Source organism: Bos indicus, chromosome 1 (genome assembly GCF_029378745.1).
Source record: "Bos indicus isolate NIAB-ARS_2022 breed Sahiwal x Tharparkar chromosome 1, NIAB-ARS_B.indTharparkar_mat_pri_1.0, whole genome shotgun sequence".
Classification (NCBI taxonomy): domain Eukaryota; kingdom Metazoa; phylum Chordata; class Mammalia; order Artiodactyla; family Bovidae; genus Bos; species Bos indicus.
The window spans coordinates 47,729,937-47,802,025 of record NC_091760.1 but is presented as its reverse complement, the minus strand read 5'-3'; positions in this window follow the sequence as shown (position 1 = coordinate 47,802,025).

The window sequence follows — 72,089 nt, the reverse complement described above, 5'->3', positions numbered from 1 at the left end:
TATAATCAATCTGATTTTGGAATTGACCATCTGGTGATGTTCATGTATAGAGCTGTTTCCTATATTGCTGGAAGAGGGTGTTTACTATGACCAGTGCCTTTTCTTAGCGAAATTCTGTTAGCCTTCATTTTGCACTCCAAGGCCAAACTTGCCTGTTACTCCAAGTATCTTTTGACTTCCTACTTTTCAGTACCAGTACCCTATAATGAAAAGGACATCTTTTGGGGGCGTTCGTTCTAGAAGGTCTTGTAGGTCGTCATAGAACCATTGAACTTCAGCTTCTTCAGCATTACTGGTCGGAGCATGGACTTGGATTACTCTGATATTGAATGTTTGCCTTGGAAATGAAGAAATCTTTCTGTCATATTTGAGCCTGCATCCAAGTACTGCATTTCGGACTCTGTTGTTGACTATGAGGGCTACTCCATTATTTTTAAGGGATTCTTGGCCACAGTAGTAGATATAATGGCCATCTCAATTAAATTCATCCATTCCAGTCCATTTTAGTTCATTGATTCCTAAAATGTCGATGTTTACTCTTGCCATCTCTTGTTTGACCACCTCCAATTTACCTTTATTCATGGACCTAATATTCCAGGTTCCTATGTAATACTGTTATTTACAGCATTGGACTTTACTCCCATCACCAGTCACATCCAAACTGGGCATTATTTTTGCTTTGGTTTTTCCCACCAGGGACAATTTTTAGTATTATCTGGGAAAGCTAATTTTTTTTGGTGAAAGAAACTTTTTAAAAAATTAAAAGAGAAAGAGTGCAAATTTTAAGGTTCAGAGGTGATTTAAATATATGTGGTAGTGATGGTATTTGGCTGAATACATAAGATTTGAAACCAAACTGAATACCTTAAGTATATATACTGTAAAGAGTGTAACAGAATTAGAGCCTCAAATTCATGGCAAAAGGCTCAAAAATAAACTAGAATTGAAGATAAAAATAAGATTCCAAACTTTCAGAAATCCTAGAATTAAAAATCTCCTGGTCCCTGGAACTCCTGAGTTTTCCCAAGTATAAATTAACTACTCATTTGTCTTAGAGAGATATTTTAGCTGTGATCCAGTTCAAGTCATTGGTGGAGCCGATCAATGGGCGATTATCTGTAGTAAAGATAGATAAGCTTTACTTTCCCAAGATTAGAAAGGAAAGAGCTATAAGCTTTTTTGCTTCCAAACTCTGATTCTTGGCCTGCAGAGATCATCTTTGTCCACCTAGAAATGTGAACCTATAAAATTACCCTTCCTTGTATAAACAAATACATGAAGCATTATCTCCTGAAATCCTTTAGTATAACTGGAAATGCCTAATTGCATCCTTCAGTTCAGTTCAGTCACTCAGTCCTGTCTGACTCTTTCTGACCGACCCCATGGGCTGCAGCACACCAGGCTTCCCTGTCCATCAACTCCCAGAGCTTGCTCAAACTCATGTCCATCAAGTTGGTGAATTACAACAAGATATCTTATACTTTTCAGAATGCATACGGCAAATTTTAACATCCTGGCCCTATCTGACACTTGATGTCTCCCATATGGTGTTAGGGATGCTTCTTGTGTGCTTTAAGAAAGCCCTGGAGGATATTTTCAAAAGCCAGTGAATCTCTAATAATAAATACCAGTTTGCATACAGCAATCAATTTGCTAATAACCAAGACCTTAGAACTATCACATCAGCTTTACTGAGTGACCCTCTTACATTCTCCTTTCTACATTTCTCCAGCAGGTGAAGTTGTGATGTACACAGTTTAGTGCTCCTATCTTAGATCTTTTTTCCTCTTTGAAGGCTGATAAAATGCTTTTTCTGATAATGCAGTCTTCCTTAAGACCTCAAGAATGACTGAAACTTACAAGCCAGCTAATTATATGCCCTTTCAAACTCAACTTCAAATCTTTCAGCATTCTTCTAGATATTTTAAACTTACTTCTTTCAATGCTGCTTTATGGCCCCCATTAGTAAATGCTGCTGATACATTCTCAAAACAGTAGCAAAGGAATCTTATTTGTCAATAATGAGTGTTCTATCTAGATACCACATTAGCAAATTTTAAAAATTCCATTTCTAAGTAGAAAATCCTGTTGGTGATTTATAAGAGGATTTTTTTTCCATACAAATTAAATTGAAAAATCTGAAGGGCAAAGATTACTTTTCCATATCTAAAGTATAGAAAAGGGAGGCACTGCTCTCAGTAAAGTCAACCTTCAGTATATGATAAGTTCAGTTCTCTATGTAAGTGTATATAATATAGTATATAAGAGTATATAACAAAACTAGAAGAAAATGTTGCCTATTAACAGAGAAATCTTTAAAAAAATGTACCTTATAAGTAAAGGGTACAGGAAAACTATGAACAAATTGATGTTATCATTTAGAACATAGCCATAATATCTTACCTTTTCTTCTGTGTTTAATCAGTAGACCAGTTTGAAAACTACAGGTTGATTTCTACTGTCATCTCTTCACCAACCATGGAAGATGTGGGGGTCATAGATCTTTGGATTCTTTATTTACCTTGTCCTGACATACTCTAACTCCTAGTGGGCAATGCAATGCATATGTCAGCCCAATAGACCATAAGCTACTCTCTGGAGGGCAAAAAAATATTATCAAGACATATAGGGGCTTGACTGTCATAAAAATATAAAATTTTGAAATTTTGGAGCAAACAAGGTTTTCAAGGCTTGGTCTCAAAGAACGGAGAGAAGTTGGCCTGGGGCACAAAGTGCTGAGGCCAAACAGAGGTAGTAGCTTAAAGACAGAGAAGGAACTAGAAAAGAAAGGAACAGGCTTTTAGGTACTTTTTAGTAAATCACAAAAGTACATGGCTATCAGTTTTTCAGCTTGTGTGCTAAGTCTGGGCACTCACTCAAGACTGAGCATCTGTAGCTGCAAATAGTTCCTTGGTTATTTCTGTTAAAAGCAGAGCCCACAAATCCTTTCAGTCATTGTAGGATAATAAGTCAAGGTTTAAAAAATTAATAGTTGGTAAACTGTCATATTCAGTTCAGTTCAGTCACTCAGTCATGTCTGACTCTTTGCAACTGCTTGGACTGCAGCACGCCAGACTTCCCTGTCCATCACCAACTCCTCAAGTTTACTCAAACTCATGTTCATTGAGTTGGTGATGCCATCCAACCATCTCATCCTCTGTCATCCCCTTCTCCTTCTGCCTTCAATCTTTCCCAGCATCAGGGTCTTTTCAAAGGAGTCAGTTCTTTGCATTAGGTGGCCAAAGTATTGGAGTTTCAGCTTCAGCATCAGTCCTTCCAATGAAAATTCAGGGATGATTTCCTTTAGGATGGACTGGTTGGATCTCCTTGTAGTGCAAGAGACTCTCAAGAGTCTCTTCCAACACCACAGTTCAAAAGCATCAGTTCTTCAGCACTCAGCTTTATAGTCCAACTCTCACATCCATACATGACTACTGGAAAAACCATAGCTTTGACTAGACAGACCTTTGTTGGCAAAGTAATGTCTTTGCTTGTTAATATGCTGTCTAGTTGGTCATAGCTTTTTTCCCAAGGAGCAAGTGTCTTTTAATTTCATGGCTACAGTCACCATCTGCAGTGATTTCGGAGTCCATAAAAATAAAGTCTGTCACTGTTTCCATTGCTTCCCCATCTATTTGCCATGAAGTGATGGGACCAGATGCCATGATCTCAGTTTTCTGAATTTTGAGCTTTAAGACAATTTTTTCACTCTCTTCTTTCACTTTCATCAAGAGGCTCTTTAGTTCTTCTTCATTTCTGTCATAAGCATGGTGTCATCTGTGTATCTGAGGTTATTGATATTTCTCCTGGCAATCTTTATTCCAGCTTGTACTTCATCCAGTCTGGCATTTCTCATGATGTACTTCTGCATGTAAGTTAAATAAGCAGGCTGACAATATATAGACTTGAGGTACTCCTTTCCCAATTTGGAACCAGTCTTGTTGTTCCATGTCCAGTTCTAACTGTTACTTTTTGACCTGCATACAGACTTCTCAGGAGGCAAGTCATGTGGTCTAGTATTCCCATCTCTTTCAGAATTTTCCAGTTTGTTGTGGTCCACACAGTCAAAAGCTTTAACATAATCAGTAAAGCAGAAGTAAGTGCTTTACTGGAACTCTCTCGCTTTTCCAATGATCCAACAGACGTTGGCAATTTAATCTCTGGTTGCTCTGCCTTTTCTAAATCCAGCTTGAACATCTGGAAGTTCACGGTTCATGTACTGTTTGAAGCCTGGCTTGGAGAATTTTGAGCATTACTTTGCTAGGGTGTGGTAAATGTGTGGTAGTTTGAATATCCTTTGGCATTGCCTTTCTTTGGGGTTGGAATGAAAACTAAACTTTTCCAGTCCTGTGGCCACTGCTGAGTTTTCGGAATTTGCTGATATATTGAGTGCAGCATTTTCACAGCATCATATTTCAGGATTTGAAATAGCTCAACTGGAATTCCATTACCTGCACTAGCTTTGTTCATAGTGATGCTTCCTATGGGCCACTTGACTCACATTCCAGGATGTCTGGCTCTAGGTGAGTGATCACACCATCGTTATTATCTGGGTTGTGAAGAACCTTTTTGCATAGTTCTTCTCTGTATTCTTGCCACCTCTTCTTAATATCTTCTGCTTCTGTTAGGTCCATACAATTTCTGTCCTTTATTGTGTCCATCTTTGCATGAAATGTTCCCTTATTATCTCTAATTTTCTTGAAGAGATCTCTAGTCTCTCCCATTCTATTGCTTTCCTCTATTTCTTTGCATTGATCACTGAGGAAGACTTTCTTATTTCTCCTTGCTACTCTTTGGAATTCTGCTTTCAAATGGGCATATGTTTCCTTTTTTCCTTTGCCTTCCACTTCTCTTCTTTTCAGAGCTACTTGTTAGGCTTCCTTAGACAATCATTTTGCTGTTTGCATTTCTTTTTCTTGGGGATCATCTTGATCCCTGTCTCCTGTAAAATGTCAGGAACTTTTATCCATATTTCTTCAGGCACTCTGTCTATGATATCTAATCCCTTGAATCTATTTGTCACTTCCACTGTATAATGGTAAGGGAATTGATTTAGGTCATACCTGAATGGTCTAGTGGTTTTCCCTTCTTTCTTCAATTTAAGTCTGAATTTGACAATAAACTCATGGTCTGAGCCACAGTCAGCTCCCAGTCTTGTTTCTGCTGACTGCATAGAGCTTCTCCATCTTAGCTGCAAAGAATATAATCAATATAATCTGTCATCAATGTAATCAATTTATAATCAATATACACTGTCATATAAATGCAACCAATATGTAGAGCCAGACTCAGGCTTAAATACAAAACTTTTTTTCCAAGGGTTTTTTTAGGTTTTGCCTGAAACTCTGAAATTAATATTTCCAGTAACTAAAATAAGGCATAATAGCAACACATTTTTTTAAATTCAATTGTTCCTATCCCTCTATATAACCCATCTTTCCTAGATGTAAATCCATAGAGTGACTATTACAACAGCATAACTGAATGATTAGAAAAGAAATCAGCTTTTACTAATAGACGGGTAGATACAGTCATAATCTATGACCAAAAACTTTGTTATTCACCATTAATTGAGATAAATAACAAATACCAAATATATAGAGAAATCAAATATATTGAGGGTAAAGATATATAAGACTAATGAACAACAGCTGCTTAAACTGATCAGTTTTATTACATATTTCTATTTTCTTTTGTTTAAATGGACCAGACTTAGTATATAAAGGTATAATTGCCTCTCTCTTTCATTAAACAATAGTTTTACAACATTGAGAAAATTTACGAATTACAAGTATTTGGTTCTTCAAACTGAGTCTCCTATTATTTGTCTATTCTCCTTAGGATGGCATTTTTCCATTTCTGAACATTACTGCTGCTGTAGGCCATTCAATAAAAATATTATTTCTACCCTGTAAATGTCTATTCTGATTTACTTTTACATTGTTTCTTTAACCTCGATTTAGTTTTATCCTACGGCAATGTTTTGAGCTGAAAAGGGTAACTTAACTTGGCATTTTACCTATAAGAATTACTGACGTGAAGATGTCACAGTTTTAAACCAAGGGCAGCATGATTAAAATAAAAGAGTAAGAAGAAAAGAGTTAGTGTTACTCAAAAATATGCCTTCCAACCATCTAACCTATAACAGATACTGTTCTCCAAGTATGAGAGTAAATTGTATGCTTCAGCATAGTAGTCAGCATAGGAATAACCTCTGGGAACTGAAATATTATTGAAATAGTATGCTATAATAAATGGAACAGATTTGTGGGCATAATATTTGTGGTTATTTTAATTACCAGACAAAATATGCTGTAAAAACAGTTGCATGATTTCTTTCCAGAACAAAAGCATTGGCTGAAATGTTCTAGCCAGCAAGAAAAGGTAGCAGTCAGCTGAGGGATGACCTTCAAGTAAGAGCTAACTTTCAAGCAGTCATCAGAGGTAAGCAGTGGTTCTCAGAAGAAGAGAAGAGGCAAAGTGAGCAGAACTGAATAGAATAAGTGTAGTAACTGGATCAGAAAAGCTGTTCTTTTCTTATGAGTCTATCCCAACCTCTGTCACTTAGAGGGTATGTGAGGAAACAGTGAGAATTGCCCAAAGCTTCAACATTTGAATTCTAAGAGAATTATCTCTTTTCTGCATTCCCCAAAGACGTTTAAGTGTTATTTGCTCAGTTGTATCTGACTCCTTGCGACCCCATGGACTGTAACCCACCAGGCTCCTCTGTCCATGGAATTTTCCAGACAAGAATACCAGAGTGGATAGCCATTCCCTTCTCCAGGAGATCTTCCCGACCCAGAGATGGAACCCGGGTCTCCAGCAGTGCATGCAGATTCTTTACCATCTGAGTCACCAAGGAAGTTTACATGCTGCCAGAGATCCCAGGGCAAACTACCACTACCCAAATTCTGCCACAGAGCAAGCACTCACATCACAAAAATAAATGGCAGTTACCTTTCCAGCAAGTCAAACTTCATGAGTTAGAAATTTTATAATCAGTGATAGTTGAGAACACACACTAGAAAGCCTGAAATTCTCCCTGGAAATAATGAGAATGTGAATTTTAATATAGAAAATAAAATATTATTTGGATGACTATTGGCCTACAAAATAATGTCCCTGCCATATTATCCTGACAGTATATGTGAGAATCTAATGATCATCAGTACAATGAGGACTATTAGATACAGATCCTTCTATACAAATCTCCCATAGAAGGAGGCAGGGTTTGCAATCATCCTTCCTTGTCCAAAATCTCTACAATTTAAACTTTCACCACCCTCCCCAGCCCCATCTCAGGCCAAAGTTCCTCAAGTATTAAACATGAAAAGGATAATGAATGGAGAAAGTAAACTGAGATTCTGACTAGAGGGAATTTATGAAGTTCTGTATCTGTAATCCAACTGTAACAAATGGAATTTAATATGTTTTAAGTTCAATAACAGAGCAGTTTCTCGATATATCACAAAGTTGGCATCTGAAAAATGGCTGATAAGGAGCCTAGACTGTAATGAATCTCATCACTAGTACATTACCTGCAACTGTTTTTCATTTGATATTTTGCATGGTGTGATGAAATCTCTCTCTTACACTTTTTCTAATGATGTGTTAATAATAAGGTAAAGTGACTCAGTCTTGTCTGGCTCTTTGCGACCCCATGGACTATAGCCTGACAGGCTCCTCGATCCATGGGATTTTCCAGGCAAGAATGCTGGAGTGGGTTGCCATCTCCTTCTCCAGGGGATATTCCCAACCCAGGGATTGAACCTGGGTCTCCCACATTGCAGGCAGACTCATTGTCTGAGCCACGGGGGAATCTGCCAATAATAATAATACTGCCTCTGAATTCTCCCATGAGTTCTAACAATGTGAAAAACAACATGTAAATATTGTTAGAAGGTATTCTTCAAGCCTGTTTGGTATTTTATACCAAAATATCCCCTTCTCTACTTCTGAAAATCTCCAAACAAAATGTACATATGAACATATTGATACATTGATAGTAATATAGACCTGTATGAGGCACTGACATTCAGACTTAGGATAGTATCAGGGGAATAAATGCTTAGGAGCTGGAGAGAAAAGCACCCAAATATAAGAGGTAAACACAACAAAAGGCATGGCAGCCATCAAACACAAACTTTGTTCATTTTCAAATTTTGCCTAAAGATCATTGTGCACCCAATAAAGTGAGGGTTTTGTATGAATATCTTACATTCACTGCAAATTTCAGACTATTGCCTATCTCTAATTCTATTTGTTAATTTGTCTATTTTATCAATTTAATAGGCCTGTGAAATAGTCTGCAAATAGGTGGTTTAGTCACTAATTTGTGTCTGACACTTTGCAACCTCTTGGATTATAGCTTTCCAGATTCCTCTGTCCATGGGACTTCCCAGGCCAGAATACTGGAGCGGGTTGCCATTTCCTTCTCCAGGGGATCTCCCCAGATCAGGGATCAAAGCCACATATCCTGCATTGGCAGGTGGATTCTTTACCACTGAGCCACCAGGGAAGCCCTCTATAAATGGGCTTTTTGTGAAATAAGAATTCAATCATCACTTACTGTGTTATTCCTATTATAAATTGTAGTTCAGATTAAAAAAAAAAATCAGAACACACTCTAAAAGTGAAGGAACTAGGGAGAGAAGTGAATGGGGAGTTATTATTTAATGAATATAGAACTGTTTTGCAGAATGTAAAGAGCTCTGCAGATGAATGGTAGTGATGTTTGCACAATATGATTATATGCAATATAACTGAATCATACACTTAAAAATGGTTAAGATGATAAATTTATTATGTGTTTGAAGACAAGGAAAAAATTTGAAAAAAGTCAGGGGCTAACCATGTAAGTATCTATCTATAAATAAAATAATTTGTAGCCAATTATAGTTAAAGGCAAGTCTCTGAAGTTTACTTTTTTGCTATATCTGAAATTATGAAAGACCTCAAAAATATATTAGATATGAACTACAAATTTTTTTTAAAAGCTCTGAAGTTACAAAAAAAATGGTCAAAGGACGATTGTACATATTACAGGTAATTTACCGTTCTGGCAACACCACTCTTTATCAACTAGGATTTCCTTTGTTTGCATCTGTTTGCTCAAAATGAAAATACAATCTTCTTAACTCCCCAGTTAGAACCCAGAATAGTAAGGTTTTATATCTACCACTTAATCTGCATCTTAATTAAACTATTAAATGCTATCTCAGTGCATGCAGAAATTAGTTTTGCCTTCTTTATCTCTTTTATTCAAAGGTTTCCATTTAAAACTTTAAAAATTCCCCTTTTCAAGAAAAGTCTAATAAATGGCCAATAAAAGCCAGAGCTGGGATTTACAGAATAGCTTTCTAAAATTTGTCTTTTTTCCTTTGGCTTATGAAGTTACTTATTCAAGGATTAGCCATTCTATTCTCAATGGAGATTTTACAAATGAGTTTTCAGTGTGTTTTATAAAAAAATTATTATAATTTCTCCATAGCTCCTAGAAGACAGGAAGCATTTAATGTCTCCATCAGATAGAATACTAGAAATGGATACAGAAACTGGGATCTTTAACGCAGAATTAAAAGATAAATTTCACAGCATGCTACGTTGGAGATGGAAAGAAGAAACCAGTGTTGTTAACCTCTGGCTTTGGATCTTGGCCCACATAACTGGAATTTGATCTTCCCAAAAGGAGTCTTCCTTTTCCGTGATATTACTTCTCAGAGGAAGCCTTCTGCTTTGGATTGCATGCCCCTCTTAAACATTCCAGTAACATTCTCTGTAGCAAACAACATGCTTATAGGAATCATCTATTTATCTGTCTCTTCCACTAAACTGTGAACAGGTATTGATTCTACATTCTTCTGTGTGTTAGTTTCAGGTTTTAGCATATTGTTTAAAGTGTCAAGATTAAATACACAAGAATATATATAAAAAAAAAAAACAACTGTGTATGGATCTAAGCTTTTACATTTATTAAGTTCTCATATCAATCCTTTGATTTAGGTACCATTATTGTCCCATTTTATAGGTAAGGAAACTGAAGTACACACAAGTTAGGTGAGTTGCATACATTCACAGAGATAAATAAACTCTTACATCATGCTAACCTGAATAAATAAAATAATGAGTAATGGCAGGCACCCCACCCACAGATTTCTGGATTACTTAAAATTCTAAGAGATGAAGGACCGTATGGAAAGGAAAACTATCCCTTGCCTCCCCATGCTTTATATTAAATGAGTAAAATATTTTTATTGGTGAATAAAACCCAACGGAATTTGCATTATTACCATGCCACCAGAGATAACCAGTTAACATTCTGATACTAATCCTTCTAAACTACTTAAAAACAATTGTATGCAAAGTGGAATCACGCTATGTATACTCTTAAGTAATCTGCTTTTGTCTTTTAACACATTCCACATATCTTCACAGCAATAGATGTATACCTTCAACATTATTTTTAATAGTTGCCTCATACATTTTTCTTTAAGTACATTGGTTCAGTATCACCTGTGTGTACACCCTACTAGGTCAGCATACAGATGTGAAATGTTAATTTTATTCTGAAAAAATGGAGATATTGCATGAAAGAGTGAAAGCTGAGGTATGGGAATGCCACAAATAGGAAATTAGCAAGAAACAACTACAAGGAAATTAAAGGCTATTATCGTCCCTCACAATCAAGCAAGATGTGTAGACTCTGGCAGTAGATACAAAGAAGGAAGGTTATAAGAATGCGCTTTTATGGTTAGGTTCATAAGTGCACACTGATTAACTAGTTTTGCTAGAAATTACATTTAAACATAAAAGAGCCAAGTAGCTTTTAGAACAGCCTTGAGAAAACTTGTCACTGGTTAAATAAAGTTGGTCATTTAAGTATGTGAGGCAAAAACTTTGGTAACTTTTGTTTCCTTCTCAGCATGGTTGTGTGTTTTAGTTTAGAAATGACACCAAAAATGTCCTGGCATTCAGACTAATATGTACAAGAGCTTAGATCAAGAATGCTTCACAACTGAAAATATGAGTAGCAAAAGGAATGATTGCATTGTTTGCCAAATTTTCAACAGGTTCATAGTGCATGTGTTTATATATTTGAACATCTCTGGCATTAATGGATCAGTAGGTGAAAACACTTTTAAAATTAATTGGAAGATAATTGCTTTACAATGTTGTGTTGGGTTTTGCCATATAATATAATAAATCAATCATAACTACATATATACACCCCCTCTCTATTGAGCTTCCCTCCCACCCCCCAATCCCACCCCACAGAGTGCTGGGCTGGGCTGCCTGTGTTATCCAGCAGCTTCCCACTAGCTATCTGCTTTACACATAAGTGCATATATGTCAATGCCACTTTCTCAATTCATCCTATCTTCCCTTTCCCTCACTGTGTCCACAGTCCTTTCTCTTGACAGGAAGCAAGAAGGAAGGATTCAGAGAACATTTACAAAGCGACTCACACTTTCCTGTGACACCACATTAATGGCACTTAAACTGTACATAAAACACTTTTACAAGCATGTCTTTCTCCAAGACAATAAAAAGACCCGCTTAATTTGTAGGCAAATAAAACTTCCCGGGGTGAGGTCTCAGACAATTTGTTTTAAAAGTTCATTTTTTTTCAATTGTGGTATTTTGTTTTAACGAGGCACATGAAATGCTTCCATTTACCCCGTGGCCACCTTAAAACCTTGTTTTAATTCCCATATGTCCTTAATGGGATTCTTCAGAAAGAGATATTCCTCTGTTTTCATGAAATTTGGCAGTGAAAGGGAGCCCAAGCCTCATGAAGGAGAGAATTTGGGGATCACTAAGAAAGCAACCAGAGCACAGATGGATGCTGACCAAGCTGTCTGGCAAGAAGTAGCCAAGGTCCTAAATTTAAGAGGCCTCTGATTTGGAGAAGGAAATGGCAACCCACTCCAGTATCCTTGCCTGGAAAATCTCATGAACACAGGAGCTTGGAGGGCTCCAGTCCATGGGGTCGCAAAGAATCGGGCACAACTGAACGACTAACACTAACACACACTGATTCGGTTGACAGCCACTTCAGAAACTGTGTTTAAAAAGAAAGAAATGAAGCCATTATTTTGCACAGAGTATTTCATACCTCTCCTCTTTTCTTCAATATGCCCCTTCTCTACTTCACTCCCAACTCTTCCTACTTTGAGGAAATAGGCAAAATAAAATCAGAGGAGAGCCACCGCAAAGACTAACAACCTCCCTGCATCTACCGTCCATGAAACAGATGTTCTAAGGGATCCTTCCACTTACACACTGACACCAAACATCTTCTCATCCTTAAGAATTTTGCTCTTTAAGTGTTCCCCATTCTTTCCCCATCACCTTCTCTCTCCCTACAGGATTGTTCCTATCTTTATGAGTGACAGTGCCCTTTCCTCTAAAGGACATGGGCTCTGAAAACAGAGTTCTGAGATTGGACTCCTGGTCCCACCCTGTAGCAGCTGTATGACACTGAGCTAACCATGGACTTCTTTTGTGAGTCAATTTCATCTGTAAGATGAAAGATTCTTATGAAAATTGAGAATTAAATTGATACTTGTAGAAAATTTCATTTCAGGCACATGGTAAGTTATATACAAATGAGCTAGAAATCAACACAATATTGTAAAGCAATTATTCTCCAATTAAAATAAAATTTTAAAAGAATGAGCTATTTTTATTATTCACATAGAAATATGCTTCAATATTTCTCATATTTGAAAAAGTCCTCTTTAGACACTAGGCCATCTTTCATCTATAGGCCCATGTCACCAATATTCTTTCTTGTGAACTTTTTAAAATGGTCTTTTCTCGTATCTCCACTTCCTTACTTCCCACTCTTCCAAACAAGCCCTGAACACCTGTCCATGACTCCACTGGATTAGCTCCCAATTAATGTCATCAGTGGCTATCATATTCCCACAATGAGTGTGACATCGTCCAACAAAAGCAAAACCCAGAGTCAAATTAGATAATAAGCACTCAAAATTTACACAAGTGTTGGGGCAGCATATTAGACTATCTGAGATGTATGATAATAAACCTGTGCTAATTTTATCTTACTAAAAAGGATAAGAGTAACTTCAACTAGCATCTAGGTTAGCTTAATATCTATATAAACAATATCCCCTAGGACACACAAAATATATTCTCTTTAGCAGATAGGCCCAAAGCCCATCAGATCACTGACTCTCATAGAGTAACACAAAAATTTTCCCTCTGCTGCATAGCGTCTCTGTGGAAATCCCTAGAGTGGGGCTGTCGCATACAGTCGGCCCCACTGTCTCTTCCCATTTCTCTCTGCCTTTCTGCTGCTCTTCTGCAATCTCATTGTTTCATTCAATCCTCACTCTGCTTGCCTCTGCTGCACTAGACCCATGTCAAGGGTGAATTTATTCTCCAAATTTGGATGCTCTTGAGAATGAGAGGAGGTTCCCTCAGGTCAGATTCCCTAGAAGTACAGCTTCCTTCCCCCAGACAAGGATTCATGTGTATGTGATTTAGTGAGGGGAGGTTCTTCAGGATAAAACTATAAGGGAGTGAGGCAAGTGGAGTAGGAAAAGAGGGGAGAACTGAGCAAGAATGTAGTCACAGTGAGGTCTTGTGCTGGCTTGAGGCACAGGAGGCTCTGGGGCATACATTGTTCTACAAAGATGTCCCCAATTAAGCTAAGGTGAGGATCTATTATACCTAGTCACCCATTGACTATGGATCAATCACTCTGGAAGGACCACTGCTTTCTTGTTTGATGGCACTTCTGTGTGTGTGTGTGTGTGTGTGTGTGTGTGTGTGTGTGTGTATGCCTGTGTGTTTGGCAGTGGAACTGATGTGGTGTCAACTGTAAGCCATTAACAGTCCACACAGCTATTGAAATATGGGTGCATCAGCCTTTAAAGAATCTGGGTGTGTCAATAACAGCACCCACTCCAGGAGCATTAACATTTATGTCTGGATCACTTCAGACAAATTGGTTACTATATGTATGCCTCTTACACTGCCATCCATGCTGCGGTTCTGCTCTGCTCTGCACCTCCCAATGTTCCACATGCCTGCAGATCATGGCTACACCACTGGGTGGACACCCTCATGTTGCTGCTCCATGCAGGCCACTGTCACCAGCCAACAATCTTCACAGAGACCACTACACAGATGATGGAATGCAGCTCCAGAATCTTTCCCTTCATGACCTTTCTTTGGGTTCCTTTGTATTAAAACCTTGCAGAAGAAGAGGTCTGAACATTGAAAACCAGGATCCTTAAAAGGCTAAAATTATAATTTGTTGTCCAAAATACAGCAATTTTGAGAATAAAAGGATGTCTTATGTATAATTACTCTGTGACAAAATGCATATCCTGATTATTCTAGTCAAACCTGGATACATCATTTACCAAGCCAAAATAATACCATGTTCAGTTCAGTACAGTCGGTCAGTCGTGTCTGACTCTTTGCAACCCCATGAATTGCAGCACGCCAGGCCTCCCTGTCCATCACTAACTCCTGGAGTTCACTCAGACTCACATCCATCGAGTCAGTGATGCCATGCAACCATCTCATCCTCTGTCGTCCCCTTCTCCTCCTGCCCCCAATCCTTCCCAGCATCAGTCTTTTCCAATGACTCAACTCTTCGCATGAGGTGGCCAAAGTACTGGAGTTTCAGCTTTAGCATCATTCCTTCCAACGAAATTCCAGGGCTGATCTCCTTCAGAATGGACTGGATGGATCTCCTTGCAGTCCAAGGGACTCTCAAGAGTCTTCTCCAACACCACAGTTCAAAACCATCAATTCTTTGGCGCTCAGCTTTCTTCACAATCCAACTCTCACATCCATACATGACCACTGGAAAAACCATAGGCATAACCATACACGGACCTTTTTTGGCAAAGTAATGTCTCTGCTTTTGAATATGCTATCTAGATTGGTCATAACTTTTCTTCCAAGGAGTAAGTGTCTTTTAATTTCATGGCTGCAGTCACCATCTGCAGTGATTTTGGAGCCCAAAAAAATAAAGTCTGACACTGTTTCCACTGTTTCCCCATCTATTTCCCATGAAGTGATGGGACCAGATGCTATGATCTTCATTTTCTGAATGTTGAGTTTTAAGCCAACTTTTTTACTCTCCTCTATCACCTTCATCAAGAGGCTTTTTAGTTCCTCTTCACTTTCTGCCATAAGGGTGGTGTCATCTGCATATCTGAGGTTATTGATATTTCTCCCGGCAATCTTGATTCCAGCTTGTGCTTCCTCCAGCCCAGCATTTCTCATGATGTACTCTGCATATAAGTTAAATAAGCAGGGTGACAATATACAGCCTTGACGTACTCCTTTTCCTATTTGGAACCAGTCCATTGTTCCATGTCCAGTTCTAACTGTTGCTTCCTGACCTGCATATAGGTTTCTCAGGAGGCAGATCAGGTGGTCTGGTATTCCCATCTCTTTCAGAATTTTCCACAGTTTCTTGTGATCCACACAGTCAAAGGCTTTGGCATAGTCAATAAAGCAGAAATAGATGTTTTTCTGGAACTCTCTTGCTTTTTTGATGATCCAGCGGATGTTGGCAATTTGATCTCTGGTTCCTCTGCCTTTTCTAAAACCAGCTTGAAAAACTGGAAGTTCACGGTTCATGTATTGCTGAAGCCTGGCTTGGAGAATTTTGAGCATTACTTTACTAGCGTGTGAGATGAGAGCAATTGTGTGGTAGTTTGAACATTCTTTGGCATTGCCTTTCTTTGGGATTGGAATAAAAACTGACCTTTTCCAGTCCTGTGGCCACTGCTGAGTTTTCTAAATTTGCTGGCATATTGAGTGCAGGACTTTCACAGCATCATCTTTCAGGATTTGAAATAGCTCAACTGGAATTCCATCACCTCCACTAGCTTTGTTCATATGATACTTTCTAAGGCCCACTTGACTTCACACTCCAGGATGTCTGGCTCTAGGTCAGTGATCACACCATCGTGATTATCTGGGTCATGAAGATCTTTTTTGTACAGTTCTTCTGTGTATTCCTGCCACCTCTTCTTAATATCTTCTGCTTCTGTTAGGTCCATACCATTTCTGTCCTTTATCAAGCTCATCTTTGCAAGAAATGTTTCCTTGGTATCTCTAATTTTCTTGAGATCTCTAGTCTTTCCCATTCTGTTGTTTTCCTCTATTTCTTTGTATTGATCACTGAGAAAGGCTTTCTCATCTCTTCTTGCTATTCTTTGGAACTCTGCATTCAGATGCTTATGTCTTTCCTTTTCTCCTTTGCTTTTCGCTTCTCTTCTTTTCACAGCTAATTGTAAGGCCTCCCCAGACAGCCATTTTGCTTTTTTGCATTTCTTTTCCATGGGGATGGTCAAAATTCAGGATTAAGGAATCTTTTTCTACTGTTAGAAAAGCAAAAGTCACAAAAGATCAAGAAATGAATTTTGATGCTGAAAAGCTCTAAGAACCACAAGCAAGATGGTCTCATGGATACATAGAAACAGCAAGAAGGCCTTAGGCAGTGTGAGTTCAAATGCAGCCTCTCTCTGTTCTTAGAATCACTAATCCCCTATACTTCAAGCCATGTCCCCAAATTTGGCTCATGTCATGAGACTCTTTGCCCCTTAGCAAATTCCCTCCAAGATCTCAAAGCACCTCTGTGCTTTAGGTTGACTTAGCTTTCTCCCAGATCAAAAGATGTTCAAACACAGTTCTGATCCTTCCATATGGACAAGTTATTAACCAGGGAGTTCAAAGTCTCTGGCAAATAAATGCATAACACTGGAACTACACACCAGGATGTGTTGCTGAATTCCAAATACAAATCACAGTTTAGCTTCCACAGTGAGCTAGACAGACTCTGAGATACAAAATGACAAAATGAACTATGCGGTTTTGTATGTTTCCCTGTACTTGCACCTGAACATGATGACCTTAAAGTTAGCTTAAAGAAATGCCTCTTGGTGAGATAAAAGAGCAACCCTTGTGGTATCTGAGTGGATATCAGTTTCTTTCCATTCTTATAAAAACTCAGAGGGTTATCCTGAATTCATTACACATCACTGAGCACAAATATGCTAATACCCTGCATAATTACTTAGCCTCATTTGTACAGGAATGGTCACATATAATAGATGTTCTGAGGAAATGAGTTAAAGTCAATATGAATTTAAACATCTGAGAACAGAATTAAATCCTGTAATTCTTATTACATAATATTCTCATGTATACACTTCCCAAATCTTCAGCAATTATTTAATAGCAGAGTGATAAGAACGAAGAGCACTTAAATGTAAGCTTTGTTTCCAGGTGAGACTGTTATTTCCCATAAAAGGTAGTAACCTGTAAAGAAAATGATTATATGCTACATCCACATTCATATAGCAAATAAACTCCAACATTTCTAAACATGTAGCTTATAATGTACCTTTTACATGAGAAGTCTGCAAATTAAAGTTCATTACTATTGAAGACATATCTGATGTGATAACTAAGTTATAAGAAGTATGTTCTGAAGATCAGCAATAAAAAATATCAGGAGATTAGCAGGTATGTGAGTTATTGTGCTGTGCTCAGTCACTCAGTCATGTCTGACTCTCTGCAACCCCATGGGCTGTAACCCACCAGGCTCCTCTGTCCATGAGATTCTCCAGGCAAGATTACTGGAGTGGGTTGCCATTTTCTTCTCCATGTGAGTTATTGCCTATAACTAAATTATGAAAATGTTCGGCACACTATAAAATATTATGCACTTAGTTACTGGTGGTCTTTAACACAATGAGCTTCAGTGTTAAGATTTATTATCTTTATTCAGCTGGGACAGTCATTCAGCTCAAACTTTTAAAGCCCTCAAAATATCTAGAACCAGTCTGGTTTTAATAACAGTAACAAAGTGATCATAAGGAAAACTGAATAGTTGGATTTCAGGAAATGCACCAATTTCAGGTTAATGTTTAATAGCATTATCAAAGCCATGGGTCTAGTCTATGGGCTGGTGGATGAAGATGGAATTACCTCTGAAATGTATGTATATATATCCACTGTCAATCATCCCAAGCTGTGGTTAATCCTGGGGTACATTTTTAGGCTACATATGAACTGACAATAGAGGAAAGATTTTCCCTAGGGCTTAGAAACAAAGTGGTATAGTCTTTTCACTAATCAGGGTTTTCCAGAGACACAAAGCCCCTAGGATCTATGTAAATATATGAGGAGGTTTATTATAGGAATTCCCTTGGCTCATGTAGTGATGGGCTTCCCAGGTGCTGCAGTGGTAAAGAATCCACCTGTCAATGCAGGAGACACAAGAGGCATGGGTTCAATCCCTGAATCAGGAAGATCCCCTGGAGGAGGAAACAGCAACCCACTCCAGTATTCTTGCCTGGAAAATTCCATGGACAGAGGAACCTAGAAATCTACAGTCCATATGGTTGTACAGTGTCAGACACAACTAAGCATGCCCATGCACACACACACACACACACACACACTTGTAGTTATAGAAGCTGAGAAATCCCATAATTTGTCCTCTGCAAACTGGAGAACCAGGAAAGCTGGCGGTATAATTCAGTATGAGGCCAAAAGCCTGAGAAGGGTTATGAGCTGGGGATGGGAAACATCTGGGAAGTCCCAGAGTCCTAAAGTCCAAGGACCAGGAGCTCTGATGTCCAAAAGCAGGAAAATGATGAATGTTCCAGTTCAAGAAGAGACAGAAAATTTGCCCTTCCTCCATCTTTTGTCCTATCTTCTTCTCAACAGATTGGATAATAGTCACCCACCTTGGTGAGAGTGAATCTTCTTTACCCATTCTATTGATTCAAATACTAATCTCATCTGGAAACATTCTCTTACAGGCATGCCCAGAACTAAAATTTTACCAGTTCTCTGGGCATCTCTTAGCCTCATCAAGTTGACACATACAATTAAACATTGCAGACTCCAAAGAGTGGAAAGACCTGGAATGATCGCTTTAATGGGGTGACATTTCCATGGTCATGTGGAAGCTGTATGGAATTGAGTGGAGGCAGTGAGTTTCTCACACTGCAGGGCAGCAGGAGGTTGCCCTTGGCAGTCACAGCAGGGCAGTGCAGGGCCTGGCTTCCAGTCAAGACAACATACGAGGCAGCAAGTAAGAAGAGCTAAGACTGACTTTCAGACAGGTGAGTGAGGAGCTACCCTACCTGAGATGTGTATAGCAGCAGAAGTGGCATCATTAACACAGATTACTGTGCCCAGCAGAACTCATAATTCACAGGTATCTTCAACAACAGCTGTAGCAGATCAGTGACAAGAAACAGCCCTGAGTCAAGGAATCTGAGGATCTTGTTTTGATGTCATGTGAGGCAGTACCTTGGGGACATTTCCAGGAATATACAAAGTGTCTTCTCCAGAGGAGTAATCTCTGGCAAAGAAGTGCATGGGGTCTTGTGCCATTATGATTTGAGTAAATAAACAAAGAAGTATAATTATACTTGTAGTCATAAGATAGAGAGGACAAGGATATGAAGATAAATAATTAAAGGATCACTACATGAGGTCTTACTGGTTAGTTTTTCTACAGTCCCAATCAATGCTTTGAAAAATATTTTTTGAGAATTAGAAAGATAAGCAACTCAATTTTGGTTCCTCAATGGGGAAGGAAATTGTGAGAACATGATGCAAAAGTTAAGTTTGTAGAAAAATCAATTGAACCAAAATTAAAACTAAGAAAAAAATAGAAGTAGCTATGAAATTTACTTCTATTATCAAGATTTAACAGTTATATTTATCAGGACTTTCATCAGCTTCCAGTTGAAAAAGTTTCTGTAACTTTGAGTTCAACAGTTTTCTTATTTTAGAGCTAAAACAAATTTTTTGCTTGTTTGTTCAGTATACTTCAAATCATAAGCCCTCAAATATTTCTTACTTGATTTAAAGGATAATGTCTAGCATTTATAAAGTACTGCACTATACAATGTGTTTTTCCATAATTATTATACTTCATCTTATAATTACCCTGTGATATAATTCAGTTCAGTTCAGTTCAGTTCAGTTCAGTCGCTCAGTCGTGTCCGACTCTTTGCGACCCCATGAATCGCAGCAGGCCAGGCCTCCTTGTCCATCACCAACACCCAGAGTTCACTCAGACTCACGTCCATCGAGTCAGTGATGCCATCCAGCCATCTCATCCTCTGGCGTCCCCTTCTCCTCCTGCTCCCAATCCTTCCCAGCATCAGAGTCTTTTCCAATGAGTCAACTCTTCGCATGAGGTGGCCAAAGTACTGGAGTTTCGGCTTTAGCATCATTCTTTCCAAAGAAATCCCAGGGCTGATCTCCTTCAGGATGGACTGGTTGGATCTCCTTGCAGTCCAAGGGACTCTCAAGAGTCTTCTCCAACACCACAGTTCAAAAGCATCAATTCTTCGGCACTCAGCCTTCTTCACAGTCCAACTCTCACATCCATACACGACCACAGGAAAAACCATAGCCTTGACTAGACAGACTTTTGTTTGCAAAGTAATGCCTCTGCTTTTGAATATGCTATCTAGGTTGGTCATAACTTTCCTTCCAAGGAGTAAGCGTCTTTTAATTTCATGGCTGAAGTCACCATCTGCAGTGATTTTGGAACCCAAAAAAATAAAGTCTGACACTGTTTCCACTGTTTCCCCATCTATTTCCCATGAAGTGATGGGACCAGATATAATTACTCTGTGATAATTTCATTGTTATTACTATTACTGTTAGAACCATCCTTTATAAATATGTCTCTGTGTATATACATACAACTGTCAAAGAAATCAAGACTTTCCCAAGATTGTTTAAGTATGGAAACTTAGAGACTATTCAACTATTCATATCATAAAATTCATTTTTTTTTGCAAATGCCTTCAGAGGATTATTTTATAAAAATGGAGACATCATTCAGTATAATAAAATTGTTAACAATTTATTACAGGCCACGTTTTGGGACACATACTGCTTACATAAAGTAAGGACACATAATTTGCATAGTCTTTCTACTTGAAAATGCCTTTTAAGTAATGGAACTCATTTAATCTCAAATATTTAGAGTAAAGGCATGTAGGTGTTGAATGAATTTTATCTGCCTGATTATATTTGAGAACAAGTAATTTTTTTTTACCAAATTTAGTAAAGTTTAACTGTCTAAATTGCAAAAAATAATAATGATAAAATTTAAAGCACATTCCATTTAAACTGAAGCTCTGCTTCAAAGGAAAATGGAGAATTGGTGAAAAAAGAGAACATTTCAAACCCTAAACTTTAATTGAAATGGTCTCAAATTTGTAGTCAAAGTGATTTTTAAAATTTGTTTTGTTTTACATATTTGTTGTTGTTTTTCAGTCACAGAGTTGTATCCAGCTCTTTGTGACCCCATGGACTGGAGCACAGGAGGCTTCCACATACTTCAGTATCTCCTGGAGTTTGCTCAAACTCAAGTCCATTGAGTCAATGATGCCATCCAGACATTTCAACCTCTGCTGCCTCCTTCTCCTTTTGTCTTCAATCTTCCCCAGCAACAGGGTCTTTCTCAATGAGCTGTCTTTTCACATCAAAGAGCCAAAATATTGGAGCTTCAGCTTCAGCATCAGTCCTTCCAATGAGTATTGAGGACTGATTTCCCTTAGGGTTGACTGGTTTGATCTCCTTGCTGTCCAAAAGACTCTCAAGAGTCTTCTCTGATGCCACATTTCAAAGGCATCAATTATTCAGTGCTCAGTCTTGTTTATCGTCCAGCTCACATCCATAAGTAACATCTCTACTTTTTAATATGCTGTCTAGGTTTGTCATAGCTTTTCTTCCAAGGAGCAAGCATCTTTTAATTTCATGGCTGCAGTTACCATCTGCAGTGGTTTTGGAGCCCAAGAAAATAAAATCTGCCACTGCTTCCACTTTTTCCCCATCTATTTGCCATGAAGTGATGGGACCAGATGCCAAGATTTTAAAATTTTTGAATGTTGAATTTTAAGCCAGCTTTTTCACTCTCCTCTTTCACCCTAAGCAAATGGTTCTTTACTTCCTCTTCACTCTGCCATTAGAGTGGTGTCATCTGCATATCTGAGGTTACTGGTATTTCTCCCAGCAATCTTGATTTAGCTTGTGCTTAATTCAGCCCAGGATTTCACATGATATACTCTGCATATAACAACAACAAAAAAAGGTGACAATATACAGCCTTGATGTACTCCTTTCTCAATTTTGAACCAGTCAGTTTTTTCCTGTCTGGTTCTAACTGTTGCTTCTTGACCCACATTCAGGTTTCTCAGCAGACAGGTAAGGTGGTCTGGTATTCCATCTTTTTCCAAATTTTACACAGTTTGTTTTGATCTACTCAATTAAAGACTTTAGCATAGTCAATGAAGCAGACATAGATGTTTTTCTGGAATTTCCCTGCTTTGTCTATGATCTGATTCAACCAGTGCTGGCAATTTGATCTATGATTCCTCTGCCTTTTCTAAACCCAACTTCTACATCTGGAAGTTCTCAGTTTTTAAGTCATTCAACAAATATATACTGAATATTAATGGTGCACTAAGCATCAAGTTAGGCCTAGGAGTATATTAGTGGGGACAAAAATCAAGGGGTGGAAAAAACATATGATATAATATTCAAGACTGCTTGATAGTGTCTGTGAAGGAAAATAAATCAATGAAAGAAGATTAAAAAATCATGGGCAAGGGCATACTATTTGATAGAAAGCAACCAGATAGGGTTTTTTTCTAAATGAGTGATACTTGAGAAGCAAAGACACAGTGATATAAAAAGAAGAGTGTTTGAGGCAGAGGAAAAAGACTCTAAGACAAAAATTTGTGCATTCAAAAAATAACAGAGAAGAATTAATTATAATAATAAAAAGGCCAGTGTGAACACAGTGGAATAAGTGACAGTAACAAATAAAGCTGGATGTTTTGAATGGGCATATAATACAGAACTTGTAGAATATTAAGAATATTCAGAGTATAATATTTAGCCACTGGAATGCTCTGAGCAAGGGTGAAAAAATGAACTGAACCATGTTTGCTTTCCCTGAATTCTTTGAAATTGAATCAAAAATTACATAAAGCAAAACAAGAAAACCTTAAGTGGAGAGATCAATGATGCTTTTATACAAGTATGCATTATGTAATCATCACTCAGAATTCAGCTTTTAAAAGATCATTGTAGGGACTATGAGAACAATTAACACACAAGAAAAGAGTATGGAGACTAGTGAGGAAGAGATGGCTGTAGTTTATGTAAAAGAGATAATGGAGGCTTGAACTAAGATGATAACTTCTTGACGTGGTGAGAGATGCAAGTTGGAAACTGGAGTTTCCATTTCAAGGTGGAACCAATAGGCATTTTTTGCTGTATTGAATACAGGTGTGAGGAAACAAGAACTACAGAAGATGATTCCAAAGTTTTGGTTCTGAGCAGTCATAGTATAAATAATTGGTGTTGCTATTTTTGAAACAAACAAGGAGTTGACTGAAGGTAAAAGATTATCAAGTTTCTGTCTAGCTGTGTTGAGTTAAAGCTGTCCATTAGAATCCCTGGAGTCTGAAGCTTTATGGGGAGCCTGGATGACATAGCCTATAAAAGTATGAATAGAAAGAAAAAACAAAAGACAAAAGTAGTAGAGCCAGCACATGCTTATGAAGGAAGAGCCAGAGAAGTATTAATATCAGGCAAATAGGTGTCCACCACAAATCATATGTTGAAGTATTAAACCCCAGTGCTTCAGAATGAGGTTCTATATAAAGACAGGGTATATAAGAGAAAATTATGTTAAAATGAGGTCATTAGGATGGATCCTAATTCAGTACATCTGTGTACCTTAGAAGACAAAGAGATAGGACATAGACACAAACAGAAGACCATGGGAGAATGAAGGGAGAAGACAGCCATCTATAACGAGAGGGGTACGAGGACAAACAGACCCTGTCAACATGCTGACCTCAGACATCCCCCATGATTCTCACTGTCCTCCTATTTAAAATGTGGATTCTAAGAGATGAGAAAATCAAACAAGATTCACAATCACTTAACAGTAATTACCCAAGCTATATTGGTCTTCCCTGGTGGCTCAGATGATAAAGAATCTGCCTCCAATGCAGGCGGAGAAGGCAATGGCACCCCACTCCAGTACTTTTGCCTGGAAAATCCCATGGACAGAGGAGCCTGGTAGGCTGCAGTCCATGGGGTCGCTAGAGTCAGACACGACTGAGCGACTTCCCTTTCACTTTTCACTTTCATGCATTGGAGAAGGAAATGGCAACCCACTCCAGTGTTCTTGCCTGGCGAATCCCATGGACGGGGAGCCTGGTGGGCTGTTGTCTATGGGGTCGCACAGAATCGGACATGACTGAAGCGACTTAGCAGCAGCAGCAGCAGCAATGCAGGAGACCCAGATTCCATCCTTGGGTTGGGAAGATCCCCTGGAGAAGGGAATGACTACCCCTCCAGTATTCTTGCCTGGAGAATTCCAGGGACATGGGAGCCTGGCAAACTACGGTCCATGGGGTCACAAAGAGTCAGCCACGACGGAGCAAGCTGTATTAGCTACTATTACTGAGTGTCCAACAGTGTTGTTAGTGACTCAGTGAATTATACTAATACTTGACCATTTTGCCGATAAATAAACTGAAACTAAGACAATCTGAGTTATCTGTTCTATTTTTGCCAACTAATAGCAAAGCCCATGCCCTTTCTTTGAATGTCATAGGAAAGCAGACTTTGGAGGTAAGACTTCCTGTCTGAGGCAGCTATTATCACAGATTCACTGCCATTATCATCTCCTAAACTTTGCCTTTTAGGTACTTGCTTTATTTAGCAGGACTCCTTCCTGTCTGTATGCTTTCAAACCAATATAATGTTAATAACAGATGCAGAAATCATGTGTTTTAAGTTGCAAGTCTAATCTTTTAAAACAAATTACCTCAGATCAACAATTATTCTCAACAATTTACCAAGATTTGAATAGGTTTTAAATTTGGAAACATTATCTTTACAGACACCACATTGCTACCACACCAGAATAGATTTTTATGTCACCAAGTGAAATGTTCACAAACTATAATCTCATAGTCAGGGCCACATGCCCCATACACAGTAAAGAAGTTTTGTTTGTTTGTTTGTTTAGCAGAGGTAAGAGTTGAGATTTCAGGGGTCAGATTTCTTGGGCACTAGGTCAAGGTGATGGACAGGCTGGATGTTGACTGGCAACCATTTTCACGTTTTCTAACAATAAAGTCAAGATCAAAGTTTGGATGCATGAAAACATTAAAATAAACAGCTTAATGACTATCAAATCGTAGATGTATACATTGATTATAATTCTAATCATGTCATTTTCCACATTCTTAGATACAGACTATGTTACATAAATATATATATATATATGTGTGTGTGTAAATATGTACACACAACTATACAAATCTTAATTTTCAGACCAAAAATTCATTTTAGCTAAATATACCTAGTATGGATCATCATCCTCAATAATCCTATTTTCTGCTGAGTAAAATTTACCCTCACATAAATTATATGCTCAGTGGTTTTTCAAGTAAGCGAACAATTGAAATTCAAGAATTTTTAAGGTAGTAGTTTCTAACATAAAACAGAAGATTCTGCTTTGTTTTAAAGAAAAATATAATCAAGTAGCATAGGAAGGTCTGTGGTAAAAATAAATATCCATATTCATCTACAGTCCTTTCTACATTTCAGAAACAATCATGTTTAGCCACTTCTGCGTGTATTATTTTCTCCCACAAAATTGCACCATGATTAGTATATTAACATTTGACTTAAATCAGGACATTGTCTACTAACTTCTTAATCTAGTAGGAGAGTTTTAATTCTTTTATCTCCCCCATTGTCTGGGCTTCCTGGTGGCTCAGTAGTAAATAATCTGCCTGCCAACACAGGAGATATGGGTTCGATACCCGGGTCAGGAAGATCCCCTGGAGAAGGAAATAGCAACCCATTGCCAGTATTCTTGCCTGGGAAATCCTATGGACAAAGGAGCCTGGTGGGCTACAGTCCACTGGGGTTACAAAGGAGTCAGACATAACTTAGCAACTAAACAACAAAAACAAGAACAGTATTTATCAGAACCTTGAGCTCCTCTAAGCTCTAACTTATTCTAACATTTATATCACAGCCATGTTCTGCCAGACCTCTACTTCCCAGGTTTATAGTGACCTTTAATGAAAACATGAATATAGAGTGATTAGCACCAGATCTGACACTAATAGTTACAATAAATATTATTATTATAGCATTATTTTTATAAGTTCTTAACTGGTCAGAAGGCACCATTAAGTTAAGCCCATTTTTCTAGTTTACTATTATGTCTATGTCATCTGGCACTGTGCCTAACTGTAGCTATTCATAAATGGTTGATGAAAAACTAACTGATGCATATTTTGTAGTGATCTTTAAGAATTAGAAAAAAGTTGTTTAGTTGTCTCAATATTTAACATTGCACATACTCAGCAGAGTCATTTGGTATAGTAAAAAATCTAAATAGATGCTCTTTTTTATGTTTTTAATTTATCTACATTTTTAATAATCAGTTTTGAAAAATATATTTCTATGTGCTCTAAAATTTTTAACGTATCTGCTCAAATTGACTCATCCACACGCAACATGGTGGAAAGGGATAGTTTTCCATGTACTTAGAGTAAGTAGGCCTTATATAGATTACATTGTATTCTGTTGCTCTGTCTGTTGGATTATTTTAAAGCAAGTTATATTTGTTCTTTGTTGGCAATTTTATGAGCATAACAATAATTCAGAATTTTTCTTTTGGAACCATATAAGGGAAATCTTATTGCTTTCTGTTCTGTAGAAACATTGCAGTTTCTGGATTCTTCCATAATTTATCAAAGAATAATTTCAATGTGTCAGCTTTTACAAAAATTTAAACATCAGTTTTCAAGGAAGGGAATAACAAGTAATATTTTTATGATATTCACAGTTGTTTTTAGTTTTAATTGTATGAAAACTGCAGAGTCTTATGTAGTTTTAAGAGGTAATACAGGGAGCTCTGGGATTCCCAGGTGGCTCAGTGGTAAAGAATCTGCCTGCCAACACAGGAGACATGGGTTTGATCCCTGGGTCAGGAAGATCCCCTGGAGAAGGAAATCCCAATCCACTCCAGTATTCTTGCTGGGAAATCCCATGGACAGAGGAGCCTGGTGGGTTGCAGTCCATTGGGTCGTAAGTGAGTTGGACATGACTTAGCAACTAAAAAACAGGGAGCCCTAGCAAGCCCTTTACTTCTTTTCTCCCAGTGGTAAATTCTTGTATCACTTCAGTATAATATTACAATCAGGAAATTACGTCAATATATTCAGTTGACTTTATTCTGATTTCACTAGTTCTAAATGTGTGTGTGTGTATGGTCTATCTCATGTGTAGATTCATGTAACCATCACCATGGGCAAGATATAGCACAATACCATCACAATTACCCTTTGTTTTTCAACTTTAGATTTGCTAGAGTAAATGTACACTTTAACTACATTTAATTATGGTTCTATGTTCTAAACTCAGACACAATTAAGCAAAATATACTTATTAGTTCCATTTCAACTCACATAAAGTTTTTAAGTCCTAAATAATCACATAAATAAGAAAAGCACTAAATATAACTAACTACTGATTTCTAACACTATGCTTTTTGGTAAATATTTATTACAATAGTTAAAAGAAAAAGATAAGTTTTACAAATATGTTTTACAGATCACATCTGACCAACCCCAAATATGGCTATAAGTAGCTCCTGCTGTTGCTGCTGCTGCTGCTGCTAAGTCACTTCACTCATGTCCAACTCTGTGCAACCCCATAGACGGCAGCCCACCAGGCTCCCCCGTCCCTGGGATTCTCCAGGCAAGAACACTGGAGTGGGTTGCCATTTCCTTCTCCAATGCATGAAAGTGAAAAATGAAAGTGAAGCCATTCAGTCGTGTCTGACCCTCAGCAACTCCATGGACTGAGCCTTCTAGGCTCCTCCATCCATGGGATTTTCCAGGCAAGAGTACTGGAGTGGGGTGCCATTGCCTTCTCCGAAGTTGCTCCTGGTTTCCCACAAACATTGATAAAAAACCTTTCTAATTTTAACAATAATTTCTTGGCAACTCTGAAAATTCTAGTGAGCTTTGGGCCAGGGTATGGCACCCCACTCCAGTACTCTTGCCTGGAAAATCCCATGGACGGAGGAGCCTGGTAGGCTGCAGTCCATGGGGTCGCTAAGAGTCAGACACGACTGAGCAACTTCACTTTCACTTTTCACTTTCCTGCATTAGAGAAGGAAATGGCAACCCACTCCAGTGTTCTTGTCTGGAGAATCCCAGGGATGACGGAGCTGTCTATGGGGTTGCACAGAGTCAGACACGACTGAAGAGACTTAGCAGCAGCAGCAGAGTGGTGGGTAGGCAGAATCTGACAAGTATATTCTCAGCTTTTGATCTTTTCTTTATTGAGATACTTGAATAGATATGACTTAAACTGGAATGTATTCAGTTGCCTTACTTTTCTAGGAAACCAGGTATACTTCCTCAGAATCCTTTGGACTCCCTACCCTCACCCCAAAGCAAGCAAAAATGAAAGGGAGATTAAAGAAACATCACGATACTGCTGGTCTGCATGAAAACACCATGATTATCTTTGTCTAATCAGATGGGAGTAATTTTCTTGCTCTCCACCTGACTAATTTTCTCTACTCTTCTCCCCTCCCCTCAGGTATCTAACTGCTAAGTGTTTACAGATTAATTTGCATGAAATGGTCCCTTAGCAGTAATTACTCACAGGATCAAATCCCTCTACTCTTTGATACAGACTTTTTTTCCTGATGATACACCTGCTTTAATAAAGATTTAAAGTTAAAAAGTCAAATCCCAGAATTTAGCCTAAATAAGACTATAGCTTTTACAATCTATTTAAAAGAACATTTTTCTTAGACTGATATATAAGGTGTTTTCAAGCTTCAGAATATTTTGTGTGTTTTAGATCACATCCATACAACAGAAAAATTTATATAAGGCTGATTAGTTTTATAATACTGTTGCAGTCTGCTGTCAAAGTAGAGTCATCAGCTCCCCAACTCCTTTGCCCTGTAGGGTGAAGTAATTAATACTAGTAGGAGTGACAGGGAATGATAATAGTGAAAGGTCGTGGGTAACAAGACTGGCTGTTTCTTGCACTGATTGAGTCTATGATTTTGTCAAAGACAGTTTAAAGCATTAGCTTCCACTTCTGTCAAATGATTATTATCCTACTAACTTGATTTAGCAATTGGCTTTAACCCCGAATTACAGCCAACTGAAGACCACTGTAGTGTGGAGACAATTGTGGAGGTTTCTAATGCACAGGCAAACATTGTACCTCCTATTACTCCTATTACAAAGACTCCCAAACCAGCCCCCTCCCTCCTCCAACCACAGCAGAAATGGCTTTTCAGCAATTGCATCATGAAATACACCCATTAATCACCAATAACCTTGTCTCTACCATGACTGTTGTTCTGTTTCTCAGAAAGCTCAAGGTTAAAGGAAAGTTGTTTTTCAAATTGATTTAATTGCAAAAAATTTAATGTTTCAAAAAATTTGGTTGGCCAAAAAGGTCATTCAGATTTTTCCATAACATCCTACTGCAAATATTGAATAAACTTTTTGGCCAACCCAACAAGTAAAGTTGAACATGATTTTTCTGTTTCGTTTAGTTGGGCCGATTACAATCTGTTTTAGAGTCATAAGATTTCCTTTGGAAATGATTTAGTGTCAGGTCCCTAGTGGACCTGAGTCTTCATGTCTTAACCAACCCAGAGAGCTAGACTTTACCTAGAGAAGCTTAATGGCCCAACAGTGTCATCTCAATGTCACAAATTGCTCTGGGCAACTAGGGGGAGGGGACACTAAAGACAATACTATTCAATATCATTATACCTGCCATTGTGGATGTTTACAATGGACTTGGGATGTCCCCAGATTCTTTGTCACATAGGCAGACCAAAGATCACTCTTACCACTTTGCTGCTTATCAATATAATATTTATTTATATTAGGCAGTGGCACCCCCCTCCAGTACTCTTGCCTGGAAAATCCCATGGACGGAGGAGCCTGGTGGGCTGCAGTCCATGGGGTTGCTAAGAGTCGGACACAACTGAGCGACTTCACTTTCACTTTTCACTTTCATGCATTGGAGAAGGAAATGGCAACCAACTCCAGTGTTCTTGCCTGGAGAATCCCAGGGACGGAGGAGCCTGGTGGGCTGCCATCTATGGGGTCGCACAGAGTCAGACACGACTGAAGCGACTTAGCAGCAGAAGCATATTAGGCAGGGTTATCCAGAGAAACAGAACTGATAAGAGATAGATAGGTAGGTAGGTAGATAGATAGACACTGATAGAATAAAGAGATTCAGATGAGTCAAAAATTTAATTCCAGTCCAAAGGCTGGCAGGCTTGAGACCCAGGAAGAGCTCATGTTTCAGATTGGGTCCAAAAGGCAAGGGATAAAAACGATGTTCCAGTTCAAAGGCAGTCAGGTAGCAGGAATCTCACTTAATCTGGGATATGTGTGTGGTGGGTGTGGAGCAGGGGTCTGCTGTTTTGTTCTACTCAAGCCTTCAACTGATTGCATGGGGTCCACCCACATTATGGAGAGAAGTCTGCTTTACTCATTCTGTTATGTTCTTCTGTGCTCAGTCATGTCTGGATCTTTTGCAACCCCTTGGACTGTAGCCTGCCAGGCTTCTATGTCCATGGGGATTCTCTGGGAAAGAATACTGGAGTGAGTTGCCATGCCCTTCTCCAGGGCAACCTTCCCAACCCAGGGATCGAACCTGGGTCTCCTGCATTGCAGGTGGATTCTTTACAATCTGAGCCATAGTGAGTTAAAAATACTGACCTGAGTAGCTATTTCCTCTTCCAGGGGATCTTTCCAACCCAGGGGTCAACCCACATCTCCTGAGACTCCTGCATTACAGGTGGATTCTTAACTATTGAACCACTGGGGAAGCCCCTATTTCTATTATTTTTAATAGAAATGCTTATAATTATATAAGCATTAATTTCATCCAAAAACACCCTCACAGGAACACCCAGAATAATGTTTGACCATATATTTGGGCACCCATGGCCAGTCAAATCAACACATACATTTAACCATCAGAGTATGTTAACTACCCTTATTGTAGTAGTCATTTCACAATATATACATGTATCAAATTATCATATTGTGTACCTTAAACTTACATATATCAATTATATCTCAATAAAGCTGTAAAAAATGAATCTTCATAATATTATTTCAATATATGCAAGAAACATATACCACTAGAAACATCTGCATGCCCTGCAGTCTATTTTGTAAACTTCATATTTAGTGACAGTAAACCTGGGTTGACAGAGAGGCCAGCAGAGAATTTGCATGAATATTTTGCGTATTTGTGATGTATGGTATTGCATTTCTGGGGGAAATATTGTTTTGTGTAATCTGTGGTGCTACCATCTTTCAGATTAATTGTTCTGACCTTGGTCTACAAGCATAAACAGAATGTATTTCAGATAATGTTAGTTCCTGTCACAATTATATTCTGTGCACATTTAGGTGGAGACGAGTTAAGGAGCATCTGTGTTTGCCAGCAGGAGCAAGAAACCTTGAACCAAAAACAAATGCATAAATCTAACCTTAGGTAGGATGCTAGCTATTAGATGAACACTGACCATGGACAGGGAGGTGTGAACTGCAAATCATTACCTCAACCAAAACCACAGCATCCAGAAGATAATATTAATGACACATTACCATAATCTGTGCCCATAAAATGAATCTTCTGAATTGATTTGAAAAAACCTTTGTATGATTACATCTATTAGATACTGGATAAAATAAACACATTTTAATGTATCCTAAAATTTGCTACAGACTTGTCAGTGTTAAAACTACTGTCAAGTGGCCAGATATTGACAGCACTCTGAATCACTCTGCATGTACCAAAGCAAATTCATTTTCATGAATTTACAAACTAATTATGATAAGATGATGCTTAATAATAATTAGAAAGAAACAGGGTTCTAAAAGTAACTTTATAATTTATAAACAGTTTATAAATCTTTACTTGATTGCTAAAAATGAAAAATCAATGTGTATCTGATTTTCAAATTTTTGCATGCATTTTTATTTAAAATATGCATCAAAATAATATAAATTTAATTTTCAAACATGCAAAGTCTGAGTCAGGATACTTTAAGTAATTTGTGAATTAAACTGCATATAACTTAAAGTATCCTGACTCATAGACTTTGTATTCTTTACCAGCTGAGCCACAAGAGAAGCCCAAGAATACTGGAGTGGGTAGCCTGTCCCTTCTCCAGGGTATCTTCCCGACCCAGGAATCGAACCAGGGTCTCCTGCATTACAGGCAGAGTCTTTATCAACCAAGCTATCAGGGAAGCCCCAAATTAAACCTAGCTGAAACCAATTTAAAGGAGAATTAAACCATATAACTAGAAGTTCAAACGTGAAGTTCACATATGGTTGCATTAAGTGGCTCTCTTTTCATACATTGGCTCCATTTCTTGATGCTCTTTGTATATTGGTCTCATTGTCTTCTTTAACAAACTAACTTTAACTATATAGAAAGATGAATGTTGGTTGATCCAAGCAAATATTTTTCACAGCTTACTATCCAATAGGAAGAATTCCTCTCTCTTAACTTTCATATGTAAAATGTCATTAAAAAGATGTTCCCAGATCTCACTTGCCACAACTAAAAGATCCCATGTAAAAAAAAAAAAAAAAAAAAAAAACAAAGTGGGAAGTAGAGAGATAAGTGAGGAGGCTGTGGTTATAATCTAAAGATAAAATTATAAGAGCCTGAACTAGACAAGGGAAAAGACAAATATAAGAGCTATATAAGACTCAAGATAGGCAAGCTGTTGTGATTATTTGGCCTTGGGATATATGAGAAAAAAGCAGTTGTGAAATTAGGACCCTGCTTGTTGTAAGATTTGAGTAGATGGTGAAACTCCTCACCAGGGAAATAGGAAAGAGGGGAAGTTAACTTAAAGGAGGAAGGAATTTGGAAAAGTGAAGTATCACCAGTTTGATGTTTAATAATAAGTTTGAGTATTTTAAAGGCTGAAGGGTTCCCATTAGATTTTGCAAGCCAGTGCAGGAAGATTAAATAGGGTGGGTGGGGAGAGTGTGTGTGATAAAACCAGACTGCAATGGGCATGTATGTGAATGGGGGTGGAAAAAAACTAAAGGTGTATTTGAGAGTTTTAATGAAAAGGGAAGAGAAAGATGAATCTTCTAACTAGAAGAAAACCAAAGGAAAGAAAGGAATTGTAATGACTGAAGATAGGGGCAAGGGATAGGGAATGGAAGATAAAAAAAAAAAAAAAAAGATGTTCATTGACCCTGTTACAATTTTCTATTCTACTTGGAAAGGGGAAAATGTCTGTATTTAGAGAAGTCCAGGGCATAATTCCTGTTGTCATAAACTGGGTGACTCAAATTAATAGACATGTTATATTACATGTTTGAAAGAAAAGATACCATCTTCCATTGTAAAGTAGGTATTGGAAAGGCCAGAATCATAGATCACCACTGCTTTATGTGACCAAAATAGATCATGAAACATTAATTTATATTTTTGCTTCTCACTTGATTCCATAATCTTGAGTTTTATAGAACCAGCCATCTACAGTTCCAACAAAATGCAGTTAAAATTTATTCAAAGCACCGTGTTAAGCACCATAAGCAATTATAAAAGAAAGAAAATAATTTATCCAATGACCTTACAACCTAAGAAGACTTTGTGGGGAAAACATGGAAATGCCTTTTGAAAAAAAAAAAAAAAAAAACCTGTTATAAAATTAAACTGAAACTCCTTTTATTAAATTTTTCATATCATATTCCATACAACAAATCAAAGAGCTCATACCAGTATAGGATGTTCTTATGTATAAGTAAGCGTTTACTTACTTTCTTTATTGACTTAATTATTTCTTTTCCCTGGGTGTCCATTTGGCAAATTAACACACCAGGACACTAATTGGTACCAAGGTGATCTGAAAGAATTTAGATACCTTTCAATTTGCCTGAAACTCAATTTGCCCAAAAATGACTTAATTAAGCTTTAAAACACTCTCAAGAGAAAGCTCATGTTGTCACTGAACAGAAAGTTGTAATAGAGCATTTCTGTTACATAACATCTATGACTCAATTATTCTACATAAATGCTTAAGCAATAGAAAAATCTGTCCAAGAATGTCTAAGAACAAGAACATCAGGGTAAGAATTCAACCATCATGCCCGAACATACACTTTATTTAACGTCATATTTACTGTGCCTTCCTTCTTTCATCACTTTTGAATTATAGATCTTTCAAAATGTGACTGTTGCTCAATAAATCAATAAGTTCCTGGAGTATATTACATTTATCTACCACTCTACATGTTTCTATAAATTGTGTTTTTTTTTTTCTTTTGAACTTGAAAGAGAAGGTCATGCCAGAAATAAATGTATCATCAGGAGAAAGTTTGGACTAGAAGCTGTTCTGCATCATTGGAGAAAATACCCAAGTAAACATACTACCCAGAGAAGAGTCCTGCTAAGTCATCCAGAACAACTTTTACCAGAATATAATTACAGGGGCTCTAAATATATTTGCTTTAATTGTTGGTACTACACCTACAATTATAAGCTGTCCATTTATGTGATGAACCTCTGAACAAATAAATAAAGGGCTTTGAAATACTAGACAGCAGAGGGGGTTCTCGGTTCTCAGTGAGTTATACCCATGATGACAATCTTAGTGACAGACAGGCTATTCGCCTCATGCGCTGCACGGTGAATCCACATCCTGCGTGCTACTGAGTTCTCCAGACATACCCATCACTCTTGTTATTTCGCCTCTTCTGACCAATTGGGTTGTTTTTATTGCTTCTTCAAACTCAGTGTACCAAAAGAAGTCAAAAACAATAACCAAAAACTTTGTATTTAAAGGTTTTATATGCAGAAGAAAATTCAGAAGGACAAATACCCTCACTTAGCCTTTTCACTATCGATTTTAGCATAAATAAAGAAATTTATTTATGCTTATCTCATATTAGAGATAAGACAGTAAGTATTAATAGGCTCAAAACTACAAACCTGTGGCCTAAAGCAAATTAGGAAATGTGGAAACTGCATGGCAAAACATCACAAGTCCACAATTCCTTCCCTAAAATGTGTGTTTCAGAATTCAGAATTTTTCCAATTTTAAATTTGAATTTCCACAGTGTCCACACCATGTATTGCATAAACTTCTCCACAGTTTTGGGAGCAACACCTGTAATCAAGGGCCCAACACTCTGCAATGAAATTTAGGAATTGTCTGAGGGTCAAGTATACACATGAATTCCCTTTACATTTTCCCACCATACATGTTTACAGGAAACTTAGGAAAAATCATTGTTTTCATAGCTGTTTGGGTTTGGGGTAGGAAAAAAAATATTGTTCAGCTTCTCAGACCTGGATTCTTCTCTGCAAAGACTTCTCTCCTCAGATCCTTTCTATGCCTTTGCTATTAGCCTGTGCCCAGATCTTCCTGAAGCCCAGCAATGAACACTGGATTCCTGGTCTAAGTGAATGTGCTTCAGGGGAGCAGTCTGTAAATGCTTCATTCACAAACCATGTCTGTTATTATTTGTACTCAATTTTCCTACCACTAGAGTTAATGCCATTCAAAGAATCACCCATCATAAGGATTAATATATCTTGCAATAAGGCTGTTGAATAGTCATGATGCCAAAATGTTTTTGAAATCAGTTAAGATGTTCAGTGAGTTCATAACCCAGTTACCAAATTACTCAAGCTATTGTGTTTAAGGGTGAACTGGGATAAGCGACAGGCAAGCTAGTGGCCAAACTCAAATGTCACTGCCATAGTCCATTCAAGCTGCTATAATCCAAATACCACAGACTGAGTGGCTTATAAACAAGAGAAATTTAGGTCTCACAGATCTAGACACTGAAAGTCTGAGACCAGGGTGCTAGCATGGTTGGATGAGGATTCTCTTCCCACTCATAAATTTCTTGTTCTATCTTCATATGGTGGAAGGGACCAGACATACCTCTGGAGCCTCTGTAATAAGGCACCAGTCCCATTCATGGGGGCTTCAACTTCATGACTTAAGCAGCCCTCAAGGGCCCACCTCCTAATACCATTATCTTAGGAGGTTAAGATTTTAATAAATGAATTGCAGAGTGGCACAAACCTTCGGACCATATTGGTTACCATCAAAATATTATACCTAGTCAGTATTTCATTTTACACTTAGTACTTGTTGACATAAAGAGTAATACGGGGTGATTTTCTTTTTGAAAACATATAGTAGACTGGTAACGTTTACACATTTAATTAGGCTGGTTCAATTCTGTTCATTTTGAAACAAAAAAGGGAAAAAGAAATAACTATTTAAATAATACAAGTGACCCCCTGTCACTCTTTTACTCAAAATTGATCAGCCAGCATGATCATGATTTGACAAGAAGCTGCCCTTCCCAGTGTAGTCTGGGTCCCTTGTGTCACATCTTGTACACATGACCTGTGTTAATTCTAATTCTAGTGTTTAAAGTTGCTATATGTTTCTGTGTGTGTTTGTTTTGTATCATATGGCCCCTAAAAATAAGCCAGATGCTTCATCTGGTGCTCACTCAAAGAAACAAGAAGGAAAAGTATCCATATAAAACTAATTTGGGTTGTTCTGATATTATACTTTATGGGACATTTCGAGATCAACTCAAGATCAATCTCAAGTATATGATACTGTCAATTTATAATCTATTGTCTGAGAAAGGTGAAATTGTACTGCATATGTAATTATTCAGGGCATTATGATTTGTTTAACCACAGGCTGGGATAAGAAACAAGTATTCTCATAGGCCAAACAAAAACATATGGATAATTCAGAAAAAGATACAGCAGAAAACATACACATGCATTTTAGAATTCACTGCTCCCCTTTGCATACATCCTAATGATTCATATGAAAATGTAGACTCATCTCCAAGTTATTGTGCTCTAAGACGACCAAGTCCTTAGAGAAAACTACTACAAAAATCAGGAAATCTGCTAACTAAACAATTGCTGCTTTTTCATGGAATAATCATTCTCAGACCATGGATCAGCTGTTCCCACAACCACTCTACTGCGTAACATTTCATGAAATGTGTCATAACAATACTACTATTCCTTTATACAAACAATGTTAAAATTCCATTAATAAAGAAAATATAGATTTCTTTTTCAACTCTTGTTACAGAACATTTGTCAGAGCTTTTGTGGCTTTCATTCTATTTTGGAAATTTTCTATACAATCAAAACATTTCACTGAGAAATGTTTTGTTTTGTTTCATATCTCATTTGCAACATACATCCAATAAGCACAGGATCAAACTGCTTTAGGCCAGTTTTCTTATATGTAAATCAAAGCACTGGATTAAATGATATTTAAAATTCTATCTGACTATAACAGCATATGAATCTATAAGTCAATATGCTGAAAGACATCTGAAGAGCCTGTGACCCATGCTATACAAGTACATTCAACCTACTTATTAGTCTAAGATTATATGTTGGGCTTTGTAAATCTAATAGTTGAAATTGAGGCATTAACTCTCCAAAAAAATAATCAACAGCCCTACTCTGCCAATTTTGAGAATTCTCCTTAGGAAAGAAAATCGTTGAGCTTCCTTTGCTACCTCACCTCCTAGCAAATTAGGACTCTGAACCCATTTAAAAAATGACAAGATATAAATGAAGATCACTAACATTAGAGTCAGGAGACTCACATTTGAGATCCTTCTCTGCCATTTTCTAGTTCTACATTATGACCTTGAGCAAGTCAGTGAATTGTGCCAAGTCTCAGTTTTATCCAAGTTATAAAATGAGAACAATCACCTCTATTCATTCACCAGCCCACTGTAGATGGAAGAACATTTTGTAAACTCCTAAGTCTTATTTAAATGTGAAGAAAAATTAAAACTTAGCAGCAGCAAGTCTTAATTAAATGTGAAGAAAAATTAAAACTACTTTATATATCCTCCCCCAGGGAATTATTTCCTCCAGGAGATATGAGTATCCCTGATTTAAATGAAAAATATTAGAAAAAAAATTTCCCTCTGGAAACTCTTCCCAGGTGTGCCTTGTCATCTGGCCACTTCATCACAGTACCGCTGATACCCTCCTCATCATTTCTTTAAGTCGATTAACTCATATTGAGGCCAGCACTCAGCATGGGCTCCCTTCTGGTACATTGTCACCTTAGGCCTAACAAAGGAGTTGCCATTGATGTTGGTTTTGTGTGTCCACATTCGATACCCCACATAGCTGGTGACAAATTTAGAATAGTTTCATTACTCAGTGAAAGGAATAGGTCAAGAAACATAGACATAGTTCATCCCCTTGCCTTCTGAATGAAATTTCTTTAAATTTAAGATCCTCTAGAGAAGAAAATTCCATTATTTACTCCAGTTCTATTTTATACTGCTCAACACTTTCTACTACCAGGAAATTCTCTCCTGAACTATCTAACTAACCAAAATCTTTCTTGTTATAATGTCTCTCATTCACATTAGATATTGGGAACTATTAGGAAAGTTAAAATCCTTCAATAAAAGCTGAAATAAATTTGCAGGAAAAGAAAATAAACAAAGATAAGCTAATTTGGAAAATATATTATTTCCTTTGTGTTACTGGAAACCCAACAATTAATATGACTCTAAACTAAACATTTAGAAGGGACCCATATATAGTGAAAAAAGATGAGTTAATGTTTTAGGCCTGAAATTTCTTATACATCTTAGTAGATAGGTTTCTAACTGGTAGCCCAATTTCTCATAAAGCATTATAGTACTAATTTCTACTTATTACAAAACAGCTTTTTTGCCTGTATGGCATTGCCTTTTAGACCCCATACATGACTTTAATTAAGATCTAACTTATTCATGACCATAATTCAGATCTAACAACCAGTCTAGTCAGATCAGTGTAATTAGTCCCAGAGGGTATTGTAAAAGAGCTCATTTTTCTTTTCATCTTTATATTTTGGCAAACAAGTTGGGGTACTGATTCATTTGGAGAATTCTGTAATTCAGAGGACTAAAAAGTGTGGAAGTGAATAAGCTAAACAAATTATCTTAAGAGATTCCTATAAAGGGCTCATGTGCTAGTTAATTTGGTTTGTGTGCCTTTACTGTGGTCCAGAACAGAAAAAAATAATGATGATTAACCAATGTCAAGCTAATAGACTCATAGCCTACTGCAAAGTTTATTAGAAAATTTAAAGGCAAGAGGTTAACCCTTGCATATAACCTGCCCGCTTGAATTTCCATAGATTTGAAAGCATTTATATTCTACTCTTATTTCCATTATTTTTATTGTTGTTTTATTGAGGATTCTATTAATAACTTATATATTCAAGCAACTGCAAAGATGAAACACATTATATAGACCAAGTTGGTATAAAGCAAAGCTAATTACTCATTTAAAATGTGGCTATTACAATGTTCTTTTTTGTACTATCATTATCTGATGCTAAAATGTTGCTATTATAGTGTTCCTTATTGTACTGTCATTATCTGATAAGCATGTCCCTTCTTATTCATCACTGTACTTGTAACCACCTTCAACATTATAGAAGTTTTCTCCTCCCCCTTTTATCAGAATTACCCAGTGATGCATAATGCATGCTGTTTGATCTATACCACATAGCCAAAATGTATATATATATTTCTAACAATTTTCAAGGAAAATATATGAGTAATGCCATGTGCCAAGTGAACCAGGAGATGGCCATTCAGTAGATGGTTAATGTTGATAGCCGCAACCAAAGTATGTAAGACAACATCTTCCCATCCAAAAGACTAATTCGAATGCAATTGAACTACAACAGTGGTCTATAAGTCTGGAGACCAGAATGACCATTTCAAGAACACCTTCACCCCTTGACTTCCTACCTAATCTGTAATAAAGCAGTAATCAGAGCTGTTGAGAGTTTTTGACAAAGAAAGAAAGGTAGAGTTTAAGTCTTAAAAATTTGATTCCAATTCTAGCTTGATTTTATTTTTTGGTTGCTCCACTTGGCTTGTGGGATCCTAGTTCCCTGACCAGGGATTTAACTCAGGCCCTTGGAACTGTAAGTGCAGAGTCCTAACCACTGGGCTGCCAGGGAATTTAAAATTCTAGCTTCATTATCTTATCAGCTTCATAATCTTGAAAGTGTTATTTACTTTCTGAGGCTTCTATGCTTTAAAATAAAATGGAATTAGTGATTTCAAACTCAGATGTGAGGATTATATGAAAGCATGTGTGTTGATTCAGGAAGAAGAGGACCTGAAATAAAGTAGGTTCTGTCTTCCTTTCCCTTACTCCTCTTTCCTTCCTTCCCTCCCTTCTTTCCTCCTTCTATCCTTTTTCTCCAAGTGGATCCTAATGAGGGATACTTCTTTTCTAAATTGCTAGTTATGAACATGAATTAAAGAAGCTTTCTCTGAAAAGAGAAGTTGAGGAAGGAGTCTCTTTCCTCCACTCTCCCTTCAAGTTCCTTCCTTTTTTCCAATTCCTTTTTTTCCACCAATCAAACTGCAAGATTAATAATCAATTCAGTTCAGTTCAGTCACTCAGTCGTGTCCGACTCTTTGTGACCCCATGAATCGCAGCACGCCAGGCCTCCCTGTCCATCACCAACTCCCGGAATTCACTCAGACTCACGTCCATTGAGTCAGTGATGCCATCCAGCCATCTCATCCTCTGTCGTCCCCTTCTCCTCCTGCCCTCAATCCCTCCCAGCACCAGAATCTTTTCCAATGAGTCAACTCTTTGCATCAGGTGGCCAAAGTACTGGAGTTTCAGCTACAGCATCATTCCCTCCAAAGAAATCCCAGGGCTGATCTCCTTCATAATGGACTGATTGGATCTCTTTGCAGTCCAAGGGACTCTCAAGAGTCTTCTCCAACACCACAGTTCAAAAGCATCAATTCTTCGGTGCTCAGCTTTCTTCACAGTCCAACTCTCACATCCATACATGACCACAGGAAAAACCATAGCCTTGACTAGACGAACCTTTGTTGGCAAAGTAATGTCTCTGCTTTTGAATATGCTATCTAGATTGGTCATAACTTTCCTTCCAAGGAGTAAGCATCTTTTAATTTCATGGCTGCAGTCACCATCTGTAGTGATTTTGGAGCCCAAAAAAATAAAGTCTGATGATCTCTGTTCATTTCCAAGGCAAACCATTCAATATCACAGTAATCCAAGTCGATGCCCCAACCAGTAATGCTGAAGAAGCTGAAGTTAAACAATTCTACGAAGACCTACAAGACCTTTTAGAACTAATACCCCAAAAAGGTGTCCTTTTCATTATAGGGGACTGGAATGCAAAAGTAGGAAGTCAAGAAACACCTGGAGTAACAGGCAAATTTGCCCTTGGGATATGGAATGAAGCAGGGCAAAGATTAATAGAGTTTTGCCAAGAAAATGCACTGGTCATAGCAAACACCCTCTTTCAACAACACAAGAGAAGATTCTACACATGGACATCACCAGATGGTCAACACCAAAATCAGATTGGTTATATTCTTTGCAGCCAAAGATGGAGAAGCTCTATACAGTCAACAAGAACAAGACCAGGAGCTGACTGTGACTCAGATCATGAACTCCTTATTGCCAAATTCAGACTTGAATTGAAGAAAGTAGGAAAAACCACTAGACCATTCAGGTATGACCTAAATCAAATCCCTTATGATTATATAGTGGAAGTGAGAAATAGATTTAAGGGCCTAGATCTGATAGATAGAGTGCCTGATGAACTATGAAATGAGGTTCGTGACATTGTACAGGAGACAGGGATCAAGACCATCCCCATGGAAAAGAAATGCAAAAAAAAAAAAAAAGATTAATAATAGCTGATCCTATTTATAGTAAAGAAATTAAATTATTCTAAGTTAAGAATTACTTAAACTGTATTAAAGCACTTTATAACAGCCACAGTAAGTGCCTATCTGGACCAGATAGAGAAAAATAAAAGCTTAGCATGAAATGACAGGGATGTAAGGGGAATAGTAGGGGATCCAGAGTGGGGAGAGAGTGATGAGTGGGACTTTGTGGTAAGAAAGGAGCAGGGGGAGATGAATGAAATTGAATTGGTAACCTGAGACCAGGCAGAGGAGTGTGCTTTATAAGTCAAGGTTTCCTCTGGGTTGATTTGTTGTTGTTCAGTTGCTCAGTCATGTCTGACTTTTCGTGACCCCATGGACTGCAGTACACCAGGCTTCCTTGTCCTTCACCATCTCCTAGAGTGCCTTAATCAGTGGTCCCCAGCAATAGCATCAGTTATATTCAATACACAAATTTCTCTTTTATTCTGGTCTTACTCAGAGATAAATTTAGTTACAGTAGTTCCAGAAAGACATCATCACAGGAAGACATCCCACATCATAGGGAATGTATTGTAGAAGTTATCACACTATAGACATATGGGAAGTCATTTCCATCTAAATAAACAAACATCTGAAAATTCATGATATCCCATCTCTGCACCATGATGATTTAATTATTCAAATAGAACAAAAATTGGGAAATGAACTGTGTCCTAACTTCTGTCTTCACTTTTTTTCTGAGAAAGATAAAGTAAAAGATGCAGAATCTGATCAGGATGAAGGAGTTTTGTGTTTAATTGCTAGAAGCTTCTACTGAGACAGAAAAACTTGAATCTATGCAGAGAGGCAGTCAGTACAATACATGGAACACACTTCACCACCTAGATTGTTGTGCTGACTCAGCTTATATTTCCAGCCACCTCTGCACGTGACTCTCCTCCTTCACTGACCCTCACACCTACAATCTCCTGAAGGCACACACTGCACTACTCAGAGATTACTGAACCATCTCACAGTCTCCTTCACGCAAACCTTCACATTTGTTACATCCTCTGCTGGTATATCTTCCTCTACCCTGTACACCTGACCAAGGATCAGCTGTCAGTTCTTTTTCATTCGTTCCTTTACAGTTTTGCTAAGATTCTCCCTGAAAAAGGTAAATGTAAAACATCTTGGTTGGATGTTCTGGGTTATGGGTTGGAAATAGATCCTAATAGGAAATGTAGTGGGATCACAGGTAACACGAAAATCAGTGACATTCCCGTCGCTGAAGTCTAATGTGGAATCCAATTATTTACAGGGCATCTCCATATATATTTATTTTGGTGCCAATACTCAAATGCTTAAGAAAAAAATCTCCCTGGATCTACTTCTGCCCTTTCAATCTAAAATTGGACTTAATTATCTGATTTTTTCATAGCTGCATCTGTGCTTTGCTTTTTCCAAATACAAGCCTGGTACTTAAGATCAGATGTCATTGGTCATCTCTTCATCAAGTCTAAGGGTGCTATTTTGCTAAATCAAATAATCTAAGCACGGAAATCTTCAGTTTCTTACTTAAAGTTACATGAAAAAATAAGCTCACCAAATCAGGATCACATTATGGGCATCCTGACCCCTAGGTCAATATATTTTTCTCGCCTAGAATTTCAAAAAGCATTCAGTGAGATGTTAGCTTCTTGGGTTGTTAATAGGCAGCGATTAACATGTTACTTCTTATTAAGTACACTTGGGAACTTCTGAATCAAACAGAGTTAAGCAGATTTATTACTGGGAAGCCTTTGTTATGCTAATGTGCATTGATTAAATAAATATAACACTGTGTCCAGTTATACTCTCTCCCCATTTCCTATGTAACCAAATAGGAAAACAATGGTTAAGAATAAATAATTGAATAAACATTTTATAAAGACAGTGCGTGCTTAGTCACTTCAGTCGTGTCCGACTCTCTGCGACCCCATGGACCATGGCCTGCCACTCTCCTCTGTCCCTAAGATTCTCCAGGCAAGAACACTGGAGTGGGTTGCCATTTCCTTCTCCACTGATAAAGTATGAAGTGAGTGAAGTGAAATTGTTCAGTCATGTCTGACTTTTGTGACCCCATGGACTGTAGCCTACCAGGCTCCTCCATCCACAGGACTTTCCAGGCAAAAGTACTGGAGTGGGTTGCCATTTCCTTCTTCATATAAAAACAGTAGAGTGTATTTTGGGCTCCAAAATCATGGCAAATGGTGACTGCAGCCATGAATTTAAAAGACACTTTCTCCTTGGAAGAAAAGCTATGACCAACCTAGACAGCATATTAAAAAGCAGAGATATTACTTTGCCAGCAAAGGTCCATCTAGTCAAAGCTATGGTTTTTCCAGTAGTCATGTATGCCTGTGAGAGTTGGACTATAAAGAAAGTTGAGCACCAAAGAATTGATGCTTTTGAACTGTGGTGTTGAAAAAGACTCTAGAATGGAATATTACCCAGCCATTAAAAAGAATACATTTGAATCAGTTCTAATGAGGTGGATGAAACTGGAGCCAATTATACAAAGTGAAGTAAGCCAGAAAGAAAAACACCAATACAGTATACTAACACATATATATGGAATTTAGAAAGATGGTAACAATAACCCTGTATGGGAGACAGCAAAAGAGACACAGATGTATAGAACAGTCATTTGGACTCTGTGGGAGAGGGAGGAGGGGGATGATTTGGGATAATGGCATTGAAACATGTATAATATCATATAAGAAACAAATCGCCAGTCCAGGTTCAATGCAGGATACAGGATGCTTGGGGCTGGTGCACTGGGATGACCCAGAGGGATGGTACAGGGAGGGAGGTGGGAGGGGGGTTCAGGATGGGGAACACGTGTACACCCGTGGCAGATTCATGTTGATGTATGGCAAAACCAATACAATATTGTAAAGTAATTAGCCTCTAATTAAAATAAATAAATTTAATTTAAAGAAAAAAGAAAAAGACTCTTGAGAGTCCCTTGGACTGCAAGGAGATCAAACCAGTCCATCCTTAAGGAAATCAGTCTTGAATATTCATTGGAAGGACCATTGCTGAAGCTGAAACTCCAATACTTTGGCCACCTGATGCGAAGAACTGACTCACTGGAAAAGACCCTGATACTGGGAAAGATTGAAGTCAGGAGGAGAAGGGGATGACAGAGGATGAGATGGCTGGATGGAATCACCAACTTAATGGACATGAGTTTGAGCAAGCTCTGGAAGTTGGTGACGGACAGGAAAGGCTGGTGTGCTGCAGTCCATGGGGTCGCAGAGAGTGGGATACAACTGAGTGACTGAACTAAACTGACAGTATGTTGGTTAGCACAAAATTCTTGAGTACAAATGTCAAACATTGTTATCAAGTACAATATCTGCCAATTAATTTACCCCTCTATGCTTCAATTTATTTATCTTGAAAACCAAAATAATAATATCACTTGCCTCAGAGGGTTTTTGTAAGGATCACATGTGTAATAGATGTAAAACCCTTAGAAAAATATCCAGCTTATAGGAAGTGTTCAATAATGATTAGCTATTATTAGAGGAGCTATAACTACTTTGTAATCCGGGTATCAAACTTCTTAATAAATCTCAATTAATATTTTTTATCTTTTCCCAAAGGCCTTCTAAGGTCCATCCACCATGGTGGTCTGCTTCTCTTTAAACTTAGCTTCTACCTCCTGTCCCATAATGCTTGCTCTAGTCCCACCAAAATCCACATTGCAGTTAGTAGGAAGTTTAAAAAAAAAGCAAGGGAGGGAGGCACACATGTTATTCATAAGGGGATGACCCAGATGCTACACGCATCTTAAGTCCAAAGGCCACACTTACTTCAGGAGGTAACTAGACATATTTAGCTGTGTGATTATGTGCCAACCAAAAGTTCTGTTACCCTCAGTTCAGTCGCTCATTTGTGTCTGACTCTTTGCATCCCCATGGACTGTAGCAGGCCAGGCCTCCCTGTCCATCACCAACTCCCAGAGCTTACTCAAACTCATGTCCATTGAATCAGTGATGCCATCCAACCATCTCATCCTCTGTCATCCCCTTCTCCTCCTGCCTTCAATCTTCAATCTTTCAATCTGCCTTCAATCATCAGGATCTTTTCAAATGAGTCAGCTCTTTGCATCAGGTAGCCAAAGTACTGGAGTTTCCGCTTCAACATCAGTCCTTACAATGAACATTCAGAACTGATTTCCTTTAGGATGGACTTGTTGGATCTCCTTGCAGTCCAAGGGACTCTCAAGAGTCTTCTTCAACACCACAGTTCAAAAGCATCAATTCTTCAGTGCTCAGCTTTCTTTATAGTCCAACTCTTACATCCATACATGACTACTGGAAAAACCATAGCTTTGACTAGACAGACCTTTTGTTGGCAAAGTAATATCTCTGCTTTTTAATATGCTGTCTAGGTTGGTCATAACTTTTCTTCCAAGGAGCCAGCATCTTTTACTTTCATGGCTGCAGTCACCATCTGCAGTGATTTTGGAGCCTCCAAAAATAAGGTCTGTCACTGTTTCCATTGCTTCCCCATCTATTTGCCATGAAGTGATGTGACCAGATGCTAGTATCTTAGTTTTCTGAATGTTGAGTTTTAAGCCAACTTTTTCACTCTCCACTTTCACTTTCATCAAGAGACTATTTAGTTCTTCTTCGCTTTCTGCGATAAGGGTGGTGTCATCTGCATATCTGAGGTTATTGATATTTTTCCCTGCAATCTTGATTCCAGCTTGTGCTTCTTCCAGTCCAGCGTTTCTCATTATGTACCCTGCATATAAGTTAAATAAGCCGGGTGACAATATACAGCCTTGACGTACTCCTTTCCCGATTTGGAGCCAGTCTGTTGTTCTATGTCCAGCTGTAACTGCTGCTGCTTAACCTGCATACCTTAAGAAAAAGGAAAACTAGCTGTTAGAAGACAAATGACAGATTTTGCCATGTCAGAAGTTAAACTGATAGTTCTATGACTGACAGCCCCTTTGGCAAAGACTTCCACAACAGAAATCTCCCCTCCTCTACTTTCTACCCTAAGTGAAATGAAAGTCACTCAATTGTGTCCGACTCTTTGAGACCCCATGGACTATAAAGTCTGTGGAACTTCCAGTACAGAATACTGGAGTGGATAGCCTTTTCCTTCTCCAGGGAATCTTCCCAATACAGGGATCAAACCCAGGTCTCCCACATTGTAGTTACATTCTTTACCAGCTGAGCCACAAAGGAACTCTTGGGTAAACTCAGTCAAAATATTCTGAGTATTCCTTAAAATAAAAGATAAACCTATTTGGAAGGTTGAAGTAAGAATAGGTTTCTAAAAGGGGGAAGAACATATAGAAGAAAAAAAAATGGAAGTGCATTTCAAGGTATTTTAAGCACTTGAATGTAATCAAATGTATAATTACTTTAAAAGTTAAAAATTTTTTAAACTATAATCACTTGGGTTTTTTAATGGATGCTTTCTGGGTCTCAGAATACATGCCTCCTCTCTCTGTGTCTATTTGTTTGGCTAAAGCATGTTGATCTATTGTGAATGGCAAAATAAAATTAGTTTCTATTCTTTGTTTCTACGATTTCTTAATAAGTGTATTTTTGTTGTTAACAGCTAACAATTTTTAACACTCCTGTTTAATTTATTCTTTCTAAAAGCCCAGTGCTGTATACTATTGCTGTCCCCATCTCACAGATGGAAAAACTGAGACCAGAAAGGAGGCTATATAGCCAGAATGCCACTTCTGATAACCAATTGTTTGTAGACACCAAGCCTTAAAATTCATGCAATATTTTATCAAGCTAAGGATATCCTTATGAAAGCAAAACCAAGAGAAGTGATCAAGAATTCAGTGCCAACGCCTCCTATAGAAGACACAGGACATGGACAAACTAAAGATGTGGCTTTAAGAACAAAAAAAAGTAGGGTTCTCTGTTTAGTGTTTTTAATTCCACAATTCCAGTGCTTCCTCATAAAAAAAAAAAATCATGATCAGACAACTTCTTTTACTAGGAAGAAATGAAAGTAGAAATGTAAAATGTCTTCACTAATGAACATCCCAGAGTTAAATTATTTAGAACAAGCAAATGATAATATGCACTGTTTAACTAATCATTTTCCAGGGATGCATAACAGATTGAGAGAAATTCTTGGCACATTTGCATATCTAAAATGTGTGCTGTTGACTTCTTCACTGAATAACTCCAGAAGAACGGGAGAATGTGAGCAGGGGCTGAGCACTGGGAACTGGAGATGCTGCTGTAGGTCGTGTGCTTGTCCTGTAGTGACTGGAGATGTTTATAAACGTACCTATCAGGAACTGCTAACTAGAGGATTAGGGCTCAACAACACCATGCTGACTCTGCCTCTAGCTGTGGGTGTACTTCTAGGCTGATTTACTAGGTGGCGATATAATCTTAAAAATAAACCTTCACCTTCTGGTGCAAAAGTTTCAGCTCTCCAAGTTCTCACTAGCATATTTTTCATTTCCAATGTTGCTTTTCTCTTGGTTTCATTTTTGCTGCCTTTCACACTGAAATTTCATGTCATCTGCCCCATTCTTATAACAGAAAAACTATTAAACCATACAAGCAGGCTTGATGAAGAGAAGTTCAAAATCCCTCTGTAGAATGACCTGAATATTGGAGATTCAGTCTTTTGCTATCACTGGTTCCTGAGGGCTGACCAATATTGATATACATATGCCTCATATACCTGTGTATCTGGAATTATCTATTTCATTGAAACATTAAAGAAGCAAACATTCTCCCTTGTGTATGTATGTGTGTGTATACATATATATATATATATATACACACATATATACACACTATATATATCAGCATTTCTTAGGGCCAATAAAAGATGAAATCTGCTACTAAATATTTTTGTTAATCCAAATTCCTTGATCCCTACTTTTCCCATGCATTTTATCCTCACACATTGTACCTCCAGCCCCCAAGTGCACGGCAGTTCTGGATGAAGTTATAAAATTATGAATAAGTAAATATCAGTGAAAGTGCTTAATATGCAGTTAAATTTGATAAAATACTAATTATTAGTATTTTCCAATTTCCAGAACTAAAGTAGGAAACATCTCATCTGGAAATTGGAGACACTGAGAAAACTTTATTCCTTGTAACCTTGAGATATCCTGAGAAAATTTCATTCCTGACCCATTGGTAATGACCCAGAAAATGCCCACTGCAAGTTCATATAATTCACCCACTTATATTGGATCATGTACTACATGATCAGCATGATGCTGGACACTGTGACACTGTGAGGCCAACCAAGGACTATAAGCCATTGTTTCCAACCTCAGGAAGCACAGCTATTAGGAAAGCTCAAATGTAAGTGACTGGTGAAAAGTATCTCTGACACATCTGCAATCAGAATTCAGACAAGGAGAGAGTAGAGTGGGTGGGTGTAAGGTGAAAGAACAATGATGGAGGATTCAAACTGACATAGCCTGGAATAAAGGAAGAATACTGATGTATGAGAAGGCAAAGGAGGAGATCCAGATAGATGGACTTCGCAGTTAGGTTTGGACCAGTGTTTGAGCCAGGATCATTGAGGAGAGGAGATAATTAGAAATTCGGGTGAGTGCTACCTAGTAGAGGGAAGTAAAGTGAGATGGGTATAGGGGTGTGGACTGGGGCAGGCAGTGAGAACCAGGCAGAAGAGCAGCTTTGACTTGACAACAAGCAGCTTTCTGGATGCATCACAGCAACACTGTGAAAGCGCAGTTTGGGGAAGACTAGCCTGGTGATGAGCATGGGAGATATTACAAAGGGAAACAGAGAAACTCAGGAAAGGTGATAATTCAGTCACAAGGAGAGAAAGGTTTGGGTTAGGAAGGTGACAGTAAAAATATACAAAAATAAATATGAGAGAAATAGTGAAAGAAAAAATGCCCCAAATCTAAGACTGACTGATGTGGATTGATGAAAGGGACAAAAGTTAGTCTGGGATAATGGTGGCTTCACTGAAAGAGATGAGAAAATGTTGGAAGGAAAGACACTAAGTGTAATTATAAGAATGTTACTTTTGAGATGACCCATAAGATTTGCAGTATAGCTTCCAGGAGGCAATATGAAATGTGATTACATAGGCAAAGGATTAGAGACAAATATGCAATAACTATTACTTAGAGTTAATAGTTGGGAAAAGAATGAAATAATTCAGCCAGTAAATTCAGTATATTTGAGTTCCTCTTATATGTTAGATACTGTAAAACACTGGGGCGGAAAAACACAGAGATAAATAAGGTACATAACTGAAAGATAGACACCTACTGTATTTGCAACACAGTAACATCAAGTCTGTATCAAAAGCCCAATGGAAGGATTAATCAGTCATGCAGAGGAAGCCTCATATTATGCCATGAAGAATGTTCTTCCAACTTATTCCAAGGGCAAAATGGAGGTTAAAAACATTTTAGAAAAATATTTCTGCCTTCTTGTCAAAGGAACAGAACATGAAACAAGCACAAAGAGGAGAAGGACCAAGTTCTACTCAAGGGAGTGCCAATGTTCAAAATGCCTAAAGCACAGGACAGAGGGAGTAGTGGGATGGGCCTGGTAAAGAAAGTCAAGGGGAGATCATAAAAGAGCTCTGTGGTGGAGAGACAGTGGCAGACTGATAAGCAAGTGACAAGGTCTTGGAGGGTTGGGTCTTGCCCATTGTTGAAGGAGAGACAAAGGAAGCAGAAGCAATGAAAGTGAGGAAAACAAGTATGGTAATGAGATAGAAGAGATGGGGACAGTTCAGTTCAGTTCAGTCACTCAGTCATGCCTCATTCTCTGCGACACCATGGACTGCAGCACTCCAGGCTTCCCTGTCCATCACCAACTCCCAGTGCTTACTCAAACTCAGGTCCATTGAGTCCGTGATGCCATCCAACCATCTCATCCTCTGTCATTGCCTTCTCCTCTCACCTTCAATCTTTTCCACCATCAGGGTCTTTTCAAATGAGTCAGCTCTTCATATCAGGTGGCCAAAGTATTGGAGTTTCAGCTTCAGCATCAGGCCTTCCAAAGGCCTGATTTCCTTTAGGATGGACTGGTTGGATCACCTTGCAGTCCAAGGGACTCTCAAGAGTCTTCTCCAACACCACAGTTCAATAGCATCATTTCTTCTGTGCTCTGCTTTCTTTCCAGTCCAACTCTCACACCCATACATGACTACTGGAAAAATCATAGCTTTGACTAGACAGACCTTTGTTGGCAGTAATGTCTCTGCTTTTTATGCTGTCTAGATTGGTCATAGCTTTTTTTCCAGTAAGAAAGTGTCTTTTAATTTCATGGCTATAGTCACCATTTGCAGTGATTTCGGAGCCCCCCAAAATAAAATCTGTCACTGTTTCCATTGTTTCCACACCTATTTGCCATGAAGTGATGGGACCTGATGCCATGATCTTGGTTTTCTGAATACTGAGTTTTAAGCCAACTTTTTCACTCTCCTCTTTCACTTTCATCAAGAGGCTCTTTAGCTCTTCTTTGCTTTCTGCCATAAGGGTGGTGTCATCTGCATATCTGAGGTTATTGATATTTCTCCAAGCAATCTTGATTCCAGCTTGTGCTTCACCCAGTCTGCCATTTCTCATGATATACTCTGCATATAAGTTAAATAAGCAGGGTGACAATATACAGCCTTGACATACTCCTTTCCTTATTTGGAACCAGTCTGTTGTTCCATGTCCACTTCTAACTATTGCTTCTTGACCTACATACAAATTTCTCAGGAGACAGGTCAGCTGGTCTGATATTCCCATCTCTTTAAGAATTGTCTGCAGTTTGTTGTGATTTACACAGTCAAAGGCTTTGGTGTAGTCAATAAAGCAGAGGTAGAGATGGGGACAATGCTGAGTAAAAGTGGTAGAGGATTAGGGCAGGAGACTGAAAGGAAGAGTTTTACAGGGAAGAAATACATGACACTTACAGTATTTTAAATTATTTTTTAAAAATGTTGTTTATTAACATGCAAGTGTCCTATGATATCTAATTGCTGCTGCTGCTAAGTCATTTTCAGTCATGTCTGACTCTGTGCGGCCCCATAATGGCAGCCTACCAAGCTCCCCTGTCCCTGGGATTCTCTAGGCAAGAATACTGGAGTGGGTTGCCATTTCCTCATCCAATTCATGAAAGTGAAAAGTGAAAGTGAAGTCGCTCAGTCATGTCCGACTCCTAGCAACCCCATGGAATGCAGCCTACCAAACTCCTCCATCCATGGGATTTTCCAGGCAAGAGTACGGGAGTGGATTGCCATTGCCTTCTCCAGGTATCTAATTAGTTAATCTCAAAAGATGTCCCCAATGCACTATGTCTCATGGTATTCATGACCTTTTGCAGTCACTCACACATTGAAAGTTAGCTTCCCTATGACTTCAGTTAATCAACAGTATGCAGCAGAAGTGACACTGTGACCATTAAGAAGACTTACAAATTCTATTTCCCCTGCTTGCATATGGGAGCTCTGAGCTGACACATGAGAAGTCAGCTCCCCTAGTCCATCTATCACAAAGAGAGGCCATGCATAGAAGAGAAGCCCTGAGACTATGTGGAGAAAGAAGAGATCTAGAAATCCTAGCCTCTCAGCCAAGCCACCAGATGGTTCCACTTACCTGCAGACAATGATGCAGAACATCATGTGACTATATTCCCCCAAGAAACCTCAAGAGAGACCAGCAGAAAATGGCCAGCTGAACACAGTAAACATACAGAAATGTCAGAGAAGATAAAATGATGGTTGTATTAGGCCACTAAGTTTTGGAGTATAAGCTACCCCTATGAAGCAACCTAGATAGCATATTCAAAAGCAAAGACATTACTTTGCCAACAAAATTTCGTCTAGTCAAGGCTATGGTTTTTCCTGTGGTCATGTATGGATGTGAGAGTTGGACTGTGAAGAATGCTGAGCGCCGAAGAATTGATGCTTTTGAACTGTGATGTTGGAGAAGACTCTTGAGAGTCCCTTGGACTGCAAGGAGATGCAACCAGTCCATTCTGAAGGAGATCAGCCCTGGGATTTCTTTGGAAGGAATGATGCTAAAGCTGAAATTCCAGTACTTTGGCCACCTCATGTGAAGAGTTGACTCATTGGAAAAGACTGTGATGCTGGGAGGGATTGGGGGCAGGAGGAGAAGGGGACAACAGAGGATGAGATGGCTGGATGGCATCACCGACTCGATGGACGTGAGTCTGAGTGAATTCTGGGAGTTGGTGATGGACAGGGAGGCCTGGCTTGCTGCAATTCACAGGGTCGCAAAGAGTCGGACACAACTGAGTGACTGATCTGATCTGATGAAGCTTAGGCTTCATCCACTCAGCAGCTGTGAAGGTAAACACCCTGTGTAAGTGACCGCTGTGTGGACAAGCTCTTGCCATAGCAGGTAGAGGAAGTCGGACAGGGTTTAGCCACTCAGTGAGGGTTCTTAGGGAATCTGGAGGACAGCACAATGATTCCAGGAAGCCTGGCAAAAAGAGGAGGATGTGGCCAAAAGAATGATGTAAGAAGGTACTATAAGGACAGGATTTTCTTTATTAAAACAAAACCCCAAACTCCAGGCTTTTCTACAGGGGAAACTAGCCAACTCAGCAGCCCTGTCACTCTGCTTGGCAGTCTTGTCTTTCTCTTTGGGATTTCCTCATTTCAAATATTGCTGCTGCCGTCTCACTAGTCCCAGAAGGGTGGTATGCCTTTTCCTTGCTCTATCCAAAGCACATTCAAAATATTCTGTGTTCCTGTAAGCATAGTTGAGGGAGGCTAGAACTTTAAAAGAGATTTCATTAAAAATCAAGGCAGATAAAGAGCAGCTAACACAGATAAACACAAAAATGAACCATTATTCAAAGACTGAGATACCTGCTCCAGTTCTAAAGAATCAGACACCTTTGAAGGCACTTTTCCTAGGTCCCTTATGTCTTGGTTCCTAGTTTCCTTCATTTATTCATTTGACAAACATTGACTGAGCCTTTTTTGTGCCAGGCACAGCTAAGCATTGTAGTTTGAAAAATAAAAGATATAATTCCTACCCAGGAGTTTACAATGTAGTGATAAAAGTTAAATGGACAAGGGACATATAGGAGGAACAAAAATCTCCGATGGGTTTTGAGTGATGGTAGAAAGTTAAAGTACCCTCCAAGGAACAAATGAATTCAAGAAAACCCATAGGAGTTGGCCAAGTTAATATGTGAAAAAGCTTTACAGGGTGTGGGAATATCAAATCCAAGTCCAAGGAGACTTGAGAAAATGCAGTGACCAAGGTTTAAAAAAAAAAAAAAAAAAAGTTCAATATAACTAGGAAATAATGTGATAGAGACATAGATAAGAGATGATTAAGGAGGCAGTCTGCAGCCTGAATAGGAAGGTTTGAGGTGCATGTTAACACTCTGGATTTTATTCAGAAGGCTATGGTAAAGAAATTATCATAGGCAATTGACATAAGAAATGAGTTTCAAAGAATAGTTCAGTCATTTGGGGAAAATTAGATGTGGAATGCCACATGACTCATCATCTACCCAGGATTTCATAAAATGCTTCACAGGTTATAAAGAATTTTCTTCATAAATCTTCAACTTTTATTTTCTACTTAGCAGGTGTCAACCATGAGAGAAGGGGTACATGAGGCAAATCAAGAGGTGAGCAAATTACTCACTCTTGTCCTTCTAGGACAATCTCAGGGCACTAACTAACTTAAGAGAACTTGAATTGTTAGTTTTTCTAAGCTGGTCCCTACAATGCATTAACGATATAGACAGGTCCCTTAATGTTCTGCTGGTCCACAATCCTCGAAGCAGAAGTATAAACTAGAGTTGTTCATTTCTTTCCCAGGATTGTCCCCATGGAGTGTTGATATTCCTGCTGGTAAACTGGAGAAATTAATGACATGTCGGGAGTAAACTAGGATCAACGGCACATACCCAAAAAGGGTTCTGTCCCAATAGTAAATGTCTTCAAGTAACCCATTACACATGAACAGGTATCTATCTGCAAATGACATCACTATTTAGCTCATTTGCTTGAAATTAAATGCCAAATATAATTTTAGTTAGAAACATCCCTGTAACAATAGGAGCTGTATAGAAGTTTTGTTTTGGAAATATTTCTTTCTTAGGACATTTGTTGTCCTAAGAAGGAAATATTCCTCTTCAGACTCCTCCTTGCCTTAAGTGAGATTAACAGGCATTTCTGTGTCTCATGTTCATTTTTTTTCCTGTATGAAGAATAAAATGGGGGCAAGGAACATAATGAGAGTTGTGAAAGTTTGAATATTTATACCCTGAGAAGAATTATGTCAATTTGATATGGTAATGTTTTAAATGAAATGCTAATAAGTAAATGACTGTGTAACCTCACCCTCTCCTATGACAATCATTTGATGAAACTTTAAGTCAGCTCTGTGATTTAATATGATGGGCCAAACTTTCAAGGGCAGTTTTCCTTCCATTGGGTGCTTAATTTGGGACTGTGAAAAAGGACGCTTGGTGAAAGCAAATACTGTATTACAGTTGAATTATGGCTGCGCTGACTAATTGCAGTTCTGCTCTCTGAAAACCTGTGTGGGCTGACAGAACCATGATGAGACACGGTTTGTCAGAAGAGAGAAGTCACTGTGGGGAATCAGGCTGCAGAAGATTCATTGACTTCAATGCCAGCCTTAAGATTTGTGAGGTCAGGAACCTGGAGTAAAATATGAGGTTAATTGACAACAAAGCCATTTGAAACTGACCTTGCTCACCTTGGAGGATAACCAAGGAACTGACTGTTCCACTGCACTCTACCACTGCTGACCATGAGGAGACACATGTCGGGCTGGCTAGGGCAGTCCCCACCAGGGAGAGCTTATGTGCACAGTCATGCTAGTAATACCAGAAAATCCACCTACTCTGGCATGGTGGTACCCTCACTGAGCACAGATCTTTGTATAAACTTGTTTTTCCAACATAATTAGCATACTGTTAGCAATTCTATCCAAGAGAAAATGCCTCTCCTTTAGCAGATCAGCTTAGGGAGAGGGTGAGTATAGCCAGTTATGGTTCCCCAACTGATAGTGTTGTTCTGCCCACAGAGTAGCCTGGGTTAGAAGAGAACATCAAGAAGGGAGAGAGAGGAATATTTTAAAGGCCTCTGACAAATGAAGAGATGAAAGAAAACAAATATATTCTATATACTTCCAGGGGTAACAAGACAAAAATTCTCTTCTGAGGGAGCCCAGAATTGTCATATAAATTTAAGAGCCATATTGTACTTTGGAACTACAATGGCCTTATATTGTCCAATTCTTTCACTACACAGATAAAGAAAAATAGGGTTTGAAAAGCTGTGTTGATTTTCTCAAGGTCATAGTTATTATGGTTCTCCAGAGGAAAAAACCAATAGGATATACACACACACATACATATACACATATATATGTATTATATACAAACATATACACATATATATGCAGAGTTGAACAAGGTAGGAGTTAGGGACAATGACCCTCCATGAAGTTAGAAATCCATACAACTTTATAATCACCCCTCCCTGTATCACATCTGTGGATTTAGCCAACCACAGATCATGTAGTACTGTAGTATGTATTTACTGGAAAAATAAAATTACATATAAGTGGACTCAAGTAAATGCTTTGTGTTGAAGAGCCACTGTGTGTGAATATGTGTGTGTGTATGGGAGAAGTGAAGAGGAATTCAAAAGCCTCTTGATGAAAGTGAAAGTGGAGAGTGAAAAAGTTGGCTTAAAGCTCAACATTCAGAAAACAAAGATCATGGCATCTGGTCCCATAACTTCATGGCAAATAGATGGGGAAACAGTGGAAACAGTGTCAGACTTTATTTTTCTGGGCTCCAAAATCACTGCAGATGGTGACTGCAGCCATGAAATTAAAAGACGCTTACTCCTTGGAAGGAAAGTAATGACCAACCTAGATAGCATATTCAAAAGCAGAGACATTACTTTGCCAACAAAGGTTCGTCTAGTCAAGGCTATGGTTTTTCCTGTGGTCATGTATGGATGTGAGAGTTGGACTGTGAAGAAGGCTGAGTGCCGAAGAATTGATGCTTTTGACCTGTGGTGTTGGAGAAGACTCTTGAGAGTCCCTTGGACTGCAAGGAGATCCAACCAGTCCATTCTGAAGGAGATCAGCCCTGGGTTTTCTTTGGAAGGAATAATGCTAAAGCTGAAACTCCAGTACTTTGGCCACCTCATGTGAAGAGTTGACTCATTGGAAAGGACTCTGATGCTGGGAGAGATTGGGGGCAGGAGGAGAAAGGGACGACAGAGGATGAGATGGCTGGATGGCATCACTGACTCGATGGACATGAGTCTCAGTAAACTCTGGGAGTTGGTGATGGACAGGGAGGCCTGGCATGCTGCGATTCATGGGGTCGCAAAGAGTCGGACACGACTGAGCAACTGATCTGATCTGATCTGATTTATTATTAATATAAGAACTCAGTTCAAATGATTATGAAAGTGATGGGTCTCAAGATCTGCAGCCAGTAAGCTTGAGACCTAGGAGAGCCAATGGTATATTTTTAGTCTGAACACTGGTATGCTCTGGACCTAGGAAGAGCCAGTATTTCTGTTCAGGTTTGAAGCTATGTCCAAGATCCTGTGCAGGCTGGAGGAATTTCTCTCCAATTTGAAATGTAGCCAGCTTTTTGTTCTATTCAGGCCTTCAAGTGAGTAGATGGAGTTCACCCAAAATAGTGAGGACAATCTGCTTTGCTCAGTCTACCCATTTGAAAGTTAATCTTTTCCAGAAACACCCTCACAGACCATCCAGAATAATGTTTGACCAAATACCTGGCACCCTGTCTAACTGACACAAAGAGTTAAACATCACACACAGCTTATTGGGGAAGATTCCAGCCTTGATCAGCCATCCTCACTTTAGTCCAGTTCTCTTTGCACTGAGCCACATGGCCAATTCAAAGTGAAATTACATGCAAGGCCATTAAATAAGCCTGGATATTTCATTTTAATCAAGTTAAGATCCCTTCAAATAATTATATTGGACATTATTCATCTATTGATTTTTTAATTCAAAAAAATAATAATTGAATTTCATTTGAAGCTCTTAGAACCCAAAACAATGAGCTCGAAAGAGGCATTTCTACACAGATAATCAGTGATCTATCCACCAAGTCATTGGAATAGAATGTGTCCTCTACCTGAGTACCTACAACTTCCTGTGGGAGAGTTTATAAAACCAGTAGTGAGAAGAATACCTAAGATATGCAGATGACACCACCCTTATGGCAGAAAGTGAAAAACTAAAGAGCCTCTTGATGAAAGTGAAAGACAAGAGTGAAAAAGTTGGCTTAACACTCAACATTCAGAAAACAAAGATCATGGCATCCGGTCCTATTACTTCATGGGAAATAGATGGGGAAACAGTGGTAGACTATTTGAGGGGGCTCCAAAATCACTGCAGATGGTGACTCCAGCCATGAAATTAAAAGACACTTACTCCTTGGAAGAAAAGTTATGACCAACCTAAACAGCATATTAAAAAGCAGACATTACTATGCCAACAAAGGTCCATCTAGTCAAGGCTATGGTTTTTCCAGTAGTCATGTATGGATATGAAAGTAGGAGTAAAAGGAAAGCTGAACACCAAAGAATTGATGCTTTTGAACTGTGGTGTTGGAGGAGACTCTTGAGAGTCCCTTGGACTGCAAGGATATCCAACCAGTCCATCCTAAAGGAGATCAGTCCTGAATATTCATTGGAAGGATTGATGCTAAAGCTGAAACTCCAATACTTAGGCCACCTGATGTGAAGATCTGACTCATTTGAAAAGACCCTGATGGTGGGAAAGATTGAGCATAGGCAGAGAAGGGGATGGCAAAGAATGAGATGGTTGGATGGCATCACCAACTCAATGGACATGAGTTAGAATAAACTCCAGGGGTTGGCTTGGTGTGCTGCAGTCCATCGGGTTGCAAAGAGCCAGACGTGACTGAGCAACTGAACTGACTGAACAGAGTGAGAAGAGAACTCTCTCTCAAACGGTGCTCACTTCCACTGCCACACTGCCTTCAGTTCAGTTCAGTTCAGTCGCTCAGTCATGTCCAACTCTTTGTGACCCATGAACTGCAGCATGCAAGGCCTCCCTGGTCATCATCAACCCCCAGAGTTTACTCAAACTCATGTCCATCGAGTCCGTGATTCCATCCAACCATCTCATCCTCTGTCGTCCCCTTCTCCTCCCACTTTGAATCTTTCCCAGCATCAGGGTCTTTTCAAATGAGTCAGCTCTTTGCATCAGGTGGCCAAAGTATTGGAGTTTCAGCTTCAACATCAGTCCCTCCAATGAATATTTAGGACTGATCTTTACGATGAACTTGTTGGATCTCCTTGGAGTCCAAGGGACTGTCAAGAGTCTTCTCCAACACCACAGTTCAAAAGCATCAGTTTTTCAGTGCTCAGCTTGCTTTATAGTCCAACTCTCACATCCATACATGACTACTGGAAAAATCATAGCCTTGACCAGATGGACCTTTGTTGGCAAAGTAATGACTCTGCTTTTTAATATGCTGTCTAGGTTGGTCATAACTTTTCTTCCAAGGAGTAAGTGTCTTTTAATTTCATGGCTGTAATCACCATCTACAGTGATTTTTGACCACACTGCCTTAAGATCTACAAAATCCTGCAAAACAATACCACATCATGTCCATTTTTGGAAATACTACATCAGCTGGCCTTCACAGAAGAGACAGATTCATTCACTCAATACTTTCCATGGAAGCCATACTGGCAAACTTCATTTCTGGATGTTTGTATTGTATCCTTTGACTCTTACACCAGGAATTTGGGCAGGGAGGATACAAGTCATCATCAGGACATGGAAGTGTACCCATGTGAGTTTTTCCCCACGAAAAGAGAGGAAATGGGCTTAATGTCAAAGAAGCTTCACAAAACAGTGGTTATAAAAGAAGGGTGAATTCTAATTATTCCCCTAGAATGATTTGTAAAACAATGATTTGTAAAAACAAAAACACTGTTTTTGTTTTTCTAAATCTGTAGGAATCATATCTCCTGCACAGGGATAGATAATTTCACTGGAATAGGAGGTTATTTGTGTATTGCATGGGGATCGTCTAGTTTCATTTTCTGTGTGTTCTGAGAACTGAGCCTGCATGAGTGTTTCTCCAAATGAGAAAGCAAAAACAATTATATCATTTCTATTTCATTCCAGCTTACTTAATAAAGGAGAAATAAGAGAGTTTAAAATTAATTGCAAGAGCCAGACTAGTACTGGGCAAGTTAATGAAGAGCTTTTATGAGCTGTAATTTTTATTTATTTATTTGTCCAATTAATTATTTATTATATGCATTGGATATGGCCAGTTTTTAATAGCCTTTTGGGTGCATTTAACGCTGTAATTACCCCCAAAATGAGCCCTGCCTTTACAACTTGTAACCTAATCAGATTCAGGAAAACAGAACATTCACATATGGAGTAAATGGAATTCACTGAGCTCTGCCTCAAATAGAGGTTTCAAGGAAGTTTTTTCCCACCAATAAAAGGTTGTGCTAATCTCTATAGGTATCTATCAATCAGTGAGTCAGTAAATAAATTATTAATCACCTACTATGTGATAGGCAAGATGAGGAGGCAAAGAAAGTACCTAACAGGCTACACATCCTCAAGCAAAACTAGCAGTTTTGATAATCAAAACTCCTTATTCCAGTGAAGTTATCTATCCCTGTGCAGGAGATATGATTCCTACAGATTTAGAAAAACAAAAATACTGTTTTGTCATTACAAATCATTCTAGGGGAATAATTACATCTACATCTACTATGTACCAAGCACACTACATATATCCTCTTTCAAAGCTTTACATTAATTCTACAACAAAGACATTTTCACTTTCATTCTCCAGTCTTACAGACAAGAAAGCTGACTGAATAGCTTAAATGATCCATCTCAATGTATTAGCCAGACATAATATGTGTTCCCTTTCTGGTGATATTTAGAAAATGAATTAACTTGCCTATATGCAGATTAAATAAAATTAGTACTTTTAATATTATTTTTATTAGGTATAATTCACATAAGATAAAACTATCACTTTGAAGTGTAAAAGTCACTGGCATCTAGTACATCCATAGTGAGGAGAAGTTTATATTTTAACTTTTCTATATTGTTGATACTTTAGAAAGAACACTCACTGACCTGAATGTCCACAGTTTTGAATTTTAGTTCTTACTTGTCCAAACCATCTTTGTGACCTTGGCTAGGTTGTTGAATTCCTAAAGAACAGAAGTATCTCTCTGGAGAATAGTCAATGATTTTCACTGCTTTTATCAAAATCACCTTGAGAAACGGTTTAAACTATCTGGCTTTGGTCCATCCCCAGAGTATGATTCAGTTGATTTGACATATGTGATTTTTAGCAAGCTAAATTTAAGAACTATTAGACTTGATAATTTCTAAGATTCCTTCATAGACTTATATTTTATGGGAGCCATGATTTCATAACACAAAGCCGGGGTTTTAGCAAAAAAAGCTACTTTACAAAAAAAAAAAAAAAAGCTGAAATCAGATAGAGGGGCATTGGATGCAACACTTGTATAAAGCTCTCTGACATATATTTTTTAATGATTAAAATTATTTGGAAAACTATATACAAAGTGCATGTGTCTTCCAGAGAAGAGTAAAGCATGTAATAGAAACCAATTCAGGCAGCAAATGGTCCAAAGAAAACCCAAATTCAATTTTTGAAAATGGGTGTTTTCTGATAAGTACCAGCTGAACTGCCCCTGCTACTTTGAATTATAACCACATAAGTCATCCACGTTCAGTCATCATCAAGCTGCATGTTTATCCCTCATATAATATGGTGACTCCTATGAAGAATATACACTAGACATTTTCCATGAAAAGTCTGATTCAGAAGGCTGGTTTCATTCCAAGAATACATGTTCAACTTCCTTGATATTTTTATTATCACAAAAGGGTAGTAATCAATGACATTTTATTTGAGATGATACGATAGTTCATTTTCTTGTGACACAGTTGACCAAAGAACAAAGGTTTCATGTGATTTGTATTTGTCAGTATTCATATGAATTCCTTTCTCAGCTATTCCCTTTCTTGATCTTGGTTTGCCATTCATAAATGAGGTAGAAACAGAAAATCCAGACTGTTGATTTCCGGCAAATGCTGTACTTAAATGGTCTACCATTACTTACCATGCATTCAAAATACAATCCTTCCCTCCCATGGCATACTCTATTTGTATGCTTTCAAGATGTGTGGTGAGTCAGTGCTGAGGTGTCTTATTGAAAGAGTATACATTAGTGTAAGCTTACTCTACTACCATTTGCATCAATGTGGAAGAGGTTTCTCGGCAAATAAAATATATGAAGGCAGAGCTGAGTATTATGAAACATAATTCAAGTCACGATGACTTTATTTTTCTCAGATTTAGTCTTATCAAACAGTATTTTTGGCAATTTCCTTTCTACTTAGGCTCACTTTTGATCTATCTGAAAGTGGTTTTTCTTTGCTCCTTCAATGCACTTCCCAGTCTATTTCATAATCTCTGTCACAGTCTTCATGGGGCTTCCCAGGTGGTGCTAGTGGTAAAGAACACTCCTGGCCAATGCAGTACACTTAAGAGGTACAGGTTAGATCCCTGGGTCGGGAAGATCCCCAGGAGAAGGAAATGGCAACCCACTCCAGTATGCTTGCATAGAGAATCCCATAGACAGAGGAACTTAGCAGGCTACAGTCCATAGAGTCCCAGAGAGTCGGATACAACTGAAGTAACTTAGCATGCATGCATGTCACAGTATTTGCATTTCCCTTTAGTCCAACTTCCTTATCAAGAATTACCCAATGAAGACTGTTGCTCTCAGTATTTCCTTTAAATACAATGTGATTTTTTTAATGCTGCAAAATGGGTTCAAATATTTCTTCCCTGATTATAAGATAAAGACTTTTTCTGATCTTATTAGAACATATCACTGCACACTATTTTAGTAAGAGGTGTCTTATTTTATAATGCCTTACAAAAGAATACCACTCTCCTCTTGCTCCACCCCCTAGTAACCCCACTCCCCCTACCTCCACACACAAACAAAGCCCTGTATTCTTAAAAAACATCTTCTTCCTTTGATGGGTTTATGGTTGCTTTTAATATCTTGTTAGGACAAAGGAGAGGGACAGAGGGTGAGAGCTTATACTGAAAGGCTATGGATTCCATGCCCCAATCAGTAGTTCTGAATAGCTGATGCTGAACAGTTCTATGACCTACAAGCCCTTTTAGAATTAACACCCAAAAAAGATGTCCTTTTCATTAGAGGGGACTGGAATTCAAAAGTAGGAAGGCAAGATACACCTGGAGTAAAAGGCAAATTTGGCCTTGGAGTACAGAATGAAGCAGGGCAAAAGCTAACAGAGTTTTGCCAAGAGAAAGCACTGGTCATAGCAAACACCCTCTTCGAACAACACATGAGAAGACTCTACACATGGACATCACCAGATGGCCAACACCAAAATCAGATTGATTATATTCTTTGCAGCCAAAGATGGAGAAGCTCTATACAGTCAGCAAAAACAAGACCAGGAGCTGACTGTGGCTCAGACCATGAACACCTTATTGCCAAATTCAGATTTAAATTGAAGGAAGTAGGGAAAACCACTAGACCATTCAGGTATGACCTAAGTCAAATCCCTTATGATTATAGAGTTGAAGTGACAAATAGATTTAAGAGACTAGATCTGATAGAGTGCCTGATGAACTATGGATGGAGGATCATGACATTGTACAGGACACAGGGGGCAAGACCATCCCCATGGAAAAGAAATGCAAAAGAGAAAAATGGCTGTCTGAGGAGGCCTTACAAATAGCTGTGAAAAGAAGAGAAGCAAAAAGCTAAGGAGAAAAGGAAAGATATACCCATTTGAATGCAGAGTTCCAAAGAAAAGCAAGGAGAGATAAAAAAAAAAAAGCCTTCCTCAGCGATTAATAGAAAGAAATAGAGGGAAACAAAAGAATGGGAAAGACTAGAGATCTCATCAAAAAAATTAGAGATAGCAAGGGAACATTTCATGCAAAGATGGGCTCAATAAAGGACAGAAATGATAGGGACCTAACAGAAGCAGAAGATATTAAGAAGAGGTGGCAAGAATACAAAGAAGAACTACACAAAAAGGATCTTCATGACTCAGATAATCACAATGATGTAATCTCTCACACTCACCTAGATCCAGACATCCTGGAATGTGAAGTCAAGTAGGCCTTAGGAAGCATCATTACGAACAAAGCTGGTGGAGGTGATGGAATTACAGTTGAGCTATTTCAAATCCTGAAAGATGATGCTGTGAAAGTGCTGCACTCAATATACTAGTAAATTTGGAAAACTCAGCAGTGGCCATGGGACTGGAAAAGCTCAATTTTCATTCCAATTCCTAAAAAAGACAATGCCAAAGAATGCACAAACTATTGCACAATTGCACTCATCTCACACCCTAGTAAAGTAATGCTCAAAATTCTCCAAGCCAGGCTTCAGCAGTACATGAACTTCCGAATGTTCAAGCTGGATTTAGAAAAGGCAGAAAAACCAGACATCAAATTGCCAGCATCTGTTGGAGCATCAAAAAAGCAAAAGATTTCCAGAAAAACATCTATTTCTGCTTTATTGACTATGCCAAAGACTTTGACTGTGTGGATCACAATAAACTGTGGAAAATCCTGAAAGAGATGGGAATACCAGACCACCTGACCTGCCTCCTGAGAAAACTGTGTGCAGGTCAGGAAGCAACAGTTAAAACTGGACATGGAACAACAGACTGGTTCCAAATAGGAAAAGGAGTACATCAAGCCTGTATATTGTCACTGTGCTTATTTAACTTATATGCAGAGTACATCATGAGAAATGCTGGGCTGGAAGAGGCACAAGCTGGAATCAAGATTGCCAGGAGAAATATCAGTAACCTCAGATATGCAGATGACACCACCCTTATGGCAGAAAGTGAAGAGGAACTAAAGAGCCTCTTGATGAAAGTGAAAGACAAGAGTGAAAAAAGTTGGCTTAAAGCTCAACATTCAGAAAACTAAGATCATGGAATCTGGTCCCATAACTTCATGGCAAATAGATGGGGAAACAGTGGAAACAGTGACAGGCTTTATTTTGGGGGGCTCCAAAATCACTGCAGATGGTGACTCCAGCTATGAAATTAAAAGATGCTTACTCCTTGGAAGGAAAGTTATGACCAACCTAGGCAGTATATTAAAAAGCAGAGACATTACATTGCCAACAAAGGTCCATCTAGTCAAGGCTATGGTTTTTCCAGTAGTCATCTTTGGATGTGAGAGTTGGACTATAAAGAAAGCAGAGCACCGAAGAATTGATGCTTTTGAACTGTGTTGGAGAAGACTCTTGAGAGTTCCTTGGACTCCAAGAAGATCCAACTAGTTCATCCTAAAAGAGATCAGTCCTGGATGTTCATTGGAAGGACTGATCTTGAAGCTGAAACTCCAGTACTTTTGCCACCTGATGTGAAAAACTTACTCATTTAAAAGACGCTGATGCTGGGAAAGATTGAGGGTAGGTGGAGAAGGGGACGACAGAGGATGAGATGGTTGGATGGCATCACCGTTCAATGGACATGAGTTTGGGTGAACTCCGGGAGTGGTGATGGACAGGGAGGCCTGGCGTGCTGCCGTCCATGGGTTGCAAACAGTCGGACACAACTGAGTGACTAAACTGAACTGAACTGATGCTTTGTGTCTGATGCAGTTTTATATCCCCCAACTAACCTATATGATTTTCTGTTTCTGTTTGACCACCTAGGTCAACCCAGCTGCTCCCACCAGCACTGAGTCCCAGAGAACAGCCCTGAAAATTCCAAGCCCACAAGAGTCACCAAAATACTTCACTTTATCCATCAAATTTGTCCCACTGACAGTTGCCCACTCTGCTAAAATCACCTGCTTTGTTAATTATCCCATCACTCTCCAGCCTCCATCCAAAGAAGTGCATTATCAAGTAACAACCACTGGGATTTTAAGCAAACTTGGTAGAGAAAAAGTACAAACATATGAGAAACAAACACAACTAAATCAAGTCCTCCTGGAGAGCTTAAGAGTTTCCCGACAGTAAAATGATCCCTAAAATCCAAGTTAGCTAGGAAAAGCAGATCAGTGGTAGCCTGGTGTTAATTTCAGTTACAGTAAATGTGATTAATTATTTCCTTATTTGATAACAGCTGATAATTTCACAAAATACAGCAACAGTATCCAGAGATCAGAACTTCAAAGTCCATAGCCAGTTACATGCACAACACTGTTGATGTGAACAAGGACTTTCAGGTTTAAATATTCAAAGATAATCTAAAAACCAAAACTGATATCCACAACCATAAACAAATCCATGCCCTAAGTAAATTCAGCATTTTCACTGGCTAAAGTTTCTGAGGCAAACACGTGTCAATGTAACAAATAAGGCTATATGAAATGAAACTGCTTATTAGGCCAGGTTATCAGATAAGAATTTCTTGTAGGTGATGAACAGGCTTGTTTGAAATGTATACAATCTGGGAATCATCATGATGCACAAGCTGTGGCCCAAGAGTGTACCCATTCTTTAAGACAGGGTGGGAAGTACATGCTGGACAGAGGAATTAAAAAGTCTCCCAGAGGAATGTATCTGGTATTTTTGAGAAGTCAGAAGGCCAGAGTGGTTGGGGTGAAAGGAGTGAAAGTGATGACAGCCAGAGCTGAATTTGGAAGGACAGATCAGATCTACATCTCTGTTTACCACTGAAAGAGTTTGAGCATTTCAGTGTGATGAGAAATCACTGAGATTTCATTCTCTCTGGTTGCCAAGTGTAGAATGAACTGGAGAACAGCAAGAGGAGAAGGCAGAAGACAAGCTGACATGTTATGGCTACCCAGTAGCTGACCAGCATCATCTTTGTGTGTCACAAGTCAACACTTACCTCATATACAAAAAGCACCTAATCACCCTCTCAGTACTCAGGTAGAGTAACTAACTCTCTCAGTTATGTTACCCCTTTCTTTTATTTACACTTCCTTCACTCGGCATAGTATATTTTATATATTTAGCTACTAAATTAAATGAAATAATATGTTAGGTACTTCTCATAGCATTTAACACATAATAATTGTGAATATTATTCCTTTTTCTTTCTTCTGAGCTATAAATACTCACTCATCATTTTCTCACTTCTACAGGGAAGACTATTATGAATTACTCTCACTAGATATTACCAGTAAAGCCACAATCAAGGGATTTTGCAGTGAAAGATTGATAAGGCAAAAGAGGAAGTTTGATAAAAGGATATTTTAGCAAACAAAGTTGCTAAAGTTGCCAGTCATGGATATTGAAAGTTGGGGAAAAAATATGGCTTTAATGAGCCAGGGAGGTAAGAGTTTGTGTGTACATGCTAAGTCACTTCAGAAAATGCTAAGTTGTGTCATACTCTTTGAGACCCTATGGACTGTAGTCCTGTGTGAATGCCTAGAACAGGCTGATTTTACTGCATGCCACCTATTTTTAAGTGGTTAGAAAGGGGGTGAATAGTCCCTGTATCTTCTTCACTAATATATCTTCATGTCATAGCCTCGGGCCAGGCACATAGGAGAAACTCAAAAGTGCTACTGCACAATTGTATACAATGTACACTTCAGGGAGAGAGAAGTTGTTAAACTGAGGAAATGCAATCAAAGCCATCCCGAGGAAAGAATTGCCTGACCTTGTGTTGTATGGAGAATCCAAGTAGGGCAGCATACTGGAGGTAACTCTCCTTTAAACAACAGGAACATAACCAGAAAAGAGTGGCCATGGTGTTATTTCTGGAAGGCAGAAAAGAAGGAAAACAAAAGAAGAAAATTGGGTAATTATGTTTTACTAACGTGGTGTTGGAGAAGACTCTTGAGAGTCCCTTGGACTGCAAGGAGATCCAACCAGTCCATTCTAAAGGAGATCAGCCCTGGGTGTTCTTTGGAAGGAATGATGCTAAAGCTGCAACTCCAGTACTTTGGCCACCTCATGCAAGCAGTTGACCATTGGAAAAGACTCTGATGCTGGGAGGGATTGGGGGCATGAGGAGAAGGGGACAACAGAGGATGAGATGGCTGGTTGGCATCACTGAATCGATGGACATGAGTTTGAATGAACTCTGGGAGTTGGTGATGCACAGGGAGGCCTGGAGTGCTGCAATTCTTGGGGTCGCAAAGAGTCGGACACGACTGAGCAACTGAACTGAACTGAACTGAACAGTATCATCCCATAATAGATTCATAGTAAAGAAGTACAAAGACAGCAGAGGCCTCTTTCTGAAGAGCTCTAGTAATATGATTCAGGCCTAATGTGTGTGGTTTAAACCCTTGTAGTATTTTTCTCTATTTCAGGTCCCCTCTCATCTTGGCTATGGCATTTGGCATCATTCTTTTAAGTTTAAATTATTGGCCTAATCCTGGTGTCCACGGTATAGCCATTTGAGCTCAGAGTCAATGGCTCATTGAACCAATTAATGAATGATTCATTTATTTCTGACAACCCCTGATAGAGGTGGAAGTCTAACCAGTAGTCATTTACAGAAACAGTACAATTAAAAAAAAAAAAAATCAAAGTTCCAATGCCCCTAAAGAACAGTAGTTAGTTCTCAAAGTACTTGCCCAGCTCTTGGTAAACCACTGAGATTTACCATAGGCAGCTACAGAAGCAAAATTCTAACAATGGAGAAAGGCTGGAAATGAAGAATCTACCTATTTCTGATTCACACTGTGTATGCAGTTTCTTACCATAAGGACTGATGGGATCCAAGCACTAGTGACTGTGATGGATGGTGGGAGGGTTTAGGGCCACGTGAATATGAGACAGAGCATTCTCAGGAAGAAAGTTTTCTGGCTTCAAATAGACATGACTCTATTGGAGAGGGTGCTGGCTACTGTGGAACAACCCTAGGATTTGGTGTGATGAACCTCCTCAGTAAAAAATATTTTTTCATCCTGTAGTCATTCTTCTCTCTACCTTGACATGCTGCCACATCTGATACACACAAGCAGGCCCACACATCAAGGTTTGCACAAGGCAACCAAAAATCTAGCACCGAAGCTGACAGCAAGCTAGGGGAGATAATCAAAACAAAGTGGAAAAAAAATGTCTTGGAGCAAATAACACACTATGCTTGGATGAACTTGCCTTACATAGACTTTTCCAAAATGTATATTTTTCAGACAGATGTTTTTGTTCTTATGCTCAATAATGCAGGAAAAAATAGGAAGAGATAAAAATGGCTTACAGGGCAAGGACATCAGTTATACATCTTATATAACCCAAACCTCAACAGAAACCATACTTGTTTTCTATATGCCAGAGTCTCCAATTCTTTGCATACCAACCAAACTAAGACATAAATTAGATGCCAGAATTCTCAATACACACTAATTTTCTGATTAAATTCATGAGTGATAAATGATTTAAACATACATTTGATCTGCTAGTTTTTCACCATGATGGATAAAACTATTTCCCTTTGGTGAGTTAAAGGCATCCAGTTACTTAACAGCCTCTCCTGGATCTAATTCCATAAACAATCATTGTAAGTCTTATTTTGAAAGCTCTAGTGTTTTCCTTCCCCCAACCAAGTCATAAAATTTGGCTTTGTCTTATTTAATGCATCCCCTCATCTCATTGCCATATCTTGTTCATAAAAATAGTATGAATAAAAATTTTAAGGGAAGGGAGCCCTGTATTCATGGCTTAGACTTGTGTATATTTCAGAGCTAATTAATAAGTATTAAACTTGAAAATGTTATGCCTTTCTTATGTTAACAAACATAATTCTTTTTAAAATTCTGTGCAAGCAATTAAATAGTTTATGTGGCAGCTTCTATACCAAGTTCTAATTCTTCTGTATGAATATAGGTAATGTAATAATTAACCACCTTCAATTCCTGAACAGGAAATAGCAAGTCCTTTGTTCCATTAGCAGGGATGTACCGGGGTCCAGCACCGGTGGATCCAGGGAATTCGAAGCGGGGATGGTGTCGGTGATCAGGAAACAATAGTTTATTTAAATGTTAATTAAAGATATAAAGAGTGATTAAATAAGGATAGCTCAGTAGGAAAATTCAGTGGAGAAAAGAGGCTGAATAACTTGGTTTACGTGGAAAGCCAATAAAATTTCAAGACAAGAAATTTACATCACCTACGTAGGCCGCAGGCGTCCTCCTGTTCTACTGAAGGAAAGGAGACACTAAGGCCTCCTTGGTCAGATCTTAGAAGCCCAGGCATAATTAGTAGGCTTGACGAGCCTCCACAATCCAGATGGGAATTCAGCCAGAAAGTGAGAGAAAGAACGACATGGGGAGACCAGTCTTTCTAGGAACTGATCCCATTCTTTATATTCCAGGGTCCACTTTTATACACAGAGATGTAATACAAAAGTCACGCGGGGTCAGCAGTCCTGACTTTTATCAAAATCAGGTGCTTCATACAAATGTATACAAGGTCTTAGGGGTGTTACATCATCTTCTGGCCAGGGGGCCTGCTGACAATTTATGACCCTCTCCTTGTGACAGTGGTCAGTCAACCAGAACACTTATTTTTTCAGGAGTGATTATTCTTAAAACAGACGCCACCTTCTGAAGGCACCAGATAAAGTTACATTCCTATAGGGTGAGGGTGTAGTAGGTTTTAATTAAGGAAAGAATTTGCTTAGCCTAAGGTCTAACGTGATTAATATCAAAGGTTAATACTTATTTCTTCTACATATTCATTAATGTGTATAAAGGCAGGGGATGTGGAGACTTAGCAGTAAACATTGGCTCAACAAATGAAAAACCCTTCACCAATACAATTTCTAATCAACCCACTATACTACCCTAATAATTTCTTAACTTCTCAAAAGAACCTGTTTTTAGAAGGTTTAAAGCATCTCTTGCCTCTCACGGTTGGGAGGCTGTGAACAATCACATGTGGCCGGACAAACCTGTCAGGCAGGCTAGAGAACCTTCAAAGGAGTTTGTAGGTTGAAACACTCCTGTCACGCCCAGGAATTATTATTAACTGGAGCTCTAAGTTAACTCCTTCTCCAAGAGAGGTGGTGGGGGACAGCCCCCCGTAAAGTCAGAGGTGTAGGTGAGAGTACAAAGTAGTAAAGTAGGCAGACTCTGGTTTTGGGGGTAGATGCTCGAGAATTTCCAGGGGGACTCCTGAGGCTCGATCCCGCCTTTGCATATGCCGAGCCTCCTTCCTCATGACCTTTGCCACAGGAGGAGTTCCTCACGCTGGCTCCTGGCAGGGATGAATTTGGCACTCATTAACTACCTTAACTTCTTTTTCCATAAGTAGCAATAAAATTGGTAATCTAAAGACACAAGACATGGATATTTTGCCTAAGATAATAAGCAGAATCATTTTAGGATAAGCATTTAAAATATGTGGATTATTTAAAGATTTTAATCAAGTAAATCCCTAGACCACTGCATAAAGGATATGAATTATTCAGTGAAATATTTGCTGGTAAGCAAGTATACTTAATGATACATTTCATTCCTATCTAGCTGATGAAATAAAATCTAAGAAATCCAAAGTAAAACCTTCTTCCCCATTCAACCTCTCAGATAATATTTTCCTTTTAGTGAAACCTAAAGAAACCGGAGAAGGCAATGGCACCCCACTCCAGTACTCTTGCCTGGAAAATCCCATGGATGGAGGAGCCTGGTGGGCTGCAGTCTATGGGGTCGCTAGGAGTTGGACATGACTGAGTGACTTCACTTTCACTTTTCACTTTCATGCATTGGAGAAGGAAATGGCAACCCACTCCAGTGTTCTTGCCTGGAGAATCCCGGGGAAAAGGGAGCCTGGTGGGCTGCCATCTCTGGGGTCACACAGAGTTGGACACGACTGAATTGACTTAGCAGCAGCAGCAGCAGCAAAGAAACCTAAAGAGACACACTTACTTAATCTTTTTATCATAAGCAAAACAACAGGTGGTGGTTGTTCTTGTTTAGTCCCTCAATCATGTCCGACTCTGAAACCCCATAGACTATAGCCCACCAGTCTCCTCTGTCCAGAGAATTCTCCAGGCAAGAATACTGGAGTGGGTTCTAGTTCCTTCTCCAAGGGATCTTCCTGACCCAGGGATAGCACTCATCTTTCCCTGCATTGGCAGGTGGATTCTTTGCTGCTGAGCGATCAAGGAAGTCT